Below are 72,089 nucleotides of genomic sequence, written 5' to 3' on the forward strand. Positions count from 1 at the left end.
GGATTGGAACTTAGGTTTTGAGGTAGAGATAGCAATACTTGGACAAAACCTAGTTTGCACATTCTATATTGCTTATTTACATAGGTTTGTTTTAGTGATTTATTTGTGGCCTAGTTTAGAAAGAAGTTTTAGAAGTCCTAATTCACCCCTTTTTTAGGCATCACCATTTCCTACAAGCACCTCTTCTATGTTAGCCACATATAACTCGGCTATTTCGGTCTTCATCTTCTTTGGTCGAACTCACCTAGCCTGGTTGCGACCCAATGGCATGCCTTGCTAGGCAAACCATCGGGGCCCATCAGGCAGCCCATGGAACGTTCCCGTGCTCACAAAAACCCATGTGATATCTATCTCCCACAAGGCCCTGAGGCTCAAGCCAATTTTGAGGGTAATTAGCTCAAGATTCCAAGATTGGAACATACTATTTGATTATTCCATGCTTTTGAGTGTAGCTTGTTCCGCCTTTGTATCCATTACACCCAATGGGTGTAGCCTTTGAGCTGATTTGAGCATTAATCAACTCAAGGGTTTTAATTTGTCGTCTTGAATGTGATTCACTTGACTAAAACCTTGCGGACTGAAACCTGGCCTACTAAAACCTGACCAACTGAAGCCTAGCCGACTGAGGTCTGGCTGGGGTGCGCTCGGTTAGGGTTTTATGAAAGCAATTGACTGAACTCAACCGATAAAGGTCTAGTTGACTCTAGTTTGACCGATCTCGAGTTTGTCGTTTTGTAGGATTCGTGGTTATCTCACAGATGACGTTTTAGAAAATCCTAGAAAATCTGATATGTGCACCCAATGGGTGTGTACGTTGTCTTGTCTCAAAATAGTAACCTGACGCGACAGGGCATAATAATGTGCCTGAGCGATTGGTTTACTCCTCTCTGGTGTCGTGTTTCTCCAAGGGGTGGTAGTGGTTAGCTCTTGAAGGCTTGCGACCTTTCATCGTACGGACGAGAGATGAAGGGGCACTCCCTTGCTTCTTTAAATAGGCCACCCACATGTGACAGTCTTCTTCACTCGTTCTCGGTCTCCTTTCTTACTGCCTCCTTTTCTATTATGAAAACCCTAATGGCAGGAGGCAAGAGCGGCAAGGGTAAGTGTGACAAGAAGAGCCGGAGCGACAAGAGGAAGCGTCCCCCAACCCCTTCGTCAGACGACTTCGGCGACTCTAATGCGGTGACCTATCCAGATTTATAAGAGATCAAGTATGCAAACCACTTGCCGCACAACGATTGCCTCACACTTGAGCCCATATAAACCCAGGGTCTAGTAAAATCGTGAAGGATTTCAAAACTTTTCCCTCGCAACCAAGATCGTAATGAACTAACAATCGCTGCATCAAGTGTTACAACATTCCACAGAGTTTTTAACATAAATCAGAGTATATAGAGTTATTACAACAAGGGAGGCACACATGCCCCAAATAACTCCAAGTAGCATTCACCGAAGTGATAATTTTTTGTGGAAGCATTTATTTATCTAGTACCCACAACACCTGCGGGGTTTGATGACACTGTGCCAACATTAGGATGTCCACTCACCAAAAGCATGAGACGAGAATCGGAAAAGTATGCCCTAGGCTTAGTCATCTCCCGTAGTCAGGTATAAGCAGTGCTCGTAGTACCTGTAGTACATCTGACCATTTGCAACAAATCATTGGGAATAGCACCCTGAGTACTGAAATGTACTCAGCTAGACTGACCCATCCAAAACCAGTAAATAAGAAAGTAAAAGACTTCAAGGAGTATGCAAAGCTATATCTGGAGTTGGCTCTTTGCTTTTCAAGAGTAACGGGAGTTACAGAAGTTCTTAATAACTCGAGGGGGCATTTACCAATTTAATTACTTCATTTTAGTAGGTCAATATTAATACCTACTTTGCTGCGAACTAAGTTTTGCACCTGATTTCTATGTGATCCATACCCCACTTGAAGTATGTCTAATTACCCATTTTGAGAATAACCAAGTTGAGAGTGTTGAATCAAGTCATCACATCAAACTATCTTATCCCTTAGGCATAATTGGAATTACCACTGTTTCTTATCCATTCAACAAATCTTAGGATGTAGTTCTTACTACGATAAGATAGCTCAAGTCAAGTGCTCACTATCCAGGAGCAATGGCGATTCGAATCGTTTCCTAACCAGCTGGTGGGTACTCCTATCACAAATAGTACCCATAATACTTCATGAGATACAATCACAATTACACACATTCCAGTAGCAGCCTTGATGCACATCTCGGATTCCACAGGGGCCACCATACCCAGGGACCGCCCGACTACCAGAGGGTTAGGGCGTACCATCCACCATGGGTCATCTCGCCATGTCCCCGTCACTCCTCAACCATACTAGTAGGTGCACCACAAGGTCGAATCTGGTTGGAATGGTGTTCTGGCTTCGCAATCGGAATGAGTTATCCGGCTAGCTTAGTGAATAGGCATAAATTCAACATGACTCGAGGGACCACAACGGTACGGTCCTTAATCGACACAGGAGGGTTCACTATGGCCTACATGGCACTCATAAGAGTCCGCCCAAACTCATCTTAAACCTTTATTTTCCACATGGATATTACCCATAAACTTCTTCCAATCAAGCATAAGAAATCACCTTAATCTCGCGGGTGACAGGAAATCACCCGATTTCTACCGTCTAAGCAGGCCTAAGCATTAAAGCGTGCTTAATTTAAATAGGCGGCAAGGACAAGATAACCAATAGATCAAGGTGAATCTAGAGGACGTTGATCTAGGTGTTTGGAGAGTCACTCGTGAGGGGATGAAACCACCCAAGAATCTCGAGAAACCCTCCATGAGTGAGGAAAAATAAATTCATTTAAATGCTAGCGCCAAAAATTGCTTGTATGAATCTCTTAGCATGGATATTTTTAATCAAGCTTTTACTTTAAAAACTGCTAATGAGATTTGGCTAAAATTGCATGAGCTCCATGATGGCACATCCAATGTCTGTGAGCAAAAACATTGCCTAGTCTTAAATGAGTATAACTCTTTTTCTATGAAGGATAATGAGCTTGTTAGAGATATGTATTCTCGTTTGAACCTAATCATCAATTAGCTCAATTTTATTGGCATTAATAAGCTAGGTGATGTGGACATTGTGAGGAAGATTATCTCCCTTCTTCCACAACAAAGATACGAGAGCATCATCACTATTCTTCACAACATGGAGGACTTGAGTACAACGACCCCGACCATTGTGATTGGGAAAATTGCGGTATTTGAGATGTCACGAAAAATGGGTCGACAAGAGGAGCCAACTTATTCAAGACCATATGCTTTTGCATGTGAAGAAAGAAAAGGAAAAAAGAAGGCTCCCACTCAAGTTCCTCAAGTGAAGAAGAGGAAGAAGTATAAAGTGATGATGGTGAAGATAATCAACAATCAACATCATCATTCGAGGACGAAGAAACAATCCGACGCATCGGAAAGGTAATCGGGATGATCCGCAAGATTAATCTAATGGGTGTGCCCCTGCAGGTCGAGAATCTTTTCTTTAACATTGATAGGAAAAAGCAAAGAATGAGAGGATGCTTTGCATGCAGGGAGAAGGTCCACTTCAGGGACATCTGTCCAACTATGGCCAAACCCACAAAAGGGAGGAGCAAAGGCAATGCGCTTACAAGTGTCAAAACTTGGGATGATTCTTCAAGCGAAGATGAACCTCCAAGAACACGCATCCACCGATCCTCATCACGGTCATCACACAAGTGCCTTATGGCAAGAGGTAAAATGAGTATCCCATCCTTTACTGATGACAACAGTAGCGATGATGAAGGTGAGGGAAAGCCCTCCGTAGATGAGCTTGCGAAAGACGTTAAATTTTTTAGGATGTATGCACTAAACAAAAGGCTCAACTTAAATCTTTGAAAAATAAGTTGATTAGCTCTCAAAATGATTATAAAGGTTTGCTAGAAAAATTTGAAACATTTACAAATTTGAATTGTGAGCTATCAACCAAAATTGAGCAATTAGATTCTAGTGCTCCATCCACAGCTACCGATGATGGCCTTATTAAAAAGAATGAAAAACTTAAGGCTAAGTTAGCTAGCTCACAAGCATGCCATTGGTCTTCAATTGGCCTTCAATTGGTATCTTTGAGACTACATTTGATATCATTTACATGTCTTCTCCAACATTTGGTTAGACTATATTTTATATCTTATACTTCCTGTTGGGGGCCTTCGGCTTCCGAAGGTCCTCAAAACATGATTTGACAATGTTTTCCAAGAGAAATATGTAAACAGGTACCTTCGAAGTTAGATTGCGAGTATACAAAAGCACGGTTAAAGACAAAGCTTGACCGGGACGAAAGGCGATCACGACGAAGGAAAAGACGATCACGAAGCTATGTGCAGAAAAGCTTCGGCATAACGGCAGAAAAGGGGAACCGACTTAAAGATGAAAAGCCAAATTAGATCTTGAAGAATCACTATATAGTTATTGTTAAGTGTAATGGGTATTAATGTAATTTTGCATGGGCTGCGACCCGTGCCTATAAATATGTGAACAGTATTCCCGTACTGTTCACGCTGACTTGGCACTTTGCTTTTGCATCACACCTGTATTCACATCCCTTCAAGCCGAAGGTATATTTGTAATTTACTATTATTTACATGAGTAATATAAGTAGAAAATAAATTAATAATAATGTTTACAGAGATTAAGTTATTTCTTATATTCTGTGTTTAAATACTCTTTATCTTTTGTTATGTTTATGAAGGTTTGTCCTTCATGACCTTCGTCCGAAATCCATTATATCCGAAGGGAAATAATGATTCAAAGGACGAAGGATTTTTATATTTAACATCTTGTGTTGCCTTGTTCTTGATTCATAGCATTTGAGAACGAGTCCCCAACATTGGCGCCCACCTCCGGTGAACTCACTTCCATTTATTGAGCTTTTGAACATCTTCGGCAAACATCACCTTCGTCATGCCGCCGAAGAAGGCTTCAGCGACAGGGGCTGCCACTCTACAGCCGCTGGACCCCAATCAGGACGTCCTTTCTCTTAGGGAGGTCCGAAGCCAGAAGAGGAAGGCTACCAGTCCCACGCCTCCGGAGGATGACTTGGATCAGGAAATCCAAAACCTGGAGATGCTCCAACAACAGGTGCAATGAAAGAAGGAGAAGATGGCTCGTCTAGCTGACCTTCAGAGGCAGATAGATGAAGCTTCGGAAGAGGTTCGTCATCTTGTTCAGGATGACCAGAACCGAAGGCCTCCGCGCAGAGAGCTCCATCAGGAGGGTTTCTACAATGAGGATGATTGGTATGAAGATTTCCATCATGGAAATTTTGCTTTTGATGATGCTTCTCCTCTATCAACAGAATTGCAGGCTACACCATGGCCCCAGTCTTACAAGCCACCTCAGCTCCCCATGTATGATGGTCATTCAGACCCGAAGCAATTTCTGATGAGTTACGAGGCAACCATATCTTCGTATGGTGGCAATACGGCAGTCATGGCAAAATCTTTTGTCATGGTCGTCAAGAGTGTTGCTCAAACTTGGTACTCCTCTCTTCGACCAGGGACAATTACTTCATGGCAAAAGCTGAAGGATATGTTGATAACCAGCTTTCAAGGATTTCAGACAAAGCCAGTCACCGCTCAGGCTCTATTCCAGTGTACCCAGGACCACGAAGAATATCTTCAGGCGTATGTCAGAAGGTTTCTGCGTCTGAGGGCACAGGCGCCAACAGTGCCCAATGAAATTGTCATTGAGGCCATGATTAAGGGACTTCGGCCGGGACCTTCAGCGCAATACTTTGCCAGGAAGCCGCCACAAACTTTGGAGAAGCTGCTCCAGAAGATGGACGAGTATATTCGAGCTGACAATGACTTCCGTCAAAGAAGGGAGGAAGCATTCAGGTTTTCTAAAATGACCAGGGGCTTCGGAGGAAGATTTCACCCGAGGCACGTCAGGTCAATTCATAATTATACTCAAAATGATGATAGAGGGAGTCAGCAGCAAAAGCCACAATATTCTTCACAAGCTTCGGGGCAGCAGCAAAGCTCTTTTCGGTCGCCAGTGCCAAGGGGCAGAGGCGCCAGGGGCTTCGGGGGAAGATTTGGAGATCAGCCAAGAAAGATTTACTGCCTATTATGTGGTGAAGACAAGGGCCACACTACCAGGATGTGTCATGTTACCATCCAAAAGCAAAAGGAGATAGTAGAAGCTGCAGCACAACAAAGTCAGCCGAAGCAAGTCATGCATACTGCTTTGTATCATTCGCCTTACAATCCAGAATATGTAGGCAATCACCCTGCAGCTTCTGTTGCTTCGGCAAGCCAACCCCAAGCATCTTGGCAGCAGCCTCTGCCGCCACCACCAACACAAAGAGGCCAGCAGCCAGAAGGGAGTCAGCGCACTAATCCCCAGCGGGACTTCAGAGAGGAGTCCGAAGCTCGCACAGTCAATAGCACTGTGCCAGAGTCGAAGCACATTTACTGACAAATATCCTACCTCGACAGCAGTTTTTCGCATTTTTACATTCAGTATTGTTTTCTTTTTAATAAGGAACAATTAAGAGTAGTTTTAACGTCTTTTATCGCCTTTCAATTTCTTGTAATAGTTTCGCTCTTTACTGTAATAAAAATATATCTTCTCCATAGGCCTGAGATACCGAAGCATGAGAATTTATGATTGACAAGGAGGATTTTCGAAGTTATCAAAAATTTGTTCTAAGGAACGCATTGCAATTTATTCAAAGCAGCAAAAAGTCGTTCCTAAGGGAGCGCAGTGTAAGTTTTCTGTGCCTACAGCGAAAAATAAACGCTGATTCCGCTGAAGTAAAAGGCGAAGAAGCTCCTAAGGGAGGCTTACAGCGAAAAATAAACGCTGATTCCGCTGAAGTAAAAGGCAAAGAAGCTCCTAAGGGAGGCTTACAGCGAAAAGTCAGCGCTGATATAAAAAGATTGTGTGTTTTATTGCAGGAATATGTGTACTTTCGGCACAAATATCATTTTGCATAACATAACATTATCGCATCATTTAGCATAACATAAGCATCATACAACATATGGCATGCGGAACAAGAAGGGGATACACCATTGGTCTTCGGAGGGTGATTGGAAAAAGAGAAAATCGTGTTAAGGCACAAGATAAATCAAGAAGACGTGTAGCTTCATTAGAGAGGCAACATAAAACAGCTTCGGAGAATATTTCACGAAGCTTAGATATTCCCCATCAGAGAAGTTTGCAAATTCTTGCGATATATAAAAGATTTTCTTCACGAAGCATGAAAAGAAGGGAAGGTGTTTTTTTCGCCGAAGGCTCAAAAAATGGTATGTATGCAAAATTTCATGCATCGTAAAGAACTGAACTATAAATAGATTATATATTACATTCAAAGTTACAATGTATTACACATGTTACGTTCCAAATGTTTCTACAATAGCATTTAATCCTCCCTAAGAACTATTTCTGCAGCTTCGTTTAGTAGCTGGTCGACAACCTTGTCCATGATGGCTTCGGCCATCTCTCTAATTTCATCGCCCCCCTTCGAGTGGGGGCCCGGAGATGCTTCAGCAAGTTATGAGGGAGAAGATATGGCTATATTACTATTACAAACCGTGAACAAAGTCTGGAATCAAAAATTACAATAGAATGAAAACCACTAATTAATACCTATTTGCCCTTCGGGCTCAGTACTTTTCTCAGCAGCCTCTGCTACTTTTCTAGCATCATGGATGCCTTTTTCGCTCTTTTGAATAATTTCTTGGGCCATTTCTCTGCCGCCGTTGTCCCAGATATCGGTGAAAAATTTTCCGCCAATCATGCTTGCTTCGGCTGAGGGGTCTTTAATGTCTTCGGAGGACAAAGTAGCTTCGGATTGCGCTAAGGATTTTACATGCTCGCAACCTTTCCTCTCCAAAACAGTAGCAATTCCCCTAGCACCCGAAAAAGCACATATGTCTCCTCGGCTATTCAGGATTTCCTCGAAGGCCTCAGCTTCGTGACTGATCCATTCCATCGGACCTTCGGGATTGCCCCTTGAGAAATTCTCTTCGCAAGAGAATACACCGACGTTGGCAAAGCTGGATTTTATCTTCTGAACGCACACTATAGATTTATCATAGCATCTTCTCTGGGATGCACGAAGCTCTTTAACATTTGTTTCTAAATGATTGGCCCATTGATCACTAAGCTCTCGTTTTGTCTCTTCAAGTATACGTTCTTCTTTAGCTCTGGCTAGCTGTTTCTGAAGATCTTTAATTTCGCGTTTTTGGGCTTCAGCTTGAGCCTTAGACGTAGCTTCATCTTCCTTTATCTTGTCCACCAATGTAAGCAGAATTTTATCTTTTTCCAGAGCTTCGTTTCTCAGCTTAATAACCTCTGATCATAGATTATTGAAAGCAATTTCATAGCTCTCGTCTTCAGCATTCTTTTGCGCCCTCAACGCGTTGCTCAATATTAAACCCTATATATATACAAGAATTAGTATAAGAATAAAAGAATGATTTGAGAATTATAAATTTCTAAATATATAGTTCTCATACCTTTAGACTATTATATGCAAGACTATCTGCAAGATCGTCCTTCGTCATAGCGCAGAGTCCAGCTTCAAGTTTCGGAAACCCCATACTCCTGGCCATCTCCCGGTAGACAGATAATTCTTTATTATCAGGGAGGCAGTATAAGAAGTCATCTTCGTCTGTCCCATTGAACACTAGTGCCCCCTTCGGATATTTTAATTCTCTGGCATAGTGATCAGTTTCATAAATCTCTTCTTCAGATAATTTCTTCCCCGAAGCATGTCGCACAATGTAATCGCGTATGGAGGAAGATGCTTCGGGGGCAGCAGTGTTAGTTTCTTCAACCAAAATTGGCTCTGACATTTTTTCGGCTTCCAAAGCTGCCTTTGTAGTTTTTTCTTTGGTTTCCAAAGGTTGTTCCTTGGTGGGCTCTGAAGGCCCAGCCTCGGCTTCAGCTTCAGGCTGTTGCTTTGAAGCTTCAGCAACAAAGGCTTCAGTAGACACTCCAGAAGTTTCAAGAGTTTTCTTTGGAGTTATGCTTGAAGATTTAATTGTCTCCAGAACATCTAACACATTAACCATCCTCTTTCTTTTTGGGGTCACTGTTGGACCCATCTGGCTTTTTCCTGTTTCAACCTTTGCCGAAAGACCTGAAACTTCTGATGTTTTCGCTTCTTCAGTCCTTGGTTCTTCCATCTTTTCTGTTGCTGGCACTTCGGCCAACTCTTTGATTTCTGGCAGCATAGTTGAATCTTTAGCTTCGGCGGTCGAAGAGGATTCACCGGCAAATTCAGGCACCGTGGCTGGTTCAATATAACGTGGCCGGTGTGTAAGAACCTTTACCCTTTGTCTCTTCGGCGCTGGCTCGCTAGGAGCGGCTGAAGCAGTTTCTTTTGCAGAAGTTGTGTTTTTTCTTTTTTGACCCCGCGCTGGATAGCGGTAGTCGGGGTAGACAAACCCGATTGCGTCAAATACACGGTTGAGTCTTTTCTTCTTTCGGCCTCCGAAGGCCGCTGATAAGGCAGTGTCTTCGGCCTTTGAGTATACCCCAAGCAATTCATCACTTACATTCTCAATGCTCTTTAACCAATCATCATCTGGCTCAACAAACTTGTCTCCGTACTTGAATGTGTACTTCAGCCTGACTAGTCCACCTTCATCAGTTTCTCTAACAGTTTCTTTCGGCATTTCCCAGTTATCTGCAAGTGGCCATACTCTGAAGGCAATATGTTCTTGTATTAAATCCCTTGTCCCTATAAAAGAGCAGACTGCGCCGAAGGCCCTTTGGCACTCTTCGGCTAATTCATCCATTTCTACCTTCGGTTTCCGGAGTCCGAAGCGCTGCCAGATAGGACACATGATGATATCTTTAATATCTTCTCGAACCTTCAAATCATTTTTTACATAGAACCATTCTTTCATCCATTCCCTGGGCCATCTCTTCCGAAAGGTTGGCATGGGACAACTTGATCCAGAGCGAGCACCGAAGGTGTAGCAACCAAAGTTGTTGTGATATTGCTCCTTACCCCAGGGCTTCGTCTCATATATTAACTCATGTATATTGCAAAAGCTTTTCGCACTTGGTTCCAGGCTCTGGCTTTTCGTGGCCCAGACGAAAAGTCCCATTCTTATTATTGCTTCAGGGGTAAGTTGATGAAGATAAACCTGATATATTTTCAGAACTTCTACCACAAACCTGCTTAAAGGGAATCGTAGCCTAGCTTTAAAAAAGCTTCGGAAGATCACGACCTCATTATCTTCGGGAGTCGGCACAGTCTTTTCTCCGACATCTGCCCTCACGATGGATATATCTCGAAAATATCTTCCCCTCATGTTTTCAAGGTGACTTTGTCCAATAGTTGATTTTCCGAAGACTGAATGGCTTGGTCGCCATGGTCGATCTTCGGAATCCTCACCTCCGATGTCTGCGTCATAGCTATCTCTTTCACCAGTATCTTCAGATAAGCCTTCCAAAATTTCCCTAGTAATTTTCTCTGTATTTGTTTTTGCTATTGATTCAATGAAGCCCAGATTTTTCTCCTCAGAAAGGCTCAGCTTCACTTCGGCGACAACTTTCTTTTCCTGAGACATCCCTTTGGAAGTTCTTTTAAAAAAGGGCTTTTTGGTCCGAAGCTTAAAATCTAGACAGGCAGTCAAATATTTGTGGACAGAGAGCTATTTGAGCAGGCAGAACAAATGGCAAGATAGCGTGCCAAATAAACTTGTGGTGAGCTCATATTTATACACCCAGTATGTCGAAAACTGGGGGGTCCCGCTTGTCAATGACTGTTGCTGTTCTAGCAAAAGGAAGGTGTTTTTTCGAACCTTCGGCTCATAGCCTTCGTCCGTATCACAATATAAACTTATCTTTACAATAAATTAATATTGCGAGGGGCTACTGTTGGGGGCCTTCGACTTCCGAAGGTCCTCAAAAACATGATTTGACAATGTTTTCCAAGAGAAATATGTAAACAGGTACCTTCGAAGTTAGATTGCGAGTATACAAAAACACGGTTAAAGACGAAGCTTGACCGGGACGAAAGGCGATCACGACGAAGGAAAAGACGATCACGAAGCTATGTGCAGAAAAGCTTCGGCATAACGGCAGAAAAGGGGAACCGACTTAAAGATGAAAAGCCAAATTAGACCTCGAAGAATCACTATATAGTTATTGTTAAGTGTAATGGGTATTAATGTAATTTTGCATGGGCTGCGACCCGTGCCTATAAATATGTGAACAGTATTCCCGTACTGTTCACGCTGACTTGGCACTTTGCTTTTGCATCACACCTGTATTCACATCCCTTCAAGCCGAAGGTATATTTGTAATTTACCATTATTTACATGAGTAATATAAGTAGAAAATAAATTAATAATAATGTTTACAGAGATTAAGTTATTTCTTATATTCTGTGTTTAAATACTCTTTATCTTTTGTTATGTTTATGAAGGTTTGTCCTTCATGACCTTCGTCCGAAATCCATTATATCCAAAGGGAAATAATGATTCAAAGGACGAAGGATTTTGATATTTAACATCTTGTGTTGCCTTGTTCTTGATTCATAGCATTTGAGAACGAGTCCCCAACACTTCCCATGTTGCTATACATGCATAAGTTGTTAACTCATATCTGTTACCTATACACAAGGGAAGTTAGTCTAATCAAATCATGTCTTGCACCTCTATTTCTCACATGCTTTTTCCTAAGTAGAAGATCTCTGTTAGGGGGAGTATTTCTTCGTCTTTAATGGGGGAGAAAATTCTTTCTAAAGGAGAACACCTATTTAGGGGGAGTAATAATTTTTACTGCCTCAATCGTATCATTGATAAATCTTTTATGAGGGCAAGTCTTATTTGCTTCCCACATGCTTTTAATGTCTTCCTTTTTGGTGGTTGATGCCAAAGGGGGAGAAGTTTTAGGGACCAAAGCAATGAAATGTTATCAAACACCAAACACCACCAAACTAAAATTTAGATCTTGCAAGTGGTTTTGGTCTTTTGGTCTAAAATAGGAAGTAAGTGAATTTTGGAGTTAGGGGGAGGCTTAAGTCCATAATATCACATTGTGGGAACACTCATGCATCCTAGCAAGTAGATTGCATATTTTCATTCAAATGATTGTTATATTTGCTTGCTTTGGTTGTGTTGTCATCAATCACCAAAAGAGGGAGATTGTAAGGAAAATGGACCCCGGCCCATTTGGCTCAATAGGTTTTGGTGTTTGATGATCAACATAACCTGTGGACTAATGTGCTTGCTAGTGTTTATGTTTGTAGTTCACAGGATGCGAAATAGGATTGGACTAAGGCACTGAGGATGCAACACCTCAAATGAAGACATAAAAAGAGCTTAAAAGCCCAAAGAATCAGCGAAGAAATCCATGAAGTGGGCAGTCAGCCAGTGCCCTGGTGGCGCACCGGACAGTACACAGTGCATGTCTGGTGTGCACCGAACTGTCCGGTGGGACACCCGGATAGTCTGCGCAGAGGGGCCTGCAGACAGGCACCCTCGGGCTGTAGCACCGGACTGTCTGGTGTGCACCGGATAGTCAGAGTAACGATCGGATCCAACGGTCGACCGCTACCAACTCCAATGGTCGGCTGATGTGGTAGGCACCGAACAATGAACATTGTATGTCCGGTGCGCACCGGACTATCCGATGTGCCCGTCGACAGAAAGCTGCTGCTTTCTGTCCAACGGATAGAAGTGTGGGGAGAGGTTATAAATACCCCCAACCGGCCATTTGGAGGTGTGGGAGCCCAAGAAACATACCAAGGCATATTTTAGACATTTCCAAGTACTCATACACCCAAGTGCTTAATAGAATCACTTGGTGATTAGCGTAGGTGCTTTGCGAAGTGCTTAGGTTAGTTAGACCACTTTAGCACTTTCTCTAGGTGAACCCTAGTTAGTTGAGTGAGTTTAGAAAAACCACACAACCCCTCGGCTCTTGCGTGAGCCGTTGTAATTGTACCGAGTGGGGAGAGAGTCTTGCGAGACCGTAACAACCGAGATTGTGTCACGGCCACCACCGTGTACCGGAGGGAACGGGGCCCGCAGCGTTTTGGTCAGAAGCTCATTAGCGGAGACGGCGAGGAGCGTTCGAGAGGAGTCGGAAGCGGAGCACCACTTGCGTGTGGAGAAGGCTCGTGGCTCTCTATGGAGTTATTTGACCGAGGTGCTTGGCCCTCGCGAAGACTTCCCTTTGCGTAGGGGCACCCACGAGGATTAGTCGGGACCTTGCGTGGTTCTAGATACCTCGGTAAAAATACCGACGTCATCCACGGGAGTTTGCATCTCTACCTTACTCTTTATCTTCCGCATTTATATTAAGCATTTAAGTTTCAATCTTGTCTTTATACTTAGAATTTTTAGGATTGAAACTTAGACATTGCGGTAGAGATAGCAACACTTAGACAAAACCTAGTTTGCATAGGTTTTGCTTTAGGGATTTATGTGTGGCCTAGTTTAGAGAAAGTTTTAGAAGTAATTCACACCCCTCTTAGGTGTCACATGTTTCCTTCAAGAACCATATCCAAGAAAATCTAGTCAATCAAGAACATGAGGCACTCTCGCTCCCCCAGCCATGTGTACTTACAGAGTGACCCAGGAAGGTTATTGGAGCCAAAAATCCTGACGAAGTTGACCCTGCACTGCACATTCGGTATAAAAAGGTCACACACCATAGGACCCCCGGCTCTATAGTTACAAAAACGAAGGGCAAAGGGAGACACAGGGATTCGAGAAGAGCAGCCGCAAATGGCTGCAGTGGCTCGACTCTGGTCAGATTAGAGAGGGGGAGATCTTGGCATAAAACGACATGTATATATCGAGGAGGGAGGAGCCAGGGATAGGGGGGAGAGCAAATGGTGATGCCACAGGAGCGGCACCCGCCTCCTCGTCCTTGCTCCCAAGCAACACCATCATAAGCAAAGAAGATTAATACAGAGCTAATTTAGACAAATGAACAACAACAGAGGGGCGCCACGCGTCACGTGTCGTGCTCTCGCACCTCCTCAAGTCCATGTTCACTACCGGAATCCGGGCCTTTGCCGAGTGCCGGTGGCTTTGCCGAGTGCTTTTTATCGGGCACTCGGCAAAGAAGACTTTGCCGAGCGCCGCACTCGGCAAAGTCCTGCGCTCGGTAAAGAGCTTATTTACCGAGTGCACGACACTCGGCACAGCCAAGCACTCGGCAAAGACTGCTTTGCTGAGCGTCGAACACTCGGCAAAGATGGCTCTCGGCAAAGGACCGGTAGCGGCCGTCTACAGCTGACGACCGTCAGTCTTTGTCGAGCGTCAAATATCTGGCACTCGGCAAAGAAAGTCTTTGTCGAGTGTCTTCTGTAGACACTCGGCAAAGCATATTTTTATTTTTTTTTAATTTTGGTTACCAAACTTTTTGTGGTATGTTCCTACACTATGTAGACCTACATGTACCATTTTGGGACAATTATAACAGTGTTTTCTATAGCTAGTAGATTTAGTTTGTTTATTTGAATTTCTTCGGAAAATTCAGATTTGAACTGCAGGTCACTCGAAACTTGGAAAACCGTGCATGCAAAAATGATATCCATGCTACTTAGCACAAGTTACGACCGATTTCAGGAGCAGGCCGGAAACTTCGAGCACCATGCTCACTCAACATGACCGTGAACTTGCCATCCAGGTGTTTAAAAATTGTATAAAACACAAACAGAGTCAGAAAATCATGAAACTTGTCCACGTGTCATGATATCATATGTAGAGGCTGTGATAAAAATTTGAAAAAGTTTCGAAAAAGCTGTAACGCACTATGTGTACAAACCTAAGAGATCCACATTAAAACTCTATGATTTCATGTGTAGTTCTCTCAGGTTTCTTCACATAATGTCTCACAACTTTCTCCAAACATTCTAAATTTTTTATCACAGACTCTACATATGATATCATGACACGTGGACAAGTTTCATGATTTTCTAAGTTTATTTGTGTTTTATAAAATTTTTAAACAGCTGTATGGCAAGTTCACGGCCATGTTGAGTGAGCATGGTGCTCGAAGTTTCCGGTCCGCTCCTGAAATCGGTCGTAACTTGTGCTAACTAGCATGGATATCATTTTTGCATGCACGATATTTCAAGTTTCGAGTGACCTGCAGTTCAAATGTGATTTTTTCGAAGAAATTCAAATAAACGAACTAAATCTACTAGCTATAGAAAACAATTTTCTAATTGTCTCAAAATAGTACATGTAGGTCTATATAGTGTAGGAACATACCACAAAAATTTTGGTTGGGAAAATTAAAAAAATAAAAATATACTTTGCCGAGTGTCAAGAAATGACACTCGGCAAAGCAGCCTTTGCCGAGTGCCGCCTAGTGGGCACTCGGCAAAGGAGACTTTGCCGAGTGTCAGCGATCTGGCACTCGGCAAAGAATATTTTAAAATTTTAAAAAAATCTTTGCCGAGTGCCAGATCGCGGGCACTCGGCAAAGTTAGGAAATAAACTATCTGACCGTTCTTCTTTCTCCTTTCTCTTCTCTCACACTCTCTTCTTTCTCTTCGTTCTCTGCCCGCCGCCACGCCGTCTGCCCGCCGCCGCGTCGTCTACCCCTCCCCACGCCGGCACGCCGCGCCCCCCACTCAGGCGCCCGCCCGCCTGCTCGCCGCAGCGGCCACTCGCCGCACCGGGCCCCCTCCCCACGGTCGTGCCCGCCACGCCCGCCTCGCCGCACCGTCGCGAGCTGTGTCCTCGCCGCACCGTCGTTAGCATTTTTGTTAGGTATGTTAGTTTTGTTGCTATAATTAGTTGTTTGTTAGTTTTGTTAGCATTTTTGTTAGGTATGAATATCGTGAATATGAATGTGATAAATGCGAATTTGATCGGATGTGATGAATGTGAGTTGAATATGCAGGTTTTAGTATCCTCCCCGTGCAGGGGAGGTGCTATCAAAATTTATACTTAGTTATTTAGTAGTTAGTGGGTAGTATTAGGTGGTTAGTATTTAGTCGGTTGTGGTTATACTTATAGTTATCTATCTAGTTATTAGTGGGTTGTGGTTAAGCAATAACCATCCATAGTGGACATTGAATATTTAATTCGTGTTTCAAATACTTGTGTTAACATACTTGTGATTCTTTTTTACAGAGAAGATACTTGTCTTCCTAGCCGCTGCGGGTCTGCCTGCACTGCGTCGCGTCGCCACTGCACCGACCCGCAACAGCCCCACTAGCCTGACTCCACCGCCACCCTAGGTATAACCTCTATTTCCGCATCATGGTCGTAGATCACGTAACCCAGTTAGGCGTATCCCGTTCGAAAGAGATACGGTGTAGATATGCAGATCTTTGCACATCTACAAATGTATCAGTTTCGAATTGTCCATGTTTTTTGGACAGCCCGTGGTTGCGTAGATGGTGTTAGTTTCATGCTCTACTCCGGTCCGAGATAGAGTTTCGACGTCACCTCCCTGTTGTTCTCCGGACAGTACACTCTCCCTGCCAGGACGTGTATCTGGAGAACAGCGGGGAGGTGCTGCCGAAATTCTATCTCGGATCGGAGTAGATCATGGAAACTAACTCCATCTACGCAACCGCGGGTGGGATTAGGACCTATCCTCACCTATTAGAAGGTAGGAACGTAGTGTACATGCATTACATGTCTATATTAAACTATACTCGGTTATATATGTTAGAGGATGGAGGACCGTGAGTGGATGTACACGGGCCGCGTAGGACGTAATGATGTCACCCCTGAATGGATTAGGAAGACCGATGCTTTCGTGGAACGGGCATATGGCGAAGCTGCTAAAGGAGCTAGTCTAGTCCCTTGTCCGTGCAGCAAATGTGCCAACAGGAAAAGGAAAACAAAGAAGGCCATGGTAGAACATATTTGGAAGAATGGATTTACGCCGGACTATACTCGGTGGATCTTCCATGGTGAAGCGCATCGCACGAGAGAGGAGGTGGTGAGACAACGCGTCGAGGATTACGATGCTGATGCCGGGGTAGCAGACATGTTGAACGACTATCATGAGGCACAATTCGCCGAAGGACGTATGGAGGACGAGCCAGAGGCGACCGCAAAGGCATTCTACGACATGTTTGACGCGACACAGAAACCCCTTCACGACAAGACAAAGGTTTCTCAACTGGATGCCATTGGGCGTATAATGGCGTTCAAGTTGTAGTATAGCATGAGTCGAGACGCCTTCGATGGTTTGTTGACAGTTATTGGCAGCCTGCTTCCGGAGGATCACGTTCTGCCAAAGAGCATGTACGAGGCACAGAAACTCCTTCGTGCACTCAAGATGACGTATGAGCAGATACATGCTTGTCCGAAGGACTGCGTCCTATTTAGGAAAGAACACACTGAGGCAAAGTACTATCCGAAGTGTAAATCGTCTAGGTTCATGGAGGTAGACTCTGGTGATGGACAGAAGAGGCAGCTCGACATCCCCGTGACAATCCTACGCCACCTTTCGTTCATACCGAGGATCCAGCGTCTATACATGACAGAGGAATCCGTGAAACATTTGACATGGCACAAAAAGACAAACGATACAATCCTGACAAGATGGTTCACGCATCCGATGGTGAAGCATGGACCCACTTTAATGCCATTCACCATGAGAAAGCTAAAGAGGCATAATCCACCCCCTCGTTACAATGATGGCGGCAATGAATCGAACCTCAGCATTTTTCGAGGGCAACTCGGAAGCGCGAGTGGTTCGACCACCAAGGCCCTGAGACATGAAGAGTGGCGCCATATCATGCTATATGTATTGACCAACCTTGAAGAGGTGACGCCATACATAGAGCAATTTCTTCATGAATTCTGGCGTCGATCAAGGGACCCAACTCCACAGGAATATGATACCCTTCTTAGAAAGGGTGCGGGAAATGGATTGCCCGATTTCATTTCCTGGTTTAAACGTAAGGTACGTGCTTAGTTTGTCATTTGAAGTTGTTCAAAGCCATTGCGAATAATATAACAATCTAGTGTGTTTGAACTTGCAGGGCCAAAGAGAGCCGTCTATTGTAATACCCATTTTTGTAAAAGAAATAAAAGGAGAATTTCTTTCCTATATATGTGATTTCTCCATTTATCATCACATGTGAACACTTCATTCAAAAACAAATAATTAATAAGAATGTATGCCACCAAATTATGCATCATGCTGGAGTTTAAATGTTTGTGCATTCACTCATAGTGATAATGAAAATAAAAATAAAATAATTGAGACTAGAATTTGAAGTTAACTCAAAAGTACAATTTAGGAAATTGGTATTTAGCCCTACATTTAAAATTTGGACTTGAAAGAGAGAAATACTCTGAAATACAAAACAAAGATTTATAAAATTCAAACTATGTTCAAACTGAACATTTAAGGTGAATAAATGTGCCATAAAGACTTGAATTGGAATTAAATCCTTGGATTTGGAATTTAAAACAGAAAAAAAATAGAAAGAAAAGATAAAACTGCGAATGGGCCGTTTCTTTCCTCAGCTTTCGGCCCATTTCCAAAATTTTCTCCCGCCCAGCCAGCACTGCATGTCGCGTGGGTGCTGTGGATGACAATCTGGGCCCACGTATTAGTCTTCCTGTCTCCACTCTCCGCTCCCACTGCCGATCGGGACCCACCGGTCGGGCTTATCTCCTAAATCCCAACAGATCCCGTCGCGCGGCAAACTCGGAGCGGCCGGCATCCGGAGCTTTGCGCGGTCCTCGACCATGCCGTTTCTTCAGCCGGGCATGCAGCGGACTTATCTTCTCCGCTGGACCCTCCCGACGCAGCCTCTCCTCCACCGTACACTCATCGTTCTCAGCAGAATTTCGTAGTGGTGGCGAGAAATCTGGGCGAGATCCGATCCCGTCGTCCACTCGTCCATTCCCCCTCTCGGCCACTGCTAGCAGGCCCCTCGGGTGGACAGTCGCGCCGCACTCACGAATTCCTTGCTCCGTGCTCCTCTCAACAGACTCCGCCGTTACCGCATGGTCGCCAGCACACCACAACGGATTCCGAACTTGCCGACGGGATCTGGTCTTCGAAATCCGCGTTCCTCTAGCTATAAAGCACGGACCGCGACCCCTCCTCCTCATCCCATCCGAGACGGAAGCACCATCGCCGCGGATCGCTCCTCCTCTGGGAAACCAGGCGCCGCACCGGAGAAACCTGGTGAGACTCCTCTCCTTAAGTTTCGTCATCGTCTCCGTAGCATGTAGCGCTGTCCGCACTGGTGCTCGGCCGGGAATCGAAGTTCTCGGCTTCACTGGCCATGGCACCGCCGGGATGGGAGTGCGCCGCCGCTCGGGTCGCCGCCGAGCTCCGCCGTTGGGGGAAAAGGCGCCCGACCGTCGATTCATGCGTTGGCGGCTGCGATTAAAAGATAGAATACCCCTTCGCCCAGCAGAATCCGAACCGTAGATCTAGATGGACGGTCGTGGCGAGATCGGGGGCTAAAGGCAACTGTGACCGCAGATCTAGGATCGTGCGGTTATTAGGACGTACCGGTTCACTTAATGCGACACCTAATCGTGGCCCTCGGAATGAGATCCAACGGCCCATATTAAATCATACCCCTTCGGCCTGGCATAATCGCTAAAGAGTCCCTGTTCTTTTAACAAAATAACCCGCCATCCATTACAGTGATATGATCATCGCGCTTGGGTCCTGGAATTTTCTTGTGACCCCCTGGACTTCTGTGAAATAGTATCCCGAGTCCAGCAGCCATGGGAAATTTAGAATTTATTTAGAAAAATGGTTTTTAATATAAAAATAAATCAAGAAACTTGTATAATCCATAGAAAATTCATATTAAGTCCAAATTAGCCCATTCCAGTTTCTATAATTTTGTAATACTATTGTTTATCATTTAGTGTCTCTGTTTTGACATGAAAACTGTATTAAAAATTAATCTCTTAATAAATCTTGTATCAAATACATAAAGCCTTGAGAAATTCATAACTTCCCCATTTTAACTTCTTTTTAATCTATTTCAGTTGTAATAATTTTGTTTTAATATTGTCCATCACCTAGTACCTCTGTTTACCCCTGAAACTTGAATTAAAAATGTTCATTTGAATTAATCTATTCTAGGTGCTTAATAACTTCAGAAATTCATAACTTGGTGAACGTAACTCCGATTTTAATCGTTCTCAAACCTACGATCTCACAACGACGCGTAGATTATTGCTATTCAGTTTGTACTTATGTTTGGTGTAATGTTAATTTTGTCTATACCATGTTTGTTTGTATTGCTACGACTAGCGTGAGGACACGTGTCATCTGAAGAGCAAGTTGGTACCTGGAATCTCAAGTGCCAGGCAAGTTGTGCCCTTGATCACTTCTTTTTACCCACTCATGTTCTAATTAATCATAATGATCTGCATAGGTTAAATTTGATGGGACCCAATAGGTTACCCTAGTTTGATTATCTTTATACCTTGTTTACCACTGAACTTTTTGGGTAGTACTTGCTAGTGCTTTATGTGGTTTTGGGTATGAAGAGACATTATTCATGATCACACTTTTATTATCTGTTTATTATCACTGTTCATGATAAGATCATTATGTTAATTGGAACATGGAGCGACCACCCGGGAAAACAGTGCTACCACAAGGGTTTAATGGGACGCCCTTGGCTGATTAATTAGGAAAGCTAGTGGAGGACTACCTTACCCGAAAGGGGTAAGGGCAGTAGGGGAGTGGTCAGTGTAGGGAGGCCCTCGGGAGGATTTTGCTGCGATGGCGGTCCTGCAAGGGATTCCTGCATTGGAGCTTCCTATAAACTGTAGCGGGTTTTCTGAAGCTAGTGGAACTTTGTAAAGGCCTCGTAGTGTTACCCTGCCTCGCCTCCTCGGTAGAGGTGTATGGGAAGTCGCGATCCCTTGGCAGATGGGTAACATGACTTGTGGGTAAAGATGCGCCACCTCTGCAGAGTGTAAAACTGGTATACTAGCCGTGCTCACGGTCATGAGCAGCTCGGACCCTCACATGATTAATTTATGGAACTAAATTCAATTTGTCATATGCATTGCATCGCAGGTGGTGTTGTTACTTCTGTTCTACTATTTAATTGGGTTGGTATTTACTTATACTTAGTAATTGCTAATAAAATTTTGACCAACTTTAAAAGCAATGCTCAGCTTCAACCATCCTCTTTGGTAAGCCTTACACTTCATGAGCTCCCACCTTTGGCGGGTTCATGCACATTATTCCCCACAACTTGTTGAGCGATGAACGTATGTGAGCTCACTCTTGCTGTCTCACACCCCCCCCACAGGTCAAGAACAGGTACCACAGGATGAGGCGCTTGGAGGATGCTGTGATGTGTTCGTGAGAGATCTAGGCCGTTGTCTCCCAGTCAACTTTGGGTTGCTGGATCATTTCCTCATATGATGTAATTATTTAATTATTTTTGTACAGAACTCCTGTTATATAGTAAAGATGTGACATTCGATCCTGTGCCACTATGCATCATATGTGTGAGACTTGGTCCCAGCACACCTGGTGTTTATGTTCGCGCCCGGGTTTTGGACCCCTAAAATCCGGGTGTGACAGAAGTGGTATCAGAGGAATGTTGACTGTAGGACGAAACCTAGATAGAACTGGACAACCAATATTTACTTACCTCTGGTACTCTAATTCTTTCTAAACTTTTCTTAATCTATTCTCATCTATTTCCGCTTTACTCTGATTATTCTTACCTTTTCCTTCTAAAGACAAATGTGGCTTTCACACTTTGAAATCCTGTGCCCAAAGTGACCTTTAGGAATAGGATACCTACTCATAGGAACAAAAACAAAACTATTATTTTTTTATCTATATGCTTGAATGCTTGTTCTTATGATATTTGTCCGATTTGGATCTTTGATTGAGTGTGGTGAGTTGTGGAGTAATGTCCATAATTACATCTACATATATGTATAGATATAAATAAATAAAATTTATAAGATAACTACACAACCCAGATTATCCTCCATTAAAATGTATCTAATTTAAATAAGATTCATCTTATCTTAAAAGACTCTCTCTTATCTTGATATATTCATCTTATCTTAATATATTCTCTCTTATCTTAATAGATTAATCTTATCTTGTAGGATTCATCATATCCTAACCACTCTACTTATCTCCTCCTAAAGCAACCACAAGGATCTAATCCAAAATAATAAGATCTTATCTAGTCTAATCTAGTCACACGAAAATAACTTAGATGTGATAGATTGATCTAACCTAACGAAGGCTAACCTCAAGTTGAGCTAATCTCATGTAAGTTGCTTAAGCAAGTTGGATAATGCCGGTGGCATAAATTAGACCCTACCCCTATAAACATGATTAACCTAAACCGGTTCCCTATATTAGCTCAGCCATATACAAGTACTTGACTGATGCATTGGGTTGCAAAATCTGTATAGATCAACATATAAAATTATAAGCATCCAAGATTTTCAACTATCATAACTTATCCTACTCACATCTACCTACTTGTCCCTAATTTGGATAACAACTCCAAGGATGAAGACCAAAGATGATCGACCTCATCAAATCAAGGAAAGATAGGATTCAAGCCAGATCTTAAAGGAACCAAGATCCACAATCTTGGATGGAGTCTTTTCTTACCCTACACCTTCTTAACCAAACCTATCTATGCTCTAAAGACATCTACTATCCTACATAATAAAGTGGACATACATATATATACCCATGCTATCCTAATCACTTACTAATGAAAAAAAAGAGAGACTCTTGATTTGGAACTAATTAAAACTAAAAGCTAAATTTCAAATCACTCTTCCTATATCCTCTTTCTTACAAATCTCGAGGACGAGATTATTTTTAAGGGGGGTAGGATTTGTAATACCCATTTTTGTAAAAGAAATAAAAGGAGAATTTCTTTCCTATATATGTGATTTCTCCATTTATCATCACATGTGAACACTTCATTCGAAAACAAATAATTAATAAGAATGTATGCCACCAAATTATGCATCATGCTGGAGTTTAAATGTTTGTGCATTCACTCATAGTGATAATGAAAATAAAAATAAAATAATTGAGACTAGAATTTGAAGTTAACTCAAAAGTACAATTTAGGAAATTGGTATTTAGCCCTACATTTAAAATTTGGACTTGAAAGAGAGAAATACTCTGAAATACAAAACAAAGATTTATAAAATTCAAACTATGTTCAAACTGAACATTTAAGGTGAATAAATGTGCCATAAAGACTTGAATTGGAATTAAATCCTTGGATTTGGAATTTAAAACAGAAAAAAAAATAGAAAGAAAAGATAAAACTGCGAATGGGCCGTTTCTTTCCTCAGCTTTCGGCCCATTTCCAAAATTTTCTCCCGCCCAGCCAGCACTGCATGTCGCGTGGGTGCTGTGGATGACAATCTGGGCCCACGTATTAGTCTTCCTGTCTCCACTCTCCGCTCCCACTGCCGATCGGGACCCACCGGTCGGGCTTATCTCCTAAATCCCAACAGATCCCGTCGCGCGGCAAACTCGGAGCGGCCGGCATCCGGAGCTTTGTGCGGTCCTCGGCCATGCCGTTTCTTCAGCCGGGCATGCAGCGGACTTATCTTCTCCGCTGGACCCTCCCGACGCAGCCTCTCCTCCAACGTACACTCATCGTTCTCAGCAGAATTTCGTAGTGGTGGCGAGAAATCTGGGCGAGATCCGATCCCGTCGTCCACTCGTCCATTCCCCCTCTCGGCCACTGCTAGCAGGCCCCTCGGGTGGACAGTCGCGCCGCACTCACGAATTCCTTGCTCCGTGCTCCTCTCAACAGACTCCGCCGTTACCGCATGGTCGCCAGCACACCACAACGGATTCCGAACTTGCCGACGGGATCTGGTCTTCGAAATCCGCGTTCCTCTAGCTATAAAGCACGGACCGCGACCCCTCCTCCTCATCCCATCCGAGACGGAAGCACCATCGCCGCGGATCGCTCCTCCTCTGGGAAACCAGGCGCCGCACCGGAGAAACCTGGTGAGACTCCTCTCCTTAAGTTTCGTCATCGTCTCCGTAGCATGTAGCGCTGTCCGCACTGGTGCTCGGCCGGGAATCGAAGTTCTCGGCTTCACTGGCCATGGCACCGCCGGGATGGGAGTGCGCCGCCGCTCGGGTCGCCGCCGAGCTCCGCCGTTGGGGGAAAAGGCGCCCGACCGTCGATTCATGCGTTGGCGGCTGCGATTAAAAGATAGAATACCCCTTCGCCCAGCAGAATCCGAACCGTAGATCTAGATGGACGGTCGTGGTGAGATCGGGGGCTAAAGGCAACTGTGACCGCAGATCTAGGATCGTGCGGTTATTAGGACGTACCGGTTCACTTAATGCGACACCTAATCGTGGCCCTCGGAATGAGATCCAACGGCCCATATTAAATCATACCCCTTCGGCCTGGCATAATCGCTAAAGAGTCCCTGTTCTTTTAACAAAATAACCCGCCATCCATTACAGTGATATGATCATCGCGCTTGGGTCCTGGAATTTTCTTGTGACCCCCTGGACTTCTGTGAAATAGTATCCCGAGTCCAGCAGCCATGGGAAATTTAGAATTTATTTAGAAAAATGGTTTTTAATATAAAAATAAATCAAGAAACTTGTATAATCCATAGAAAATTCATATTAAGTCCAAATTAGCCCATTCCAGTTTCTATAATTTTGTAATACTATTGTTTATCATTTAGTGTCTCTGTTTTGACATGAAAACTGTATTAAAAATTAATCTCTTAATAAATCTTGTATCAAATACATAAAGCCTTGAGAAATTCATAACTTCCCCATTTTAACTTCTTTTTAATCTATTTCAGTTGTAATAATTTTGTTTTAATATTGTCCATCACCTAGTACCTCTGTTTACCCCTGAAACTTGAATTAAAAATGTTCATTTGAATTAATCTATTCTAGGTGCTTAATAACTTCAGAAATTCATAACTTGGTGAACGTAACTCCGATTTTAATCGTTCTCAAACCTACGATCTCACAACGACGCGTAGATTATTGCTATTCAGTTTGTACTTATGTTTGGTGTAATGTTAATTTTGTCTATACCATGTTTGTTTGTATTGCTACGACTAGCGTGAGGACACGTGTCATCTGAAGAGCAAGTTGGTACCTGGAATCTCAAGTGCCAGGCAAGTTGTGCCCTTGATCACTTCTTTTTACCCACTCATGTTCTAATTAATCATAATGATCTGCATAGGTTAAATTTGATGGGACCCAATAGGTTACCCTAGTTTGATTATCTTTATACCTTGTTTACCACTGAACTTTTTGGGTAGTACTTGCTAGTGCTTTATGTGGTTTTGGGTATGAAGAGACATTATTCATGATCACACTTTTATTATCTGTTTATTATCACTGTTCATGATAAGATCATTATGTTAATTGGAACATGGAGCGACCACCCGGGAAAACAGTGCTACCACAAGGGTTTAATGGGACGCCCTTGGCTGATTAATTAGGAAAGCTAGTGGAGGACTACCTTACCCGAAAGGGGCAAGGGCAGTAGGGGAGTGGTCAGTGTAGGGAGGCCCTCGGGAGGATTTTGCTGCGATGGCGGTCCTGCAAGGGATTCCTGCATTGGAGCTTCCTATAAACTGTAGCGGGTTTTCTGAAGCTAGTGGAACTTTGTAAAGGCCTCGTAGTGTTACCCTGCCTCGCCTCCTCGGTAGAGGTGTATGGGAAGTCGCGATCCCTTGGCAGATGGGTAACATGACTTGTGGGTAAAGATGCGCCACCTCTGCAGAGTGTAAAACTGGTATACTAGCCGTGCTCACGGTCATGAGCAGCTCGGACCCTCACATGATTAATTTATGGAACTAAATTCAATTTGTCATATGCATTGCATCGCAGGTGGTGTTGTTACTTCTGTTCTACTATTTAATTGGGTTGGTATTTACTTATACTTAGTAATTGCTAATAAAATTTTGACCAACTTTAAAAGCAATGCTCAGCTTCAACCATCCTCTTTGGTAAGCCTTACACTTCATGAGCTCCCACCTTTGGCGGGTTCATGCACATTATTCCCCACAACTTGTTGAGCGATGAACGTATGTGAGCTCACTCTTGCTGTCTCACACCCCCCCACAGGTCAAGAACAGGTACCACAGGATGAGGCGCTTGGAGGATGCTGTGATGTGTTCGTGAGAGATCTAGGTCGTTGTCTCCCAGTCAACTTTGGGTTGCTGGATCATTTCCTCATATGATGTAATTATTTAATTATTTTTGTACAGAACTCCTGTTATATAGTAAAGATGTGACATTCGATCCTGTGCCACTATGCATCATATGTGTGAGACTTGGTCCCAGCACACCTGGTGTTTATGTTCGCGCCCGGGTTTTGGACCCCTAAAATCCGGGTGTGACATCTATGAGTGCCGAGTTGAGACAAGTAGCCAATGGCTTTGCCTATAGGGTCAGGAAATTTTCTGGGTATGACATCAATGGATACCGTTTTCGCACAACAAGCTACGACCAAAGTCGGCCCAATCGAAAAACCACGTGTTCTGGAGTCTTTACGCCCGGGCTTGACGAGGTCGAGTATTATGGAAGAATTGAAGAAATATATGAACTCAATTTTCATGGTTCCAAACCTCTTAATCCAGTGATATTCAGATGTCATTGGTTTGACCCTGAAGTTACGAGACGGACACATTCTAATCTTGGGCTAGTCGAAATTCGACAGGATTCCACCTTACCAGGAGACGATGTCTATATTGTGGCCCAACAGGCCACACAAGTGTATTATCTTCCATATGCGTGCCAAACGAAACAACATCTTAAGAGTTGGGATGTTGTGTATAAGGTATCACCGCACGGTAAATTACCTGTTCCAAACGATGAAGATTATAACTTAGACCCGGACACATATGACGGAGAGTTCTTCCAAGAAGATGGATTAGAAGGGCGATTTGAGATAGACTTAACCGAAGCGATCGGAATGGAAGTAGATATTGAAATGGTTGTTGATGAGGAGGATGATGAGGTGCAAAATGAGAATGACTTAGAAATGCTTGAAGGCAATGCCAATGACGAAATTGCGCCTTCAGATGGTGTTGACTATGAAATGGTTGATAGTGATGATGCCACTTATGATCCGGCTAACCCGGACACATATGAAGATTATTTTTAATCGATGTAATGCTATATTTCATTTATTTTGCATATGTTTCTAAATACATATTACATGTGCTTAATTGCTTACTCTTAATTGCAGGTTGTTGGACAAAGATGGTGGGCGGTGGGACGAGGACGAGGAGGGGGAGGGGGAGGGGGAGGAGGAGCACCCATAGGACGGAGGAGGAGGCGCAGCAGGACGACGTTGTACAGCAGCAGGTGGAGCAGCAAGCCGCTGTCGATGCGACGCAGCAGGACGACGACGATGCTGCGCAGCAGGACGACGACGACGATGCCGCTCAGCAGGACGTCTCAGGTTCTGGCTCCTCAGGTTCGAGGAGCATCTACCTGCGAGGTCCCGCGAGTCTCCCTCAGCGACCCATACTTCGTGACAGACGTCCGCTGATACGACCCGATGGAGAGAGGTAGGTAACTTTAGATGTTGTTGTTGCTTTTTCATATTATATGTTCAAATTAATAATAGAAACTAATACTTTATCTTAATCACTTGGAAAGGTCTTGGAAGGTTTTGGAGAGTGCAGGGGGTCACGGCCGCAACCCCAATGGCATCCTCGGCCTTCTATGCAAGGAACACTTCCCTGGACTTGTCGAGTACGCCGGAGTGACGAGCCCAGCCTACACCTTCGACCACTATGCCGTCGCCCCTGATGCAGTAGATCGGGACGACAGAGAATTCAACAACAAGGCGGAGCGGGTGAAGCAAGAGCTGTGGGTAAGTCTTACTCGCACTATATTGTTTAATAAGTCGCATTTGTTGCATATTCTTGAAATAATGTATGGATACATCGTCTTTGTATGTAGGATTTCTTCAGATGCGAGGCTGGATACGAGGCCAGGGCGGATGTGGTGGCTACCACGAGCTGTAAGAAGCTCGTCGTGGACATGCACTACGAGGCGCGCATCCAGGCCATCATCACTTACCACGGCTCCATCCTTGGGGAGAAGGTGAGCAAGAAGGACGCCCGAACCATGTCGTTGACTCCGGACCAGTACTTGCAGGTAAATACAAAACTTTATTATTGGTACTAAATATGCTTAATTTTATCTTCTGATATGCCGTGTACTTGTATTTTTTTAGATGATTCCTCATTGGTGCGCCGCGCATCCTGAGTGCTGGGAGCAGATGGTGCAGAGGTGGTGCTCGGCTGAGTGGGACGAGGCGCACAACGCTAGCCGGGAACGATGTTTGATGATGCAAGGTCCCTCCCACCATCAAGACAGCCGCAGCCTGGGCAAATACGCGGAAGCATGGGTACTTGCTCTTTTTTATTTAGGTATATAACTTTCGATTAGACATGATTTCTAACCATCTCGTTGGTTATCTCGCAGTCGGCGACACATGGTGGCGCGCCTTGCTCCACGTTCTCGGCATATGCTATGGCCCGCAAGGGGAAGGCGACGTCTGACGTCACCTACAACCCGGATGACGGGCCCGAGGCGTACACCAACCCCGCCGTCCACAGCCGCCTCAGTGAGTACACCGCCATGGCCAAGGAGGTCCACGGGCTAGATTACGATCCGAGGACCGAGGACATCGACGGAGATGTCCTCATGAGGGTCGGAGGAGGCAAGAGGCATGGGCGGTACTGGATTGCCGACGGGGCAATCGACTCGTCCTCCACTCCCACTCTATCTCAGGTGCGAGCTAGGAGCACGAGCGCGAGCCCAACCATACGACCTCGGCAGGACAGCTCACAGCATCGTATCCAGCAACTCCAGGTTATTCCTTATCTATTCATCGTTCATTGATTATTATATATCTTCTCTTTGCATTATCGTAACATTAGGGCGAAATATTACAGACTCAGCTAGATGATGAGAGGAGGCAACGTGAGGAGCTGGAGAAGAGGATGGCGGAGATGTTCGCGTACATGTAGAGCCTTGGCGCCGCACAGGGTCATGCTCCACCACCTCCGTTGTTTCCTGCAGCTGACCCTGCTGAGTTCACTACTCCTGTGAGTATCAAAATTTTAGTACTGCATGATATATATTCATATGTTCTCACACATGCAATCTCTTCTCTGTGCAGGGTCAATCGGCGGCGTCGAACAACCCTCACGCTTCGTCCAGCCATTCGCCGAACCAGTCCAGATGCCCACCTCATTGATGACTTGTTTTGTGATGATCCAGACTTATATTTGTGAGTGTTGGTGATGTTAGTTATACTTGGTCTTGTGAGATACTTATTGAGACTTATGTGCTGTGAAACCTGATTTATGTGGTGATATTTGTGATATATATGGTGTTGATGATAAATGTGTTGATTCTGTGATGCGAATGATATATAATGTGATGTGAATGATATATATCTTTTGTTTGTTTGGACGGAACAGCAAAAACAAATAAAAAAGGGACTTCCTAGTCACTTTGCCGAGTGTAACACTCGGCAAAGGGTATCTTTGCCGAGTGTTATGACCATGGCACTCGGCAAAGAAGGAAACCTGGGAACCGGTAAAGCCTTCTTTGCCGAGTGCTGTGGTCAAGACACTCGGCAAAGAAGCCACCTTTGCCGAGTGCCGCCTAGCACACTCGGCAAAGGGACCGGCAAAGGGGCCCATTGGAGGACTCTTTGCCGAGAGCCAGTCCACTAGACACTCGGCAAAGAAGCCTCCTTTGTCGAGTGCCTACGAGAGCTCTCGGCACAGGGACTGGCGGTGGGGCCCACTGGAGCCGTCTTTGCCGAGCGCCATGATAGCAGGCACTCGGCAAAATTGGCCTCTTTGCCGAGTGCCGAAGAAGACACTCGGCAAAGGATCCGTCACCGTCACTTGGCGCCGTGACGGCGACTTTTCTTTGCCGAGTACCAAATGGCACTCGACAAAGTCTTTGCCGAGTGCCCGACAAAAAGTACTCGGCAAAGAGGCCGTTGCCGATGTACAGTTCGCCGAGCGTTCTTTGCCGAGTGTTACACTCGGCAAAGTGTTTGCCGAGTGTTTTATATGTTTTGCCGAGTGCCTAAGGCACTCGGCAAAGGAGCTGTGTCCGGTAGTGGTTGTTCCCCATGCTCGTCGTGGTCAAGCCCTTAGCACACAGTGATGCCAAGCCCACGGCGACGCACAAGCATGCGCAACAGCCAAGAAAATCATTAGCCCAGTCCTATCAAAGTAAATGAAGAATATATAATAATCCAACAATATAATCAACAACCACATGGAATGGAAGCGTACCCTCTTCCTTGCCCCAGAGCAGCAGAACGCGGACTCCTTGTTTTTTATCATTCTGATGTTCTATTGCTCTTCGTCGACGCCGTCACAGCAGCCGACGCTACTGTTGTTCATGCGGCCGTCTCCCGTCAGCTGCAGATCTAGGCCACCGCCCCCAGCAGGTACTCTTCAATCCTCATCATCTTGCTCCTCCTCACCGTCGCCACCGACACTGAGCGATAGAAAAGGGGGTGCCATCGAGGGAGGAGGAGGTCCGAGAATGAGGATGCAGATGCGGAAGTTGGGGATATTTTGGATCTCAAAACATGAATAGAGGATGGGGAAACAGGCAATGGAGGGGAAACGAGCACTCACCCTGGGATGTGCATGCGACGTGCGATGGAGGGCTCGATCCCTCGAGCGCCGACGACGGTATGGCGAGAGGCTGTAGCGGACAGTCGCGAGGGAGGTGGGAGTAGTTTTTCAGCTATTACTTGGTACCACGCCGTACGATTTTCATTTCGTATGGCGACGCGCGTCACGCGAAACACGGGCGTGAAGGAAAACGGCTGCAGTTTTCCTGTTTTTATTATTAAGGAATCTGATGGTGACGCATCATGCACAAAGCCAGTACTGTGAGCCCATACTGGTGCAGGTGCAAGTGGTGCAAAGCAACTCGCCAATGCGCAGGACCGGACGCTGATGCGTGGTAGGGTGCTATGCGTTGGAAGGCAGATAACTTCCAACCCCTTGAAGCACGGAGAGGGCTTCAAACCAGGTCAGGTTTTAAGGAACCTGATAAGGTGGACCTTGACCCACTTAGGATCCTCTTATTTGTAACACCAATGACAGTTGACACCGTATGTAACATTTGGTGGAATCTTTCGTTTTCCCATATTGCTAGCCTTTTTCCTACTCACAAAGGGTCCAGTCCACGTCCAAATCAAAACCTCATGATTATTATGTTGTTCCCTTCCCTGTTGCTGTCAAATAATGAAAATATAGGCACAGTAGAATCAAGTCTTGTTCCTGTTTGATTCTACAACCTCCCGCTGTTGCGCGGAGGAGACCAGATTCCAATGCTGATCCATGCATTCCCATCCAGGGGAGGGAGCACGCTGGGCACTGAGCAGTGGCAGTGTGGGTGGGACGACGGGACCACCAGGGCTGTGGCTGCTGATAGATTGTGCGAGCAGGAGGATCACTGTGCCTGTCGTCCCTCCTAACGTACTACTGCCACCCCTCCTAGCGTACTACTGACTGCATGCCTGGGGCCAGTGCCAGTGAAAGTGATGCATGCATAGTATGCACCGTCATCATGATTCATGCAATGCAGGAGTACTGGATGGACATGGACATGGACAGACGCAAAAGCAAAGCAAATGCTATGATCGTGGAATCCCTTTCTCTTTCTCAACATCGTTTTCCATTTTCATGCTTGTTCAATATGTACCTCATCAGGCGTTGATGTCCTCCACTCTTTAGCTCCACCTCGTAGACACCTTTATAGTTTGTACTCCTTTGTAGAAAAGTACACAAACATCCACCACATCAAAGTAATTCATTAGATACATCATGAAATATTTTGTATAGTATATTTATTTGATGTCTCCGTAAACTTGATCAGAGGTAGGCACATTTAAATTGGTAAAATTAAGGTGATTTATGCTTTTCAACTCAGGAAGTAATATGAGCAGTGAGGGGACTTCTTACATTTATTAGTTTAACTCTTGATTTATGTTTTCTCTAGAGTGGTCCACCTTATAAACTATTTATTTTATGCTGAGATTGTCATTGTGGTATGTCACTAGGGTATCATAGGTACCCAAAAGCGAGATAGTTGATGGGTACAACAAGAGACATATAGACCGGAGACACACCGATCCTAGTCCCTAGATACAACATAGTTGCTAGCACACAAATGGTTTATAAAGGTTCGAGCTGCAAGATGTGTAATATCCTACATTCTCTTTGTGTATGGTGGATTGATTGACTCTAATGTTAAGAACATTACAAGCTCACATATCAACTAAGCATCTCACCACCTAGCTTTCTCCAACTAATCACCTCCACCACCAAGCTTTCTCTTACATTTTTTGTTCTAGTGGGAGTTCTAGACTATTGGTTCTAGTTTACCTCATTACATCTTATAAATAGGAGTATGACTGTCTCCTCAGACCAAATCCCTTGAATTAGCCTGCTCTTTGTCACTCTACTCCTCCATTTCTATATCTATATCTATATTCTAATCTCTTAAGAACCTAATGTGGCCACCTGGTGCTACCATGGCTTCACACTACGGTCCGCCACACACCTAGCATCCACGCGCAAAAAATAATGCACAACGAGCACTCAAACCCACGCCCCCTGTGTCGGTGTTTTGGGTCCGACCGCACACCCGGGGTTGCCCCTCAAGGTGTTTTAGGAGTAGGACGGTGTCGACAACTGTAGCAAAATGGTTCGTGCCGATCGCACGAGGGACAGTGGACAAGGTTTACAGGTTCGGGCCGCTTAGAGATGCGTAACACCCTACGTCCTGATGAGTATGCTTGGTGAATGAGGTTACAAGAGGGCTCTCTGGATTGAAAATATAGAGAGTTGACGTGGGTGGCTAAGTAAAAGGTCGATCGATCTGAAGGGGTGCCCCCTAGGCCTTATATACTCGACCGTGGGGCAATACACTTGGATATGATAACAACAAGTAACTAAAAGATAGTGAACCTCTCGAGTTTATCCTGCGTGATCCTCGCCGACTTATCCTCGCACGGCTCCGTTGTATGGGAGCTCCAGCGCGGGAAAGTCGGATCTCCGTTGCAGTCGCTTGCCCGACGATGTGGGCCATCTGGGTTTGCACCAATCTGGCCTCATATCGTTCTCACTTGCTGGTTGTTCCCCCCCAGGCCCACGAAAGAACGACCTCACGAATTATTGGGCCCTTGGGCCTTTCGTGAGGCCTTTTACTTCTTTAGTGGACCCAGGGGATATCTATCCCCCACAAGCCCCCGATCTTTGGGTTGATTTAGAGGTAATCAACTCAAAGATCCAAGGTCCAAGAAGTGACTCCCTGCTATCTTCTCTTGCTCTGATCACTCGTTCGACCAAAGTTTAGTTTTGTGCTTGTGCCTTAGAGGTCGGCATTTTGGATTGTAAGATTCTGGACTTCATTGGGTGCTCCGGAGGTGCACCCAATGGGTGTAGCCCCCGACCTTTGAGTAGATTTTAGAAGATAATCTTCTCGAAGGTCTTCCCCAAAGATTATCTCCATTCGCACTCCTGCATCTCGGTTGAGAGTTGGTCTTTTCAATCTTGCTCTACGCCTTAGAAGTCGACGTTATATCGGTTTAGAATGATACTCCATGGGGTGCACCGGAGGTGCACCCAATGGGTGTAGCCCCCGACTTTCAAATGGATTTTTTGAGGATAATCCATTCGAAGGTCTTCCTTTTGCTTGAAAAAATTGGCATGAAGCTATTCGCATTATGCTTTGGAAGTCAGCATTATGTCATCAAAACTTTGCTGCAGAGGTCAGCATATATTTTGTCTTTAGCAGCCGAATTTGTAATCCATCCATATCTTGCTAGGTGGTGCCATTTATTTGCTTCTGCGATTGATTGGACGTTTGACGGACGTTCTCCGTCTAGTCTTCACGTCGCTTCTGTCGGCCATATCTTGTACTTTGCTGGCTATATTTGGCTTGGAACCTTCCTTCTCCCAAAGCTTTCACCCTTTTTGTGTCCAATCCACCCGTGACTGATAGCAATTTGGGCCTTAGAGTGCGACCTTCTGCCGAGGAAATCAGTACTTTGGTTGCTTCGCTCGGGGAGATTCCAGATGATGAACGGCAGGTTTATTTCGAAGTGCCTCTGAACCCCAGTGATGCTGACATAAATGACATGCTTGATCTATTAGCTGAGGATTCGTCCGATGCTGCTCCTGATGGTGCCTTGGCAGTGGTGCCCCTTCCAGAGGTTGATACAACTTTGGATGTCCCGAAACCTGTCAGTACTCGCCCGAGGCGTCCTAGCCGAACCAGCCAGCCCGAGCCTTCTGCTGATGAACAAAAGAAGAAGAGAAGACGCCTGCGGCGAGTATCTAGTTTTGATGAGGACGCCAGTACCTTAGCTCCTGCTGCTGAAGAAGTGCCTGCAACCGGCCTTGCTGACACAGATCCCAATGGGTGTGCTCCATCTACTGCCGACCCCAATGGGGGTGCTGTTTGCGTTGTTACAGTGGAAAATGAGGAGGAAGAAAATGAAGCTCCATTAACTCGGAAAAACAGTCGGCAGTTCATCGCCAGTGGTGGAAGTAGCGGAGTTCCTTCTCCTGCTTTGTCTGCCCTTATTGGTCTGCAAGAACTGTCCCTGGCCAACTTCGATCAAACCCTAGAGGACATGGTGCCAGAGGATTTGTTATCAGAGCCTGTGGATGTTGACGCAACAGAGATCTGTGCTGCCGTGCCTGATGCTGGGTTGAGGTCATCCCGTGCCTCGTCGACCTTAGAGCGCGATCTCGAGGGTCAGGATGCTGACTTGGATTGTCCTGGTCCCATGGAAGTGGCTGAAGGCCTGTCAACCTTAGAGGTGGTTACTGCAGAGAGCCTGGGTCCCAAGAATGGTGCTGATATATGCCCAGCCCCCGAGGATGTCGCCGGGAGTGACTTAGCTTGGGCGAAGAGTGTAAGCCACTGCCCAGCCCTCGAGGGTGTTGCCGGGGATGATCCGGCTCAAGTGGGCAGTGCCGACTGTGACCCAGCCCCCGAGGGTGCCCGAGCAGGGTCTCCTTCCTGCACTTCCATGGACGTTCACGCGGGTTCGCCTCCACATTCTGGCTGCATGGTTGTAGCCCAAATTCCGAATCAGGGAGTTGCTTTAGAGGGCAGCGTTCCCGCTGATCTGGTGTTTGGCTCTGTCGAAGGCACTGAGCTGATTCCTACTGATCCGTTGCAAGCTGCTTCGGATGGTGGTCTTGCACCTGATTATCCTCTGATCTCTCCTGATTTGGGAATACCTTCGTTCTTCTCCAATCTCCAGGTATTTGTGCTGTATTGTAGCTTGATCCCTACATTACATGAACTGTTGCCATTATACTCATCTGTTCTTCTCATCAGGCTTTAGTGAATGGGATGGCCAGCCAGCTGAGATTGCAGGGTGCTTCTGTCCCGGAAGTGGCTTCGTCTCTTGCGTGCTGGAATCCAGTGTCGCTTCAACGTCGTGTGTCCGAGTTGGAGGCAACAAATGCTGGTTGGTGCTCTTTTCCTTCTTCTTCTTTGCCTTTGTTCGTGGATTGTTTTACCTTCTAACCTTATTTCATTTGATTACCCCTTGATAGGAATGACTCGGCAGATTGCAGTTCTTGAAGAAAAACATTCCCAAGATCAAGCTGAAATGGCTCAACGGTGCGCTGACTTCGAGGAGAAGTATTCTCAAAGCCAGACTGAACTGAATCAAGTCTCCGCTGCTTTGGATGACGCCAACGCTCTGAGTTCTTCTCTTCATGCTCGGCTTGACTCTGAAAAGGTAACTTACGAGACCGTGCCTCACCTTGCTATGCTCTTATTACTTGCTTGGATTCCGAAGGAGTTGATTTTTGTTTGTAGGAAGAGAAACGTATCCTTGCTGCTTCTCGCGACAATCTGGACAGATTATATCGTGATTCTAGCAACTCGCTGACCATCTTGGAGAGGAGCCACCGTTTCACAATGGAGGAACTGGACAATCAGCGTTGCAAGCTGCAGGAATCTTCGGACGAAGTGACCCGCCTTACGCAGTTGCTATCAGCAAAGGATGCCGCCATCAAGGAACTCCGAGCTTCTAAGAAGTCCATTGCTCAGGAGTTGGAAACCGCTCGGCTGGCCGCTAAGGTTGCCGAAGAGACTGCAGCTACTCTCAAAGCCCAGCGCGATAAAGCCATGGACAAGGCTATTCGGGCAGGACGAATCTTGATGAGGAGACCCGACGTGGTTGTTCCTGAGGACATAAGGGCTGACGTGATCGCTGCCCCTGATTCCTCAAGTCGCCCTTCTTCGTCGGTCGCTCCTGAGAAAGACATTGCCAAATAGAAAACATTTTGCGTGCTTTGAGCGCGCGGTTAGCATAATCAAGTATCTGTTAGAGGACATCATCTCAGCATTCGAATGATATAATTACTCTCTTATTGTATCAGAATTCATTAGTTCATAAATTTACAGTAATGAAAACGACGCACGATGATTATGAGATTTGTTTGCGGGATATAGAAGTCATCCCCTTAATTGCATGGGCATGAGCGTGTTGCGCCGGCTTAAGTCGTTGCCGACTTAAGTCAACTGCTCCGTTAGCAGGGCATAGTGGTCACCCCGAGTTAAGTGAGCGTGAGCATGTTGCACCGCCTTAAGTCGTCGCCGACTTAAGTCGATTGCTCCGTTAGCAGGGCATAGTGGTCACCCCGAGTTAAGTAAGCGTGAGCATGTTGCACCGCCTTAAGTCGTCGCCGACTTAAGTCGATTGCTCCGTTAGCAGGGCATAGTGGTCACCCCGAGTTAAGTAAGCGTGAGCATGTTGCACCGCCTTAAGTCGTCGCCGACTTAAGTCGATTGCTCCGTTAGCAGGGCATAGTGGTCACCCCGAGTTAAGTGAGCGTGAGCATGTTGCACCGCCTTAAGTCGTCGCCGACTTAAGTCGATTGCTCCGTTAGCAGGGCATAGTGGTCACCCCGAGTTAAGTAAGCGTGAGCATGTTGCACCGCCTTAAGTCGTCGCCGACTTAAGTCGATTGCTCCGTTAGCAGGGCATAGTGGTCACCCCGAGTTAAGTAAGCGTGAGCATGTTGCACCGCCTTAAGTCGTCGCCGACTTAAGTCGATTGCTCCGTTAGCAGGGCATAGTGGTCACCCCGAGTTAAGTAAGAATGCAAGTCAATCGTAGATGAACTGAGTATCTTTGAAAACCTCTTTTTTATTGATGACATATTTCCACTTTACAGATTACATCGTTATCCCAGCAGTTTTGAGATACAGCTAGGAATAAAACTTCCTGAGGTGTTCTATATTCCAGGAGTTCCCAACTTCTGTGCCATCCATCTGAGTGAGACGATACGATCCGGGCCGAGTGACCTCTGATATTATGAAAGGCCCTTCCCATAAGGGCGACAACTTGTGTCGTCCCTCCCCCGTTAGAATTCGGCGGAGGACGAGATCTCCTACTGAGAAGAATCGTTGCCGCACAGCCTTGTCATGATAGCGTCTTAGAGTCTGCTGGTATCGTGCTGATTGGATCACTGCATTTAGCCGTTCCTCCTCGAGTACATCAATATCCTCTAATCTGGTGGCTTCAGCTTCTGCTATACTGTCGAAGATCAACCTTGGCGCCCCGAACTTGAGATCAGCAGGTAGCACTGCCTCCGACCCATAGACCATGAAGAAAGGAGTGTTTCCATGCAGGGCTCGGCTAGGTTGAGTTCTCAAGCTCCAAACAACATAAGGCAGCTCTCTTATCCACTTTCCTGCGAATTTTTCATTCTTATCAAAGACTCTTTTCCTGAGTGCCTCCAGTATCATTCCGTTGGCTCGCTCAACCTGCCCATTGGCTCTTGGATGTGCTACAGATGCGTACTTGATCTGAATGCTTTTTTGCTCGCAGAAGTCAAAGAATTCTGAGCTGGTGAAGTTGGATCCTAAGTCAGTGATGATGCTGTTTGGTATCCCGAATCTGAATATTATATCCTGTATGAATTCCACGGCCTTAGCAGAGGTTAAAGAAGCAATGGGCTTAAACTCTATCCATTTAGTGAATTTGTCAATCGCCACCAGTACATGAGTATATCCCCCTTGAGCTTTTTTGAAAGGTCCAATCATATCCAATCCCCAGCATGCGAAAGGCCAAGTTACTGGTATGGTTTGTAGCTGCTGTGCTGGCATGTGCTGTTGCTTTGACAGGTATTGGCAAGCTTCGCATCTCTGAACTAACTCGGCTGCATCGTTCTTCGCCGTCGGCCAATAGAATCCTGACCTGAAAACCTTTCCGACTAGTGTTCTGGATGCTGCATGTACTCCACACTGCCCTGCATGGACTTCCTCCAGAAGTTGCTTTCCGGTGGACGGGAGAACGCACTTCATGAGGACGCCTGACGCGCCCCTCCTGTATAATACCTCCCCAATGAGTGTATAGTGAGCTGATTGTCTGGCAATGCGCTCTGCCGAGTTCTTGTCATCTGGTTCTTCTTCATTCTTTATATACTTAGTAATCGGTTGCCTCCAGTCATCAGAGTCTGACTCGGGTTGATCTATGATGTTGCACTCTTCTATTTGATCCGTCGAGATGCTCGGCTGGAGAATTTCTTGCACGAAGACCCCGGGCGGGACCTGAGTCCGACCGGATCCGAGCTTGGACAGTACATCGGCCGCCGTGTTCCGATCTCTTTCTATATGATGAAACTCCAGACCCTCGAATTTATCTTCTAGCTTTCGGACGACGGCGCAGTATTTTCCCATTGAATCACTTGAACAATCCCATTCCTTGTTTATCTGACTGATGACTACCAGAGAATCTCCATACACCATCAGTCTCTTGACGCCCAATGATATGGCGATGTTTAATCCGTGTATCAAAGCTTCATACTCGGCTGCGTTGTTAGAGGCCGGGAATAGCAATTGGAGGGCATACTTGAGGTGCTCGCCTCTAGGTGCAGTGAAGAGAATCCCTGCTCCTGCTCCCTGCAGCTTCAGCGAGCCATCAAAATACATTCGCCATATTTCTGCCGTTTCTGGATTGTCTGGAACTTGCTGTTCTGTCCATTCTGATACGAAATCAACCAGTGCTTGAGTCTTGATGGCAGTGCGAGGTTGGAACTCGATATCGTGGGATCCCAACTCGCAAGCCCACTTGGCTATTCGACCAACGGCTTCCTTGTTGTGAAGAATGTCCCCTATCAGAAAACCAGTAACTACTATGACTTTGTGATCGTCAAAGTAGTGGCGCAGCTTGCGGGCAGTTAGAAGTACTGCATATAATAGCTTCTGAACTTGAGGATACTTTTTCTTCGATGGGCCTAGAACCTCACTGATGAAATAAACAGGATGCTGTACTGGATAGGCATGCCCTTCTTCTACTCGCTCGACTACCAACGCGGTGCTTACCACGTGAGTCGTGCAAGAGATGTACAACAACAAATCTTCAGCCGGTTGAGTTGATGTAGCTCGCCGAGGTGGTTTCAGTACTGGTGGTGTTGTCAAGAATTTTTTCAATGCATCTAGAGCTTCTTGTGCTTCTGAAGTCCATTGAAACTTATCCACCTTCTTGAGTAGTTTGTAAAACGGCAAGCCTTTCTCCCCCAGCCTGGATATAAATCTGCTTAGAGCTGCCATACATCCGGTGAGTCGCTGAACCTTCTTCTGTGACCGAGGAGCTTCCATCTTCATGATAGCTTCAATCTTATCTGGATTAGCCTCAATTCCCCGGTGGCTGACGATAAATCCGAGCAACTTTCCTGCTGGTACCCCGAAAACGCATTTCTCAGGATTGAGCTTCCATCTATATCTTCTTAGGCTGTTAAAAACCAGCTGTAAATCTTCGATGAAGTTTTCCGAATTCTCAGTTTTGATCACCACGTCATCAACGTAAGCCTCCACACGCTTGCCCCAGTGATCGGCTAAGCATGTTTGAATGGCTCTCTGATAAGTTGCTCCAGCGTTTTTGAGGCCAAACGGCATGGAGGTATAACAGAAAGCACCAAACGGGGTGATGAACGCTGTTTTTTCCTCGTCTTCTTTTGCCAAACTAATCTGATGATACCCGGAATAGCAATCTAAAAAAGACAGCATAGAACACCCAGCGGTGGAATCCACCACCTGATCTATCCTCGGGAGCCCGAAGGGATCCTTCGGACAGTGTTTGTTGAGATCGGTATAGTCGACGCACATGCGCCAACCCACTTTATTCTTTTTGAGTACAAGAACAGGGTTGGCTAACCACTCGGGGTGTAATACTTCTCTAATAAATCCAGCCGCGACCAAGCGAGCTAACTCGGCACGAATGGCCTCTCTCTTGTCTGGCGTGAAACGACGCAGCTTTTGCCGGATCGGCCTCGCCTGAGGATAGACTTTCAATTTGTGCTCGGCCAACTCCCTCGGGACTCCCGGCATATCCGCAGGTTGCCATGCGAATACGTCTCGGTTATCTTGCAGGAACTGGACGAGCGCGCTTTCCTATTTGTCATTCAAACTGGAGCTGATGATGGCCGTCTTGCGCTCATCAGCAAACCCCAGGTTGATTCGCTTGGTTTCTTCAGTCGGCCGCATAGAGGTCGCGGCCTGAGCTTCGTTCGCCGGTACCGTGGGGTCCTCCTCAGGCTTAGAGTTCGCCGATGTAGAAGGAACCGTCGACGGCTTGGTGGTGAGGGCTGCTTGAATGGCCACTCGGAAACACTCTGCGGCGCCTTGGAAGTCGGCGCGCACAGTTATGATTCCTCGTGGTCCCGGCATCTTCAGTATCATGTATGTATAGTGCGGAATGGCCATGAATTTGGCCAGTCCCGGCCTCCCGATGATGGCGTTGTACCCGCAGTCGAAGTTCGCCACCTCGAACCTCAGGAACTCGGTTCTGTAGTTCTCCGGAGTTCCGAAGGTGACCGGCATGTAGATGTGGCCCAGCGGGTATTCCCCTTCCGTCGGCACGATGCCGAAGAAAGGAGTGTCCGACTCGTGGAGCTCTTTGAGGTGAACTCCCAAGCCTTGGAGCGTACGGGGGAAAGTGACGTTGATGCTGCTCCCCCCGTCCACTAGCACCTTCTTTACCCGGCTTTCTCGGATCACCGGATCGACGAGGAGCGGGTATTTGCCTGGATGGTCGAAGTTGAGCCACTGATCCTCCCGAGTGAAAGTGATCGGGTGCTCCGACCACAGGTATGGGGCGGGAAGACCGGTGGTCGCCACCAGTATCTGGCGGTCGTTGAGCTTTTGTTGTCTTTTGCTCTCCTGCGACCCATGTCCGCCGAAGATGACGTTGACCTCCCTGTCAACGCGCGGGAAAGCTCCTCCTCCTCCTCCCTCCTCCGGCTGATGGGGCTGTCGTGGTTCACCTGGTCCTCCCCTCGGCGGAGGAGGTGGTAGGGGTTGGAAGGGTCGGCCATGCCCGACGGAGTGCTTGAAATCCCGGCAGTTGCGGAGAGTGTGGCGTATGTCCTTATGGTACGGGCACTGGGCGTCGAGGATGTCGTCCAGCGTGCGCTCGCCTCCTCGAGGCCCTCCTCGGGCGCGAGAGGCGGGTGGTCCGGCAGCGTGTACCTCTTCACGAGGCCTCTTCTCCCAGCGTTTGTCGGATGGCTGGTTCGCGTCACGTCGTGGTGCTGCCGGTGCAGGCTTTGCTCCTCCGATGAGATCCTGGGCCCGCTCGTCGGCGGTGATGTAGAGGTCGGCTTCCCGGAACAGCTCCTCGGAGGTAGTCGGCGCCTTTTGTAGTATGGCTCGGACGAAAGCCGAGTCGTTAGATCCTCTGTAGAAGTCCTCGATCACGGCCGCCTCCGTGACCTCAGGGATGCGGTTTCTCATGGTCTGGAACCTTTTAAGGTATGACCGGAGAGTCTCATCCCCCCGGCGCTTGATGGATTTGAGGTCACATGGTTGCGCTGGCTTGTCGGAGAGAGACTGGAAGTTGGCGGTGAAACGTCGACTGAAGTCTCCCCAGTCGTCGATGCAGTGTCGGGGTAGGTGTCGTAGCCACTGCAGCGCATCTTGCCCAAGGACGATGGGCAGATACGTGGTCATGACGTCCTCGGATGCTCCGGCAGCCCGAGCAGCGGTGGTGTAGACGGCTAACCAACCCCCTGGATCCTGCTTAGGTTCATATTTGTCGACATTGGATACCTTGAAGTTGGGAGGCCATTGGATGGCCCTAAGGCGCGGAGTAAGGGCGGATACTCCGCATGTGTCCTCCTGTCGTCGGGGATGACGCCTGTCCCGGGGAGGGGAGTGGCGGTGGTGGCTCCTCGACCGTCCCCGGGTGGTACCACCAGTTGAAGCTGTTGCCGACTCAGTTCGGGTGGCCTGGCTTTGAGTCGGGAAGCCATGATCTCGGTCATACTCCTCCCAACGGCGAATTTCGTTCTCATGCCGCCGTTCGCGTGAAGCATTGATAGAGCTTCGCGCGTCTCGGCGACTGTTGATGGCGTGTCGCAAATCGTTCGGCGGGTGAGCGAGCGGTAGAAGATGGTTGGCCGCCTGAGTGAACAGGCGTCGGTATCCTTCGGCGTCGGGAGTCCGTGGAAGTCCGTCAGCTATCCGAGCTAGAACGCCTCCGACCTCACTCGGCGTGTTCATAGCTCGGGCGAAGTCGGGGTTCAGGTTGCGCCCGAAGAGCGGATTCTCCCGGCGTTGCCTTGCATCTTGCTCGGCTTGCTCCTGAGTCCGTCGGCGATCACGTCGTCGGGAGTTCCTTCGTTCCCTGAAGACGCGTTCTTCCGGAGTTTCCCCTATCTCTGAGACCTCGTCTCGCGAGACAGGCTGCTCCGGATCCCGTTCTCCAGCCGCGTGATGTCGTCGAACGTTCCTGCGTCGGTTCCTCCGTCGGCGGGATTCTCGTTGAGGTGGTTCTTCTCCAGGCGCGGTCGGTTCGTCATCAGAGACGGCGGGCGACTTTGCTCTCCCGATGAAGAGGACGTCGGGGTAGAACGGTACTGCTGTCGCGGCGATTTTCTTTCCGTTCTCCTTTGAGGCCGGAGGAACGGGAAGAACGACTTGCCTCTCCCTGGTCTCCTTCTTCCTCGCGATCCGTGTCCATTCCTTCGTCGGGGAAGTGGGCAGCGGAGTCTTCCGGGTCAGCGAGCTTCCAGCTCCAGCCTTCCCGGAGACAATCTTTTTCCGAAGAGTCGGAGGTAGCGTCTTTCCGGCATTTTCGGAGTTTGTTGGAGGAGACTTCTTTTCCGGCAGATCCGCGAGGCGATGTAGAATCCCCTCTTCATCCGCTACAGATGAGATTGTCCCGAAGCAGAATACAGATCCGGGACGCACGGTGATCTTGCTATGGAAGGTGACGGCCATTGAGCTAGCTTGGATCGTCGACACACCCCCTACCTGGCGCGCCAGCTGTCGGTGTTTTGGGTCCGACCGCACACCCGGGGTTGCCCCTCAAGGTGTTTTAGGAGTAGGACGGTGTCGACAACTGTAGCAAAATGGTTCGTGCCGATCGCACGAGGGACAGTGGACAAGGTTTATAGGTTCGGGCCGCTTAGAGATGCGTAACACCCTACGTCCTGATGAGTATGCTTGGTGAATGAGGTTACAAGAGGGCTCTCTGGATTGAAAATATAGAGAGTTGACATGGGTGGCTAAGTAAAAGGTCGATCGATCTGAAGGGGTGCCCCCTAGGCCTTATATACTCGACCGTGGGGCAATACACTTGGATATGATAACAACAAGTAACTAAAAGATAGTGAACCTCTCGAGTTTATCCTGCGTGATCCTCGCCGACTTATCCTCGCACGGCTCCGTTGTATGGGAGCTCCAGCGCGGGAAAGTCGGATCTCCGTTGCAGTCGCTTGCTCGACGATGTGGGCCATCCGGGTTTGCACCAATCTGGCCTCATATCGTTCTCACTTGCTGGTTGTTCCCCCCCAGGCCCACGAAAGAACGACCTCACGAATTATTGGGCCCTTGGGCCTTTCGTGAGGCCTTTTACTTCTTTAGTGGACCCAGGGGATATCTATCCCCCACACCCTGCTTCATAAATTTGGGCCTAACCACCAGACCACATGTACGTTAGGGTTTAGAAATAAACAATAATTATATTTACATCTATATCTATACTAATCTATTAAGAAGCTAATGTGGGCACCTGGTGCTATGACAACTTCGTCATAAATTCGAGGCTAACCACCAGACCACACGTACCTTAGTGTTTAGAAATAAACAATAATTATATTTACAACCTAGGTGCCGCTCCCCCGCCTCGTGGCAACACACGGACACATACATAGTTATAGCTTAAGGGATGAGAGAGTCATACATGTCTACTAGGAGTGAGCCATGTCCAACAAAGGCTCAACTACTCCTATTTTATCATACACGTTGAGTTGTACATGGTGAGCCACATTAGATGTGCCATAGTGTTGAGATCATCATGCTACAGTGGTAGATATGTCTAACCATAGTGGCAAGTACCAGAGTCTAGGTTGATGGGTATGGCGTAGACGATAACTAGTGTAGCAGCCTATACTTTATAATGCTTACCGGTACACTAACGTTCAAGCGTGTCTATAGGGATAAGGCCATATATCCAACAGTGGTCTAAGTAAGTTTGTTGTCCATATGGGCAACAGTGCAACTCCTTGACTTTAATGTCATCCATCACATTTAAGCAATGGACAACAGTCTTATCTAGCTCTCTAGTACCATGTGGTCTTCTCGAGCAGAGATGGACATGGCACTGGGGCCATACTTTTGAGGGACATCCTACCTTAGGTATAGGCCTAGCCATATTCCTTAGTCTATAGGAGCTCCCATACACGACTGAGCAATGAGCTTTGCTTCCCACCTAAAAGGCCCCATGCCTTAGGAGAGCTCTCGGACTCGACCGCTAGCTATGAGCGGTCAAGAGGCCTTAGAGCTCTGGGGGCTTAAGGGGGAAGAGAGCCTCAGAAGTCTAGGAGTGCCTTAGAGTCTGGAGAGCCCTAGAGTCTAAGATCCCCGAATGCCCTAGGTGTCCTAGGTCTCATCCTTCTAATGGGCGCTAGAGGCTAGGAGTCTCAAAGGTTCCCACGAGGCTAGAATTAGGCCCCCACCATGAGGGGTCGCAACCTTAGCAGAGATGGCAACGGGTATATACCCACCGGGTAGTACCATTCCATACCCGTACCCATCAATAAAAAATTATACCCGGCGGGTTACCCATATACGCTCGCGGGTATAGAATCTTACCCACCCGTACCCGCGCGAGTAATATTACCCGTCGGGTAACTCGTACCCGCTAGGAAAGTCTCAAATTCTAATATTGAGAGCACCTAGAGGGGGGGGGGGTGAATAGGTGATCCTGTAAAACTTGAAAACTTAAGCCACAAAAACTTGGTTAAGCGTTAGCACAGTAAATGCCAAGTGGCTAGAGAGGAGTCTCAACAAAACACAATAACTACAAGAGATCAATCACAGAGATGGCACGGTGGTTATCCCGTGGTTCGGCCAAGACCAACGCTTGCCTACTCCACGTTGTGGCGTCCCAACGGACGAGGGTTGCAATCAACCCCTCTCAAGCGGTCCAAAGACCCACTTGAATACCACGGTGTTTTGCTTGCTTTTCTTAATCCCGTTTGCGAGGAATCTCCACAACTTGGAGCCTCTCGCCCTTACACTTGAAGTTCACAAAGAAGCACAGAGCAAGGGAGGATTAGCAACGCACACAAGACACAAGAATCAGAGTGTCAACACGCACACAAGTCGCAACAAGAGCTCGCAACACAACCCAATGAGTTCACAACTCCACTAGAGCTCTATATGCTATCACAAAGAAACAAATGTGCGGAATCGAGGTCTTGGTGCTTAGGAATGTTGTAGGAATGCTTTGTGTTCTCCTCCATGCGCCTAGGGGTCCCTTTTATAGCCCCAAGGCAGCTAGGAGCCGTTGAGAGCATTCTAGGAAGGCTGATCTTGCCTTCTGTCGACTGGTGCACCGGACAGTCCGGTGCACACCGGACACTGTCCGGTGCCCGATTTCCTTCCAAAAATGGCGCAGTCGACCGTTGGCAGCTTGAGAGCCGTTGGCGCACCGGACATGTCCGGTGCACACCGGACAGTCCGGTGCCCCCTTCTAGCCGTTGGCTCGGCCACGTGTCCCGCGCAGATTGCGCGGCCGACCGTTGGCCCGGCCGACCGTTGGCTCACCGGACAGTCTGGTGCACACCAGACAGTCCGGTGAATTATAGTCGTACGTCGCTGGTGAATTCCCGAGAGCGGCCACTTCGCTCGAGCCAGCCTGGCGCACCGGACACTGTCCGGTGCACCACCGGACTGTCCGGTGTTCCCAGACTGAGCAAAGTCTTGGCTGCTCGAGCCAAGACATTTTCAATTGGATTTTTCCTGTTTCCAGCACTTAGACACAATACATTAGTCCATAAAACAATGTACTAAGTCTGAGAAACATACCTTTATCCTTGATTTGTACTTTGTCCACCTTTTTACACTTAGGCACTTGTGTTGGACACTAAATCACCAAAATACTTATAAATGGCCCAAGGGCACATTTACCTTTCAATCTCCCCCTTTTTGGTGATTTATGCCAACACAACATAAAGCAAGTAGAACAAGTACAAAATCAATTCAAATAAGAACCCAAAATTGTTTTGATTCAATTTTGACATATATGGATCATCCTTTGCCACCACTTGGTTTGTTTTTGCAAATCAAACTCAATTTCCTATCTCTAAATCAAATCCACTTGTAGAGACATAAAGAGAGGTATTCCTAAAGAAATTTATCAGGAATTTCAAAAACTCCCCCTTTTTCCCATAATCAACATTTCTCCCCACAAGAAGCCAACTTTTGACAAGAGAGACAATAAAAGAGTTTTGACAAACCAAAAGCTCTATTTTACTATTTTCAAAATCTCTCAAGTGGTAGCTGATCCATTTATCGCTTTGGCCTTTGTTTTCTCCCCCTTTGGCATCAAGCACCAAAACGGGATCAATCTTGGCCCCTTTAACCCCAATTGCCTCACCAAAATCTTCAACTAAGAGCAAATAGGCAATAAGAGGATAAAGATGAACTTGGAAAAATTACTCTTTTCATCGGAGTGCAGTGGAAGTCTTGCATGGTCCAAGTCCACCTTTTCCCTTTCAATCCTCCTTTGAGACTAAAACAAACTCAAGCACATGGTTAGTTTTCAAAAGGTCAAGTTGTAACACACCTCCCCCTAAGTATGTGCATCACTTGCACAAGGACTTGTGAGATCCAGGGAGTGCTTGTACAACTTAAGCACCACAATAAGCAACAAAATGCAGAATGAACATGATCAAGGCATAAACACATGTATGCTACAATTCAATCCAAGTTCCGCGAATCTAAGACATTTAGCTCACTATGCAGCCTGCAAAAGGTCTTCTCATCTAGAGGCTTGGTAAAGATATCGGCTAGCTGGTTCTCGGTGCTAACATGAAATACTTCGATATCTCCCTTTTGCTGGTGATCTCTCAAAAAGTGATGCCGGATGTCAATGTGCTTTGTGCGGCTGTGCTCAACAGGATTTTCCGCTATTCGGATAGCACTCTCATTATCACATAGGAGTGGGACTTTGCTCAGATTGTAGCCAAAGTCCCGGAGGGTTTGCCTCATCCAAAGTAGTTGCGCGCAACACTGTCCTGCGGCAACATACTCGGCCTCAGCGGTGGATAGGGCAACGGAAGTTTGTTTCTTAGAGTTCCACGACACCAGGGACCTTCCTAAGAATTGGCATGTCCCCGATGTACTCTTCCTATCGACCTTACATCCAGCATAGTCGGAATCTGAATATCCAATCAAGTCAAAGTTAGACCCCTTTGGATACCAGATCCCGAAGCAAGGCGTAGCAACTAAATATCGAAGAATTCGCTTCACAGCCACTAAGTGACACTCCTTAGGATCGGATTGAAATCTAGCACACATGCATACGCTAAGCATAATATCCGGTCTACTAGCACACAAATAAAGTAAAGACCCTATCATAGACCGGTATGCTTTTTGATCAACGGACTTACCTCCTTTGTTGAGGTCGGTGTGCCCGTCAGTTCCCATTGGCGTCTTTGCGGGCTTGGCGTCCTTCATCCCAAACCGCTTTAGCAAGTCTTGCGTGTACTTTGTTTGGGAGATGAAGGTGTCGTCCTTGAGTTGCTTCACTTGGAACCCAAGAAAGTAGTTCAACTCGCCCATCATCGACATCTCGAATTTCTGCGTCATCACCCTGCTAAACTCTTCACAAGACTTTTGGTTAGTAGAACCAAATATTATGTCATCGACATAAATTTGGCACACAAAAAGATCGCCATCACAAGTCTTAGTGAAAAGAGTTGGATCGGCTTTCCCAACCTTGAAAGCATTAGCAATTAAAAAGTCTCTAAGGCATTCATACCATGCTCTTGGGGCTTGCTTAAGTCCATAGAGCGCCTTAGAGAGCTTACACACGTGGTCGGGGTACCGTTCATCCTCGAAGCCAGGGGGTTGCTCCACGTACACCTCCTCCTTGATCGGCCCGTTGAGGAAAGCGCTCTTCACATCCATCTGGTACAACCTGAAAGAATGGTGAGCGGCATATGCTAGCAAAATACGAATTGATTCTAGCCTAGCCACAGGAGCGAACGTCTCCTCAAAGTCCAAACCTGCGACTTGGGCATAACCTTTTGCCACAAGTCGAGCCTTGTTCCTCGTCACCACCCCGTGCTCGTCATGTTTGTTGTGAAACACCCATTTGGTTCCCACAACATTTTGCTTGGGACGAGGTACCAGTGTCCAAACTTCATTGCGCTTGAAATTGTTGAGTTCCTCCTGCATGGCCAACACCCAGTCTGGATCTAGCAAGGCCTCTTCTACCCTGAAAGGCTCAATAGAAGAGACAAAGGAGTAATGCTCACAGAAATTAACTAATCTTGAATGAGTAGTTACTCCCTTGCTAATATCACCCAATATTTGGTCGACGGGATGATCCCTTTGGATCGTCGCTCGAACTTGGGTAGGAGGTGCCTGAGGTGCTTCTTCCTCTTCAACTTGATCATCCTGTGCTCCCCCTTGATCATGCGCCTCCACTTGAGGTACCTGTTCGTCATCTTGGGTTGGGGGATGCACCATAGTTGAGGAAGACGGTTGATCTTGCTCCAATTGTTCCTGAGGCCGCACATCTCCAATCGCCATGGTGCGTATCGCAACCGTTGGAACATCTTCTTCATCTACATCATCAAGATCAACAACTTGCTCTCTTGGAGAGCCATTAGTCTCATCAAATACAACGTCGCTAGAGACTTCAACCAAACCCGATGATTTGTTGAAGACCCTATACGCCTTTGTATTTGAATCATAACCTAATAAAAACCCTTCTACAGCTTTGGGAGCAAATTTAGAAGTTCTACCTCTCTTCACAAGAATATGACACTTGCTCCCAAATACACGAAAATAAGACACATTGGGTTTGTTACCAGTTAGCAGCTCATATGAAGTCTTTTTGAGGAGGCGGTGAAGGTAGACCCTGTTGATGGCGTGGCAAGCCGTGTTCACGGCTTCCGACCAAAAACGCTCGGGGGTCTTGAACTCTCCAAGCATAGTCCTCGCCATATCAATGAGCGTCCTGTTCTTCCTCTCTACCACACCATTTTGCTGAGGTGTGTAGGGAGCGGAGAACTCGTGCTTGATCCCTTCCTCCTCAAGGAACTCCTCCACTTGAAGATTCTTAAATTCGAACCCGTTGTCGCTTCTTATCTTCTTCACCTTGAGCTCAAACTCATTTTGAGCTCTCCTGAGGAAGCGCTTGAGGGTCCCTTGGGTTTCAGACTTATCCTGCAAAAAGAACACCCAAGTGAAGCGGGAAAAGTCATCAACAATAACTAGACCATACTTACTTCCTCCTATGCTCAGATAGGCGACGGGTCCGAAGAGGTCCATATGCAGCAGCTCCAGAGGTCTTGAAGTGGTCATCACATTCTTGCTGTGATGTGCTCCTCCCACTTGTTTACCTGCTTGACAAGCTGCACAGGGTCTATCTTTTTCGAATTGCACGTTAGTCAAACCTATCACGTGTTCTCCCTTTAGAAGCTTGTGAAGGTTCTTCATCCCCACATGTGCTAAGCGGCGATGCCACAACCAGCCCATGCTAGTCTTAGCAATTAAGCATGCATCTAGACCGGCCTTCTCTTTTGCAAAATCAACTAAATAGAGTTTGTCGTCTAATACACCCTTAAAAGCTAATGAACCATCACTTCTTCTAAAGACAGACACATCTATATTTGTAAATAGACAATTATATCCCATATTACATAATTGACTAACAGATAGTAAATTATATCCAAGAGACCCAACTAAAAACACATTAGAGATAGAGTGCTCATTTGATATTGCAATCTTGCCTAAACCTTTCACCTTGCCTTGGTTCCCATCACCGAATATGATTGAATCTTGGGAATCCTTATTCTTGACGTAGGAGGTGAACATCTTCTTCTCCCCCGTCATATGGTTTGTGCATCCGTTGTCGATAATCCAGCTTGAACCCCCGGATGCATAAACCTGCAAGGCAAATTTAGGCTTAGGTCTTAGGTACCCAACTCTTGTTGGGTCCTACAAGGTTAGTCACAATTGTCTTGGGGACCCAAATGCAAGTTTTATCACCCTTGCATTTTGCCCCTAATTTCCTAGCAACTATCTTCATATCCTTTCTACAAATAGCAAAGGAAGCATTTAAAGCATGATAAATTGTAGAGGGTCCATTCATAACTTTCCTAGGAACATGAACAATATTCTTTCTAGGCACATGATGAATATTTTTCCTAGGCATATCTCTACCATGCATATAGGAAGAACTGGAAGCAAACATAGCATAAGAATCATAGGCATGTGAATCAAAAGCATTACAACTCCTATGAGACTGTCTTCTATCATTGTACATAAGAGCATGGTTCCTTTTAGTACTACTTGCCATAGGGGCCTTCCCTTTCTCCTTGGCGGAGATGGGAGCCTTATGGCTTGTTAAGTTCTTGGCTTCCCTCTTGAAGCCAAGCCCATCCTTAATTGAGGGGTGTCTACCAACCGTGTAGGCATCCCTAGCAAATTTTAGTTTATCAAAATCACTTTTGCTAGCCTTAAGTTGGGCATTAAGACTAGCCATTTCATCATTTAACTTTGCAATAGAAGCTATGTGTTCACTACAAGCATCAATATCAAAATCTTTACATCTATTGCAAATAACAACATTTTCTACACAAGTTGTTGATTTACTAGCTATTTCTAACTTAGCATTCAAATCATCATTAATGATCCTTAAGCTAGAAATTGTCTCATGGCAAGAAGATAATTCACAAGAAAGCATTTCATTTCTCTTAACTTCTAAGGCATGAGATTTTTGTGCTTCTACAAATTTGTCATGTTCTTCATACAACAAGTCCTCTTGTTTTTCTAAAAGCCTATTCTTATCATTCAATGCATCAATCAATTCATTAATTTTATCTACCTTGGTTCTATCTAGGCCCTTAAATAAACATGAATAATCTATTTCATCCTCATCACTAGATTCGTCCTCACTTGAAGAAGCATAAGTAGAGTTTCGAGTACATACCTTCTTATCCCTTGCCATAAGGCATGTGTGACGCTCGTTGGGGAAGAGGGATGACTTGTTGAAGGCGGTGGCGGCGAGTCCTTCATTGTCGGAGTCGGACGAGGAGCAATCCGAGTCCCACTCCTTGCCAAGATGTGCCTCGCCCTTTGCCTTCTTATAGTTCTTCTTCTTCTTGTTCCCTTGATCCTGATCACTATCATTGTCGGGACAGTTAGCAATAAAATGACCAAGCTTACCACATTTGGAGCATGAGCGCTTCCCCTTTGTCTTGGTCTTGCTTGGCTGCCCCTTGCGACCCTTTAGCGCCGTCTTGAATCTTTTGATGATGAGGGCCATCTCTTCATCATTAAGTCCGGCCGCCTCAATTTGTGCCACCTTGCTAGGTAGCGCCTCCTTGCTTCTTATTGCCTTGAGAGCAAGGGGTTGAGGCTCGTTGATTGGACCATTCAATGCGTCGTCCACGTATCTTGCCTCCTTGATCATCATTCGCCCGCTTACGAATTTTCCAAGGACTTCTTCGGGCGACATTTTGGTGTACCTGGGATTCTCACGAATATTATTCACCAAATGAGGATCAAGAACGGTAAAGGACCTTAGCATTAATCGGACGACGTCATGGTCCGTCCATCGCGTGCTTCTGTAGCTCCTTATTTTGTTGATAAGGGTCTTGAGCCGGTTGTATGTTTGGGTTGGCTCCTCGCCCCTTATCATCGCGAATCGTCCAAGCTCTCCCTCCACCAACTCCATCTTGGTGAGCAAGGTGACGTTGTTCCCCTCATGAGAAATCTTGAGGGTGTCCCAGATCTGCTTGGCATTGTCCAAGCCGCTCACTTTATGGTATTCGTCCCTGCACAAGGATGCTAACAACACAGTAGTGGCTTGTGCATTTCTATGAATCTATTCATTAATAAAAATAGGACTATCCGAGCTATCAAACTTCATTCAATTCTCAACAATCTCCCATATGCTTGGATGGAGAGAGAATAGGTGACTACGCATTTTGTGGCTCCAAAATCCATAGTCTTCCCCATCAAAGTGTGGAGGCTTACCGAGAGGAATGGAGAGCAAATGTGAATTTGAACTTTGAGGAATACGCGAATAATCGAAAGAAAAGTTTGAGTTAACCATCTTTCGTTTGTCGTAGTCATTGTCGTCGTTGTCCTTATGAGAAGAAGTGGATTCATCACTGTCGTAGTAGTAGACGATCTCCTTGATGCGTCTCGACTTCTTCTTCCTTCCATCTTTGCGTCTATGGCCCGAGCCCGAGTCGGTAGGCTTATCATCCTTAGGCTCGTTGACGAAGGACTCCTTCTCTTTGTCGTTGATCACGATTCCCTTCCCCTTTGGATCCATCTCTTCGGGCGATTAGTCCCTTTGTGAAGAGAACGGCTCTGATACCAATTGAGAGCACCTAGAGGGGGGGGGTGAATAGGTGATCCTGTAAAACTTAAAAACTTAAGCCACAAAAACTTGGTTAAGCGTTAGCACAGTAAATGCCAAGTGGCTAGAGAGGAGTCTCAACAAAACAGATAACCACAAGAGATCAATCACAGAGATGGCACGGTGGTTATCCCGTGGTTCGGCCAAGACCAACGCTTGCCTACTCCACGTTGTGGCGTCCCAACGGACGAGGGTTGCAATCAACCCCTCTCAAGCGGTCCAAAGACCCACTTGAATACCACGGTGTTTTGCTTGCTTTTCTTAATCCCGTTTGCGAGGAATCTCCACAACTTGGAGCCTCTCGCCCTTACACTTGAAGTTCACAAAGAAGCACAGAGCAGGGGAGGATTAGCAACGCACACAAGACACAAGAATCAGAGTGTCAACACGCACACAAGTCGCAACAACAGCTCGCAACACAACCCAATGAGTTCACAACTCCACTAGAGTTCTATATGCTATCACAAAGAAACAAATGTGCGGAATCGAGGTCTTGGTGCTTAGGAATGTTGTAGGAATGCTTTGTGTTCTCCTCCATGCGCCTAGGGGTCCCTTTTATAGCCCCAAGGCAGCTAGGAGCCGTTGAGAGCATTCTAGGAAGGCTGATCTTGCCTTCTGTCGACTGGTGCACCGGACAGTCCGGTGCACACCGGACACTGTCCGGTGCCCGATTTCCTTCCAAAAATGGCGCAGTCGACCGTTGGTAGCCTGAGAGCCGTTGGCGCACCGGACAGTCCGGTGCCCCCTTCTAGTCGTTGGCTCGGCCACGTGTCCCGCGCAGATTGCGCGGCCGACCGTTGGCCCGGCCGACCGTTGGCTCACCGGACAGTCCGGTGAATTATAGCCGTACGTCGCTGGTGAATTCCCGAGAGCGACCACTTCGCTCGAGCCAGCCTGGCGCACCGGACACTGTCCGGTGCACCATCGGACTGTCCGGTGTTCCCAGACTGAGCAGAGTCTTGGCTGCTCGAGCCAAGACATTTTCAATTGGATTTTTCCTGTTTCCAGCACTTAGACACAATACATTAGTCCATAAAACAATGTACTAAGTCTGAGAAACATACCTTTATCCTTGATTTGTACTTTGTCCACCTTTTTACACTTAGGCACTTGTGTTGGACACTAAATCACCAAAATACTTAGAAATGGCCCAAGGGCACATTTACCTTTCAAATATTCCTATCACTTAAAATGTCAAATAAACACACAAATATAAGTTCAACTTAAAATATAGCAAACCATGTGATTACATAACTTAATAGTTAAACAAGTAATAGCCAGAAATTATTTTCTTTTAGCTAAGTTGTGCTTTATTATTGATAAATGGTATGATATGGGTATATTTTACCCACGGGTGTAGGTATGGGTAGTACCCAACCATATCCGTAATCGTCTACGCAACGGGTAGAGATTCTTGCTTGCTAACATACCCGCGGGTAGAGAAACTATCCCATACCCGCCTACATATCGGGTAAAACCTGTCGGGTTATCGGGTTTCAGGTACCCATTGCCGTCTCTAAACCTTAGACCAAGCTAAGCTAGGTCCCCAAGGGTACATGGCCATAGGGAAACATGGATGGCATTAGATGGACCCAAAAAATTCTTTTATCATGATGTTTAGAAGGTGTCTTGATAGAACTTGAGGGTATGGCCTTCTCTAGGCACTAATAGAGGTCATCAGATCCACCTTAGGCCTATGGAGACCTATAGAACCTTCTTACAAGATGCCTAATGAAATGGATTCATCATGCACCTAGCCTAACTACGTGCTTCAATGATGGCAAGCATCGAGAGATGACATGCCAACTAGCTTCAAAGGGGTGAGCAAGAGCACAAGTGGAGAATGAACTAGGCTAAGGAGAGTGACCCACCATGGCAAATCAGATTTATATCAAGGTTTCACTATTTATAGGGTTCTATCACCATACCTTGTTGTTGTGCTCGACTTGGGCTCACTTTTTAGTTTCCATCCTTACTTGGCTAGAAGTCAAACTTTTAGTAGTGGCCTCACTACTCATCTATTCACCCTTGATGAGGCATGTGACGCCTTGGGCTCTAAGCCTAGCTGTAAAGCCCAAAATTGGTAGGAGAAAAAAAATAATAAAATAAATAAATAAGTAAATTTATAAGTGGGTGTTTTGGGGATCCCTTGATTTTCTTTTATTTTTCTCTACATACTCAACTAATAGCATTAAATTATGCAAATAATAATTAAATAAATAAAGAAAAGTGCATCCCATGCTCATGTTATTTTTGTGATGCATTTTATTTGAATAAATAAAATCATAACTTAATTTGGCCTCAACTCATAAATGATAATATAAAATAGAAAATAAGCAAGGAAATCCTAATCAAGCCATTTATAATTAAATAATAGGTAGAAGAATAAATAATAACGGAAATAGGATTCACCTTTACATTAGAATTATATATTGAAAGTTGAAATCTGAAAATTTAAACAGTGAGTCGAATTTGATTTGGATATATGAAATTAGAAGATAGAAATAGAAAAGGAAAATAAGAAGAAAAGAAGATGCGTCTTGGGCTGAATTTGTTACCCTGCGGCCCACTTCCTTTTTCCTCTCCCCTCTCCTCAGCCCAAACACCACTTCACTCACGCGCGCTGGCTTGTTGACCCCCACTGCGATGCGGGTTTCGTGCCCTGGGATTTATCTGGCGTGTGGGCCCTGGTTGGCAGACGTGCGCTCCTCACTTACGAATGGGCCCATGCTGTTAGCTCCTTTCCCCTTCCCGCGTAACAAACCTCACACACATGAACAGCTAACGCCGAAATCCGCGCGCGGGGATCTCGCTGTTGCTCCGCTCGGACTTCCTTGCTCCCTATAAGGCTCGCCCGAACCGCCATGGGGTGTTGGTGGGATCCGCCATCGATCTGGCAGAGGGTAGAGAGAGACCGGGAAGAGAAACAATAGCCGCCGCCATGGCCTGTTCCGACGCCACCGTGTACGAAGTTGGGGAGAGAGAGGGGGGGCTCGACCGCGGAGGGTGTCTGTCTTCTGTCGCGAGCCGGGCAGAGCGTCGTTGCAGGGTGAAGCATTGGTGACCACTGGGGCTTCGGTGATGGCTTGTCAAAGAACTCCTCCGCCGAACTGCATCGCGTCACGTCTAGCATCCTCATCGTCACCACCGCCGGTGGGGACCTGCTTTCCTAGTTCGTAAATATCTCCTCTGGCGGAATGCCTGTTGAATCGGAGTATGGGGTGTAGGTGTGGCGTGTGGTTGCCGCCGGCAATGGCGCCCCGGATGCTGGCCTTTGGCGCGACTGGGTATCAGTGGGAAGAGGGTGCACGTCGGGATCGTTGATCTGTGTACTGACGGTCCATATTAGAATAAGGGTGTACCGCTTCGGGTGCATGATCTACACCGTTGATCTCCCGTTTAACGGCTGTGATCAGATCCTTGGCATACCCCTTTGAATGTAGGATCTGAACCGTGTATGGGGGGTTGGGCGGCATAGATTAGATTTTGCCTTGATGAAATCTGGGCCGTAGTTATTAAATCGTGCGGTCATCATTGGGAACTAGTTCACGTAAGGGTAGAATCTAATCTGGTGCGTTGAAAACAGATCGCACGACCCAAATAATAAGATACCCCTTCGCTGCGTGCACTTTCTAAAAGAGACCCTGGGGTTTTACCTATTCAACCCGCCGTCCAGTGCGTGGGAAGCCTGGGTCTGGGAAATATTGCGAGTTAGCCCCTGCGGTTTCGGATAATTATGCGCCCAGTCCAGAACTCTATGAAAATATGGAAAATAATTTAGAAAATGGATTTCTAGTGCCAAAATAATTCCAGAACTTAAATAATTTATAGAAAATTCATCTTAGCTCCTTTTTAATCCATTCCAGTTGCATTAAATTCATATTAAAATGGTTTATCGCCTGGTAACTTTATTTTATTATGAAACCTAAACTAAAATTTTATACTTAGTTTCTTTTGTACCCCTCACCTAGAACTTTTGGAAATTCATAACTTGAAATCCATAACTCCAAAATTAATGATTCCTATTCCTATAATCTTATTTTAATGTGTAGATTAGTAATATGTATTTTGTTCATATGTTTGATGTGATGTTAATTTTGCCTATACCATGTTTGTTTGTATTGCTACGATTAGCGCGAGGTTACGTGTCATCCGAAGAGCAAGTTGGTACATGGAATCTCAAGTCCCAGGCAAGTTGTGTCCTTGATCACTTCTTTTTACCCACTCATGTTCTAATTAATCATAATGATCTGCATAGGTTAATTTTGATGGGACCCAATAGGTTACCCTAGTTTGATTATCTTTATACCTTGTTTACCACTGAACTTTTTGGGTAGTACTTGCTAGTGCTTTATGTGGTTTTGGGTATGAAGATACATTATTCATGATCACACTTTTATTATCTATTTATTATTACTGTTCATGATAAGATCATTATGTTAATTGGAACATGGAGCGACCACCCGGGAAAACAGTGCTACCACAAGGGTTTAATGGGACGCCCTTGGCTGATTAATTAGAAAGCTAGTGGAAGACTACCTTACCCGAAAGGGGCAAGGGCAGTAGGGGAGTGGTCAGTGTAGGGAGGTCCTTGGGATGATTTTGCTACGATGGCGATCATGCGAGGGATCCCTGCATTGGAGCTTCCTATAAACTGTAGCGGGTTTTCTGAAGCTAGTGGAACTTTGTAAAGGCCTCGTAGTGTTACCCTGCCTCGCCTCCTCGGTAGAGGTGTATGGGAAGTCGCAATCCCTTGGCAGATGGGTAACATGACTTGTGGGTAAAGATGTGCAACCTCTGCAGAGTGTAAAACTGGTATACTAGCCGTGCTCACAGTCATGAGCAGCTCGGACCCTCACATGATTAATTTATGGAACTAAATTCAATTTGTCATATGCATTGCATCGTAGGTGATGTTATTACTTTTCTTAATTGGGTTGGTATTTACTTATACTTAGTAACTGCTAATAAAATTTTGACCAACTTTAAAAGCAATGCTCAACTCTAACCATCCTCTTTGGTAAGCCTTACACTTCACGTGAGCTCCCACCTTTGGCGAGTTCATGCACATTATTCCCCACAACTTGTTGCATGATGAACGTATGTGAGCTCACTCTTGCTGTCTCACACCCCCACAGGTCAAGAACAGGTACCACAGGATAAGGCGCATGGAGGATGCTGTGACGAGTTCGTGAGAGGTCTAGGTCGTCGTCTCCCAGTCAACTTTGGGTTGCTGGACCGTTGTCTCCTTATAATGTAATTATTTATTTTGTACAAAACTCCTATTATATAGTAAAGATGTGACATTCGATCATGTGCCATGATTCATCATATGTGTGAGACTTGGTCCCAGCACACCTAGTGATTACGTTCATGTCCGGGCTTTAGACCCCTAAAACCCGGGTGTGACACTAGCATTAATGAGAAAAGGGAAAACAATGACCGAAGAAATCATAGAAAATTAGTTGTAAGCATGTGGAAATTTGCAAGAGTGATACATTTTCCAAATATGCTTGATGGAACATTTTGACCAAGTATGTCAAGAATTTCACATGTGTTAATAGCATTAGTTGTATAATGCCCCAAAATTCTATTTTAAATTTTAGAAAATATTATAAAAAGGGTATTAAGAATTAAAATGTCTTTCAAAGGGGCTCCCTACTTGTGAAGATATTTCAATAAAAAAAGGGGCTATTAAATTCGGATATATCAAATTAGGCTCGAGTTTTGAAATGTGAAAATTGAATTTTGAAACTAACGCCCGTTTGGATCATTGGAATTGAATTCCACTCTAATAATAGTAATTTAGGCATATATCAATTAAGCTAATTCGGTTTTATGTAAAATATATTTGTATACTATTATTAGCAACATGTCGGAGATATTTATGTGCTACATTTTTACTATAGAGGAGTGAGACGAAAAATGTCATGTAAGTTACAGGATAGAAACAAATTCTACTGATGCATAAAATCATTTCTCATCCTACACCACATGAATTTGAGATAGTCTTATAGCCGAACTTTGGAAAGTGGTGGAATGTCAAATTCCAAATTAGATAAGTTACTTTATTGAGTGAATTCCAATTCATCTAAAATGAAGGGATTCAAATTAGATAAGTTACTTTATTGAGTAATTTCGAAAAGAAATAATAGAAGGAATTTCTAATTAACTGAGTGAATATTTTTGTATTAAAGGTCACATTTAGAAGCATCTATTTAAATTAGTAACAAATGTTAAGTAAAATAAAGTTGCATCTCATGATGGATTTTCGATTGGTGCATTTGAACGTAAGTTCAAAAAATTAAAACAGATTTGTTCTTAAATTTGAATGGAAATCTGAAACATAAATTTGGAATTGGAAATTTGAAATGAAATAGAAATAAAAATAAAATAAGAAAAGATAAGGGAGTAAGACACAACCTGGGCCCAACCTCCTGGTCGACCGCGCAACCCACTTACAAAACTACATTGGGTCAGCCTAAATTGGTGTGGTGCCGAGGGAACGAGGCCCGCGACGTTTCGGCCGGAAGCTCGATACTGGAGACGGCGGGGAGCGTCCGAGAGGAGCTAGAAGCGGAGCACCACTTGCGTGTGGAGAAGGTCCGTGGCTCTCTATGGAGTTACTCGACCGTGGTGCTTGGCCCTTACGTGGGCTACCCTTTGCGTAGGGGAACCAACGAGGATTAGTCGGAACCTTGCGTGGTTCTAGATACCTCGGTAAAAATACCGCGTCATCCACGAGAGTTTGCATCTCTACCTTGCTATTTAGCTTCCGCATTTATATTAAGCATTTAAGTTTTAATCTTATCTTAATACTTAGATAGTTTAGGATTGAAACTTAGTCATTACGGTACAGATAGCAACACTTAGCCAAAACCTAATTTGCACATTCTAGATTGTTCATTTGCATAGGTTTTGCTCTAGGGTTTTAATTGTGGCCTAGTTTATAGAAAGTTTTAGAAGTCTTAATTCACACCCTTCTTAGGTGTCACTATTTCCTTCACTCTTGTCATCTTTGTAATGCTTGAAGCTAGAGTAGAAAAAGAAGGCCACAAGAGGAGAATGATAACTTGCCTCTCAAAGGAAGAGATCCTGAAGGCTCAAGCCGAGAGGCTGGTGGACTAGGAGGCAACATCGGGACTAAGAAGAATGGTGTGAACCCCGAGGCTAGGCTCGGGGTAGTCCTCAGGCTCCAGACCACCGCCTGCCGAACTTGTTCAGATCATTGAAGATTCTCTGCTTGAGGCCCTGCAGGATCATGTCGTTGGCACGTTCTACCTACCCTTTAGATCTTGGATGGGCCACCGCTGATCAGTTTACACAGATGTGATGGTCGCTGCAGAAGCTGAGGAACGTTTTCCCTGTGAACTAGGTGCCATTGTCTGTGATGAAAGAATTGGGGACTCCAAAGCGATGAATAATGCCCATAAAGAATGCCACCGCCTGCTCGGATTTGATATTGGCGAGGGGTCAGACCTCGATCCACTTGGAGAATTTGTCGATGGCGACCTTCAGGTGCATAAAGCCCCTGTGTGCCTTCTGTAGAGGACCGTCGAGATCTAAACCCCACACCCCAAATGGCCAAGTTATCAAGGTCATCTGGAAGGCCTGGCCCGGCATATGCGTTTGCTTCGCATAGAACTGGCATCCCCGACAGGACCGCACGATCTTGATAGCGTCGGCTACCGTAGTTAGCCAATAAAACCCTTGCCTAAAGGCGTTGTTGACGAGGGTTCAGGGTGCCGCGTGGTGCCTGCATGTCGCTGAGTGGATTTCTCCCAATAGCTCCTGCCCATGGCTGATAGGTATGCATCACTGGAGTATTCCCGAAGGGATGCGTCGGTACAACTCCTCCTCTCCTATCAGCACGAAAGTTTTTGCTCGGCAAGCGAGGCGTCAGGCCTCGGCCTTCCCTAGAGGGAGCTCCCCTCGGACCGAGGTTGTCTTGCCCACAGACCTAGAATACGGTTCCCCGAGGCTACGAGCATACAACGAGCGCCGCAATCAAGTCAGTCGTGAAGATTCACTTGACCAGCTGGAGGAAGCTTGGGACGTAGCACTCCTTCATTCAGCTAAATATCAACGATCCCTTCAGCGCTACCACGAAAGGCGTGTCCGATCCTGAGGGTTCCAAGAGGGTGACCTAGTGCTTCAGCTATGACAAGACAGTCGAGGACGTCACAAGCTCACTTCTCCCTAGGAAGGACCCTTCATCATCGCCAAGGTGCTAAAGCCAGGAACATACAAGCTCTGCAATGAGGAAGGAGAAGTCTACGACAATGCATGGAACATAGAACAACTACGTCGCTTTTACCCTTAGGCATATAGGCCTAATTGTATTATGTCCTCTATGATTAATAAAGAATAGCTCTCAAGGGAGGTTTGCCTTCAGTACCAAGCCTCCCTCAGGGGCTAGCAGGGGAACTGATAGTCGCCTAGAGGGGGGTGAATAGGGCGAAACTGAAATTTACAAATATAAACACAACTACAAGCCGGGGTTAGCGTTAGGAATAAAGAACGAGTCCGCAAGAGAGGGCGCAAAACAAATCCCAAGCGAATAAGCAAGTGAGACACGGAGATTTGTTTTACCGAGGTTCGGTTCTTGCAAACCTACTCCCCGTTGAGGAGGCCACTAAGGCCGGGTCTCTTTCAACCCTTCCCTCTCTCAAACGATCCACGGATCGAGTGAGCTTCTCTTCTCAAATCAAAGCCGGGAACAAAACTTCCCCGCAAGGGCCACCACACAATTGGTGCCTCTTGCCTTGATTACAATGGAGTTTTGATCTCAAGAACAAGTGAGAAAGAAAAGAAGCAATCCAAGCGCAAGAGCTCAAAAGAACACGGCAAATCACTCTCTCTAGTCACCAGGGCTTTGTGATGAATTGGAGAGGATTTGATCTTTTTGTATGTGTCTAGAATTGAATGCCTAGCTCTTGTAAGTGGTTGGGAAGTGGAAAACTTGGATGCAATGAATGGTGGGGTGGTTGGGGTATTTATAGCCCCAACCACCAAATGTGGCCGTTGGGAACCTGTCTGTTCGATGGCGCACCGGACAGTCCGGTGCACACCGGACAGTCCGGTGCCCCCTGCCACGTCATCACTGCCGTTGGATTCTAGCCGTTGGAGCTTCTGACTTGTGGGCCCGCCTGGGTGTCCGGTGCACACCGGACAGGTACTGTTTGATGTCCGGTGTGCCAGCATGGGCGATTCTGACTTCTGCGCGCGCAGAGGGCACATTTATTGCGCGGCAGAGAGCCGTTGGTGCGGAGGGGACCGTTGCTCCGGAGTCGCACCGGACAGTCCGGTGCACACCGGACAGTCCGATGAATTATAGCGGACTAGCCGTTGGCGTTTCCCGAGGCTGGCGAGTTCCTGAGGCCGACCTCCCTTGGCGCACCGGACACTGTCCGGTGTACACCGGACAGTCCGGTGAATTATAGCCGAGTCGCCCTCAGAAATTCCCGAAGGTAGCGAGTTTGAGTCTGAGTCCCCTGGTGCACCGGACAGGTACTGTTCACTGTCCGGTGGCGCACCGGACAGTCCGGTGCGCCAGACCAGGGGTGCCTTTGGTTGCCCCTTTGCTCCTTTATTGAATCCAAAACTTGGTCTTTTTATTGGCTGAGGGTGAACCTTTTACACCTGTATAATCTACAAACTTGGGCAAACTAGTTAGTCCAATTATTTGTGTTGGGCAATTCAACCACCAAAATTATTTAGGAACTAGATGTAAGCCTAATTCCCTTTCAATCTCCCCCTTTTTGGTGATTGATGCCAACACAAACCAAAGCAAACAGAGATGTGCATAATTGAACTAGTTTGCATAATGTAAGTGTAAAGGTTGCTTGGAATTGAGCCAATATAACTACTTACTAGATATGCATGGAATGTTTCTTTCTTATTTAGTATTTTGGACCACGATTGCACCACACGTTTTGTTTTTGCAAATTCTTTTTGTAAATCCATTTCAAAAGTCTTTTGCAAATAGTCAAAGGTAAATGAATGAGAGTTTGCCAAGCATTTTTAAGATTTGAAATTTTCTCCCCCTGTTTCAAATGCTTTTCCTTTGACTTAACAAAACTCCCCCTAAAGGAGATCCACCTCTTAGTGTTCAAGAGGGTTTTGATATATCATTTTTGAAATACTACTTTCTCCCTCTTTTGAACATAATGGGTTACCAATTGATAAATACTCTTGGAAAGCACTAAGTTTTTGAATGTGGTGGTGGTGCGGTCCTTTTGCTTTGGGCTCATTTCTCCCCCTTTTTGGCATGAATCGCCAAAAACGGAATCATTAGAGCCCTCGAAGTGCTATCTTCCCCTTTGGTCATAAATAAATGAGTTAAGACTATACCAAAGATGAAGTCCTTTTCTTTGATGCTTATTTCTCCCCAAAGAATAGAGAGTTGCTTGGAGTGATGGCGAAGTATGAGTTACGGAGTGGAAGCCTTTGTCGTCGCCGAAGACTCCAATTCCCTTTCAATATACCTATGACTTGGTTTGAAATAGACTTGAAAACACATTAGTCATAGCATATAAAAGAGATATGATCAAAGGTATATAACTGAGCTATGTGTGCAATCTAGCAAAAGAAGTTGCGAGAATCAAGAATATTGAGCTCATGCCTAAGTTTGGTAAAAGTTTGTTCATCAAGAGGCTTGGTAAAGATATCGGCTAATTGATCTTTAGTGTTAATATAAGAAATCTCGATATCTCCCTTTTGTTGGTGATCCCTAAGAAAATGATACCGAATGGCTATGTGCTTAGTGCGGCTATGCTCGACGGGATTGTCGGCCATTTTGATTGCACTCTCATTATCACATAGCAAAGGGACTTTGGTCAATTTGTAACCGTAGTCCCGCAGGGTTTGCCTCATCCAAAGTAGTTGCGCGCAACAATGACCTGCGGCAATGTACTCGGCTTCGACGGTGGAAAGAGCGACTGAATTTTGCTTCTTTGAAGCCCAAGACACCAAGGATCGTCCCAAGAACTGGCAAGTCCCCGATGTGCTCTTCCTATTAATTTTGCACCCCGCCCAATCGGCATCCGAATAACCAATCAAATCAAAAGTGGATCCCCGAGGGTACCAAAGCCCAAACTTAGGAGTATAAGCCAAATATCTCAAGATTCGTTTTACGGCCGTAAGGTGGGATTCCTTAGGGTCGGATTGGAATCTTGCACACATGCAAACGGAAAGCATAATGTCCGGTCGAGATGCACACAAATAAAGCAATGAACCAATCATCGACCGGTATACCTTTTGATCCACGGACTTACCTCCCGTGTCGAGGTCGAGATGCCCATTGGTTCCCATGGGTGTCTTGATGGGTTTGGCATCCTTCATTCCAAACTTTGTTAGAATGTCTTGAGTGTACTTCGTTTGGCTAATGAAGGTGCCCTCTTGGAGTTGCTTGACTTGGAATCCTAGAAAATACTTCAACTCTCCCATCATAGACATCTCGAATTTCTGTGTCATAATCCTACTAAACTCTTCACAAGTAGACTCGTTAGTAGACCCAAATATAATATCATCAACATAAATTTGGCATACAAATAAGTCATTTTCAAGAGTTTCAGTAAAGAGTGTAGGATCGGCTTTACCGACTTTGAAGCCATTAGCAATAAGGAAATCTCTAAGGCATTCATACCATGCTCTTGGGGCTTGCTTAAGCCCATAAAGCGCCTTAGAGAGCCTATAAACATGGTTAGGGTACTCACTGTCTTCAAAGCCGGGAGGTTGCTCAACATAGACCTCTTCTTTGATTGGTCCGTTGAGGAAGGCACTTTTCACGTCCATTTGATAGAGCTTAAAGCCATGGTAAGTAGCATAGGCTAATAATATTCGAATTGACTCAAGCCTAGCTACGGGTGCATAGGTTTCACCGAAATCCAAACCTTCGACTTGTGAATACCCTTTGGCCACGAGTCGAGCTTTATTCCTTGTCACCACACCATGCTCATCTTGCTTGTTGCGGAAGACCCATTTGGTTCCTACAACATTTTGGTTAGGATGTGGAACCAAATGCCATACCTCGTTCCTCGTGAAATTGTTGAGCTCCTCTTGCATCGCCACCACCCAATCCGAATCTTGAAGTGCTTCCTCTACCTTGTGTGGCTCAATAGAGGAAACAAAAGAATAATGTTCACAAAAATGAGCAACACGAGATCTAGTGGTTACCCCCTTATGAATGTCGCCGAGGATGGTGTCAACGGGGTGATCTCGTTGGATTGCTTGGTGGACTCTTGGGTGTGGCGGCCTTGGTTCTTGCTCATCCTCCTTTTCTTGATCATTTGCATCTCCCCCTTGATTATTGCCATTATCTTGAGGTGGCTCATTTGCTTGATCTTCTACTTCATTAACTTGAGCTTCAACCTCATTTTGAGTCGGTGGAGATGCCTGCGTGGAGGAGGACGGTTGATCTTGTGCATGTGGAGGCTCTTCGGATTCCTTAGGACACACATCCCCAATGGACATGTTCCTTAGCGCTATGCATGGAGCCTGTTCTTCACCTATCTCATCAAGATCAACTTGCTCTACTTGAGAGCCGTTAGTTTCATCAAACACAACGTCACATGAGATTTCAACTAGTCCAGTGGACTTGTTAAAGACCCTATATGCCCTTGTGTTTGAGTCATAACCAAGTAAAAAGCCTTCTACAGTTTTAGGAGCAAATTTTGATTTTCTACCTCTTTTAACAAGAATAAAGCATTTGCTACCAAAAACTCTAAAGTATGACATGTTGGGCTTTTTACCGGTTAGGAGTTCATAGGATGTCTTCTTGAGGATTCGGTGAAGATATAACCGGTTGATGGCGTAGCAGGCGGTGTTGACCGCTTCGGCCCAAAACCGGTCCGGTGTCTTGTACTCATCAAGCATGGTTCTTGCCATGTCCAATAGAGTTCGATTCTTCCTCTCCACTACACCATTTTGTTGAGGTGTGTAGGGAGAAGAGAACTCATGCTTGATGCCCTCCTCCTCAAGGAAGCCTTCAATTTGAGAGTTCTTGAACTCCGTCCCGTTGTCGCTTCTTATTTTCTTGATCCTTAAGCCAAACTCATTTTGAGCCCGTCTCAAGAATCCCTTTAAGGTCTCTTGGGTTTGAGATTTTTCCTGTAAAAAGAATACCCAAGTGAAGCGAGAATAATCATCCACTATTACAAGACAATACTTACTCCCGCCGATGCTTATGTAAGCAATCGGGCCGAATAGATCCATGTGGAGTAGCTCAAGCGGCCTGTCGGTCGTCATGATGTTCTTGTGTGGATGATGGACTCCAACTTGCTTCCCTGCCTGGCATGCGCTACAAATCCTGTCTTTCTCAAAATGAACATTTGTTAATCCTAAAATGTGCTCTCCCTTTAGAAGCTTATGAAGATTCTTCATCCCAACATGGGCTAGTCGGCGGTGCCAGAGCCAACCCATGTTAGTCTTAGCAATTAAGCATGTGTCGAGTTCAGCTCTATCAAAATCTACTAAGTATAGCTGACCCTCTAACACACCCTTAAATGCTATTGAATCATCACTTCTTCTAAAGACAGTGACACCTGTATCAGTAAAAAGACAGTTGTAGCCCATTTGACATAATTGGGAAACAGAAAGCAAGTTGTAATCTAGAGAATCTACAAGAAAAACATTGGAAATAGAATGGTCAGAAGATATAGCAATTTTACCAAGACCTTTGACCAAACCTTGATTTCCATCCCCGAATGTGATAGCTCGTTGGGGATCTTGGTTTTTCTCATATGAGGAGAACATCCTTTTCTCCCCTGTCATGTGGTTTGTGCACCCGCTGTCGAGTATCCAACTTGAGCCCCCGGATGCATAAACCTACAACACAATTTTAGTTCTTGACTTTAGGTACCCAAATGGTTTTGGGTCCTTTGGCATTAGACACAAGAACTTTGGGTACCCAAACACAAGTCTTGGAGCCCTTGTGCTTGCCCCCAACATATTTGGCAACTACTTTGCCGGATTTGTTAGTCAACACATAAGAAGCATCAAAAGTTTTAAATGAAATAGCATGATCATTTGATGCATTAGGAATTTTCTTTTTAGGCAACTTAGCACGGGTTGATTGCCTAGAACTAGATGTCTCACCCTTATACATAAAAGCATGATTAGGGCCAGAGTGAGACTTCCTAGAATGAATTTTCTTAATTTTGTCCTTGGGATAACCGACAGGGTATAAAATGTAACCCTCGTTATCCTGAGGCATGGGAGCCTTGCCCTTAACAAAATTGGACAATCTCTTAGGAGGGGCACTAATTTTGACATTGTCTCCCCTTTGGAAGCCGATGCCATCCTTAATGCCCGGGCGTCTCCCATTATAAAGCATGCTTCTAGCAAATTTAAATTTTTCATCCTCTAAGTTATGCTCGGCAATTTTAGCATCTAATATTGCTATATGATCATTTTGTTTTTTAATTAAAGCCATGTGATCATGAATAGCATTAATATCAACATCTCTACATCTAGTACAAATGGAAACATGCTCAATGGTAGATGTAGAGGGTTTGCAAGATTTTAATTCTACAACCTTAGCATGCAAGATATCATTCTTAGTTCTAAGGTCGGAAATGGTAGTATTGCAAACATCAAAATCCTTAGCCTTAGCAAGCAATTTTTCATTCTCAATTCTAAGGCTAGCAAGAGAAATGTTCAATCCTTCAATCCTAGCAAGCAAATCATCATTATTATCTCTAGAATTGGGAATTGAAACATTACAAACATGAGAATCAACCTTAGCATTTAAACTAGCATTTTCATGTCTAAGGTTGTCAATCATCTCACGGCAAGTGCTTAGCTCACTAGATAATTTTTCACATTTCTCTATCTCAAGAGCATAAGCCTTTTTAACCTTAACATGTTTCTTGTTTTCTTTAATTAGACAATCCTCTTGAGAATCCAAAAGATCATCCTTTTCATGAATAGCACTGACTAATTCATTTAATTTTTCCTTTTGAGCTATGTTAAGGTTGGCAAAAAGGGAACGCAAACTATCCTCCTCATCACTAGCATTATCATCACTAGAAGATTCATATTTAGTGGAGGAGTTAGATTTAACCTTTTTCTTTTTGCCGTCCTTTGCCATGAGGCACTTGTGGCCGACGTTGGGGAAAAGAAGTCCCTTGGTGACGGCGATGTTGGCGGCGTCCTCGTCGTCGGAGGAGTCGCTTGAGCTCTCGTCGGAGTCCCATTCGCGACAAACATGGGCATCGCCGCCCTTCTTCTTGTAATACCTCTTCTTCTCCTTTCTTCTCCCCTTCTTGTCGTTGCCTCGGTCACTGTCACTAGATATAGGACATTTAGCAATAAAATGACCGGGCTTACCACATTTGTAGCAAACCTTCTTGGAGCGGGACTTGTAGTCTTTCCCCCTCCTTTGCTTGAGGATTTGGCGGAAGCTCTTGATGACGAGCGCCATTTCCTCATTGTCGAGCTTGGAGGCGTCGATTGGTTGTCTACTTGGTGTAGACTCCTCCTTCTTGTCCTCCGTTGCCTTGAAGGCTACCGGTTGCGCCTCGGATGTGGATGGTTCGTCAAGCTCGTTGATTTTCTTGGAGCCTTTGATCATGCATTCAAAGCTCACAAAATTCCCGATAACTTCCTCGGGGGTCATCTTAGTATATCTAGGATTACCACGAATTAATTGAACTTGAGTAGGGTTAAGGAAAATAAGAGATCTTAGAATAACCTTAACCACCTCGTGGTCGTCCCACTTTATGCTCCCGAGGTTGCGCACTTGGTTCACCAAGGTTTTGAGCCGGTTGTACATGTCTTGTGGCTCTTCCCCTTGGCGAAGACGAAAACGACCGAGCTCCCCCTCGATCGTTTCCCGCTTGGTGATCTTAGTGAGTTCATCACCCTCGTGCGCCGTCTTGAGTAGGTCCCAAATCTCCTTTGCATTTTTCAACCCTTGCACTTTGTTGTATTCCTCCTTGCTTAGAGAGGCAAGGAGTATGGTTGTGGCTTGGGAGTTGAAGTGCTCGATTTGGGCCACCTCATCCTCATCATAGTCCTCATCCCCTACGGATGGTACCTGCGCTCCAAACTCAACAACATCCCATATGCTTTTGTGGAGCGAGGTTAGATGAAATCGCATTAAATCGCTCCACCTAGCGTAATCTTCACCATCAAAAGTTGGTGGTTTGCCTAATGGGACGGAAAGTAAAGGTGTATGTTTGGAAATGCGAGGGTAGCGTAGGGGGATCTTACTATACTTCTTGCGCTCTTGGCGCTTAGAAGTGACGGAGGGCGCGTCGGAGTCGGAGGTCGATGTTGATGAAGTGTCGGTCTCGTAGTAGACCACCTTCCTCATTCTCTTGTGCTTGTCGCCTTTCCGATGCGGCTTGTGGGAATAAGATTTTTCCTTCTTCTCTTTGTGGTGAGAAGAAGATTTCTTCTCCTTCCCTTTGTTGGAGGAGCTCTTCTTCTTCTCCCTCCTTTTGGTGCGGGACTCTTCCGATGAAGTGCTCCCGTGGCTTGTAGTGGGCTTTTCGCCGGTCTCCATCTCCTTCTTGGCGTGATCTCCCGACATCACTTCGAGCGGTTAGGCTCTAATGAAGCACCGGGCTCTGATACCAATTGATAGTCGCCTAGAGGGGGGGTGAATAGGGCGAAACTGAAATTTACAAATATAAACACAACTACAAGCCGGGGTTAGCGTTAGGAATAAAGAACGAGTCCGCAAGAGAGGGCGCAAAACAAATCCCAAGCGAATAAGCAAGTGAGACACGGAGATTTGTTTTACCGAGGTTCGGTTCCTGCAAACCTACTCCCCGTTGAGGAGGCCACTAAGGCCGGGTCTCTTTCAACCCTTCCCTCTCTCAAACGATCCACGGATCGAGTGAGCTTCTCTTCTCAAATCAAAGCCGGGAACAAAACTTCCCCGCAAGGGCCACCACACAATTGGTGCCTCTTGCCTTGATTACAATGGAGTTTTGATCTCAAGAACAAGTGAGAAAGAAAAGAAGCAATCCAAGCGCAAGAGCTCAAAAGAACACGGCAAATCACTCTCTCTAGTCACTAGGGCTTTGTGATGAATTGGAGAGGATTTGATCTTTTTGTATGTGTCTAGAATTGAATGCCTAGCTCTTGTAAGTGGTTGGGAAGTGGAAAACTTGGATGCAATGAATGGTGGGGTGGTTGGGGTATTTATAGCCCCAACCACCAAATGTGCCCGTTGGGAACCTGTCTGTTCGATGGCGCACCGGACAGTCCGGTGCACACCGGACAGTCCGGTGCCCCCTGCCACGTCATCACTGCCGTTGGATTCTAGCCGTTGGAGCTTCTGACTTGTGGGCCCGCCTGGGTGTCCGGTGCACACCGGACAGGTACTGTTTGATGTCCGGTGTGCCAGCATGGGCGATTCTGACTTCTGCGCGCGCAGAGGGCGCATTTATTGCGCGGCAGAGAGCCGTTGGCGCGGAGGGGACCGTTGCTCCGGAGTCGCACCGGACAGTCCGGTGCACACCGGACAGTCCGGTGAATTATAGCGGACTAGCCGTTGGCGTTTCTCGAGGCTGGCGAGTTCCTGAGGCCGACCTCCCTTGGCGCACCGGACACTGTCCGGTGTACACCGGACAGTCCGGTGAATTATAGCCGAGTCGCCCTCAGAAATTCCCGAAGGTAGCGAGTTTGAGTCTGAGTCCCCTGGTGCACCGGACAGGTACTGTTCACTGTCCGGTGGCGCACCGGACAGTCCGGTGCGCCAGACCAGGGGTGCCTTTGGTTGCCCCTTTGCTCCTTTATTGAATCCAAAACTTGGTCTTTTTATTGGCTGAGGGTGAACCTTTTACACCTGTATAATCTACACACTTGGGCAAACTAGTTAGTCCAATTATTTGTGTTGGGCAATTCAACCACCAAAATTATTTAGGAACTAGATGTAAGCCTAATTCCCTTTCAGGAACCCCTCCTCTGTGTTGTTTTTTCCTTGCGGTTTTGAAAAACGAAATCGTTTTGTAGCCTCGCCTTAGTGGTAATGCGAAGACCCTCAGAAACAGGGGACATCCCGACTAAGGAAAGATAGCCAAGCCGCAGGAACACCTACGCCTCAGGGATACGGTTGCCTCACTCACTATTCCCTCCCTAAAGGGTAACTCACGTTCTAACGGGGACACCGCAGTAGGATCAAGGCAACAGGCACAAAACAGCAGAAAACATCATACGGCAAAAAAACTTGATATTCATAGTCAACTGAGTTCTTAGCATATATTACAAAAATTCCAAAAATCCCCGTAGGGCGATGACTAGGTCTATGCGGCCGAAGGAGGTCCCATAGGGAGTACAACAGCGGTTGGCGACGGGGGAGGCGGAACCGCCTCGACCTCGAAGTGGCGGGCCAGCGAAGTCCCCGGCCCCTCGACTGCGTCGTTCAGCCTCCGCATCTCGGCGTCGGCAAGCTCGGGCTCGTCAAGGAGAACATAGCCCTCGCACACACGCTCGAGGTCGATCTCGTAGTGGGAGGCGACCACGGCCAGTGCCCGCTTCACCCCGAGGTGGACGGCGTCGCGGAGCTCACCCCGCACGTAGCCACGTAGGGCCTGCATACGGGGCTGTGGGGGTCCACTATGAGGGACGTCCACAACATTGAGGTCTGGAAGAGCTCCACCACTGCATCGCATAGCTCCCTCGACTCCATCACCTTCTGCTCCACGGTCTAGGATAGAGTCCGAGAGGTCTAGGTTGTGGCCTCCAGATCCTTCTTGAGGCCTGGAAAGAGGACGAGGACATCAAGCTGTGGCTAGGAAAAGAGATCGAATCCAAAAATGAAAGGAGGCTTCGGCACGATACCTCCTATCCGGGCGTTCAAGGCTCGGCCCTCAGACCATTCGTCCTCTAGGGACTTGGAGAGGGAGTCAGCGTGGAGGGAAGCTTCATCCCGCTCCACTGTCACTTCCTGAAGGTTTTCCTTCACCTGCCTCAGCTCCTCCTCGCGACGGTCTGCCTCCGCCTTCAGGTCATGGACTTCGTCCCTCAGTCGATGGACGTTCTCGCGATCGGTCGGACCCTCTTCCTTCAGTCCCTTGCACTAGGACGTCAATGCCGCCACTTCGACGCTCCTCTGTGCCAACTGCTCGTTGGAACGGAGCAGTGCGAGCCGATGGTGCTGCAGCGTGGCTTAGACATCCCGTT

At 46.1% G+C, this 72,089-nt stretch overlaps 1 long non-coding RNA gene across 2 annotated transcripts; it reads right to left on the minus strand.

Annotated features, from left to right (window-relative positions):
- Positions 1–1,303: 1,303 nt before the first annotated feature.
- LOC109943725 (uncharacterized) lies at positions 1,304–31,196 on the minus strand. Of its 2 annotated transcripts, XR_002266810.3 has the most exons (3): positions 30,648–31,194; positions 30,297–30,504; positions 1,304–1,630 (listed from the first exon to the last, which is right to left on the minus strand). It is a non-coding gene; the product is annotated as an uncharacterized lncRNA (long non-coding RNA). The 2 variants fall into 2 exon arrangements; XR_002266809.1 differs by lacking the exon at positions 1,304–1,630 and having other exon boundaries at positions 30,235–30,504; positions 30,648–31,196.
- Between the last annotated feature and the right edge of the window lie 40,893 nt (positions 31,197–72,089).

Source organism: Zea mays, chromosome 1 (genome assembly GCF_902167145.1).
Source record: "Zea mays cultivar B73 chromosome 1, Zm-B73-REFERENCE-NAM-5.0, whole genome shotgun sequence".
In the NCBI taxonomy this organism is placed as follows: Eukaryota; Viridiplantae; Streptophyta; class Magnoliopsida; order Poales; family Poaceae; genus Zea; species Zea mays.